Genomic DNA, 72,089 nt, shown 5'->3' with positions numbered 1-72,089 from the left:
CAGATTAAACCTGAAAATGTGTGTCTCACACACATTTGTGAGTTATGCTTAAAACATTTACCAGCACGCCTCCATCCAAAGGACACAGTGGGAATATCAACATATCACAACATATCACTGATGGTGATCACACAGGAAAAGTAAGGGACGATAGATGGACACTGGTACCCGGATAATATTAAAATAACAGCAGGAAGGCTTCTAGTGTGTTAGGTGTTTGCTCTCTGTAGGATTTGTGGGAAGATGGCAAGAATTACACAGGATGAGGAGCTATGGATAAATTGAACTCTACATTGGTAGAAGTATCTACATCAAAGAGCTCAAGTATCAATTGAAGAATCAAATTAATAATATTACAGGGAAAGGAAGATACTCAGGATAAGATTATGCAGATGATGCCTATCCTTGAATTCCCAGAATCCAGAACTTCTTGTCTAAATATAAATCACTACTAACTAGTAAGACAAGAAAGAGGGCAGAGCTGTTGCATTCAAATATGCATAGTCTAGAAAGTTATCTCAAAAAGCTGACAAATTACAAGCTTCCCCAACTTGGGGTGTTTTTTGGTCCGGTTCAAATAGAAGTAGGATGCATTTTCAAGCCATGATTAGTTAAATCTCCAGTAATCTAATTCAGTGTAAAATGAAAAAAAATTGGAAGGGCCTAAAGGTATTTGCTTTTTGGCCCTTGAAATCTGGTCTGCTCCTGACAAATAACAGGCATCTCCCTGGCTGACCACCAGGCCTAGAACGCTCTCCCTTTTCATCTCTTCCTCCCCCTTTTCCTGGCTTCGTTCAAGTCCTACCACATGCAAGAGCCTTCACAGGTCCTCCTTAGTGCTACTGCCTTCCTTCTGAGAGTATCTTCAATTTATCTTTTGTATATATTGTCCCGTGTATATGTAGTTGTTTACGTGCTGCTCGCCCCCATTTGACTATGAGGTCCTTGAGGGCAGAGATTCATTTTTTTTTTGCCCTTTTTTTGTATTCCCAGCATTCAGCAAAGTGCCTGTCACCTAGAAATAATAATTATTATCAAAGCTAGAATTTGTATAGTTCTTTAAGATTTGCAAAGTGCTTTACATACATTAACTCATCTGACTCTCTCACAACAATACTGTGAGGTAGGCCCTATTGTTATCCAGATCTTACAAATGAGGAACAGGGGCAGATAGAAGTTAAGTGACTTGCCCAGGGTCACACAGCTGGGGGGGGGGGTCTCTAGGCAGAATTTGAACTCGGGTCTTCTTCACTAATAATAATACTAGCTATGTGCCAGGCACTGTGCTAAGCGGTTTACAATTGTTATCTCATTTGCTCCTCACAACAACTCTGGAAAGTAGGTGCTATTATCATTCCCATTTTATAGGTGAGGAAACTGGGGAAAATGGAGGTTAAGTGACTTGCCTAGGGTCATGAAGCCAGTAAGTGAACTCAGGTCATCTTGACTGGGGGCCCAGTACTCTATCCGTCGCACCAACAAATGCCTGTTGACTTGACTTAAAAGGATGAAAACATCTTTAAACTTTGTTTGCAAAACTATAGACTATACGGCATTTTTAACCACTGGAGTATAAAACATTAAAGTTGCAAGTTTTATCTTCATATATCACTTTGAGTAATAATGCGAGGTCGCCCAACTGAAATCAGTTTCAAATTCTCACTCAGGAGCATTTGTGATGTTTGGAATATTGTTTATTTTTCATAGCCTTCTCAGAACACTCAATGAAACAAGAGACTCCTGAATGCATTAGAAAATTTCTGTTTTAATTGGCTTTAAGGAGCTTTAGTTATTTGAAATGTTTATAATGAACTAAGCACATGGCCTGGCGTCATCAGCCATTCTGTGCAGCACCTCCTGCCCATTTTATAGGAATTGTGAAACTGGGAAGAAATACAATGAAAATCTGAGCCTGTGCTGGGACTTGAAAATTTAATCACTATTCCAAAGTCTGGGTAGAAGATAGAGGTACAGTACGAGTCAAGGCACGTTTTGCATCCTTATAAACAACAAACTTGTTAGTCTGTTTACGTAATATTTGCTCTTTATTAGGTATAAGACAAGGCCAAGAGGTGCCCATCCCCATCTCACTTGCCTGGATGGATTAGGGGCAATCTAATTTATGAAATTTCTGAAAAGCTGTTGCTAAACGAGGTCAGCACATCAGACTGGCATGCTTTTTTTTTTTATTTTTAAGTATTTGAAGTTTTTCAAGTGGCAAAATCTAAACTGTGGCTGGATATTCACTTTGTCATTAGAGTCAGCTGGTTCTAGTATATGAATCGACACTGAAGTTGAACAGGGCACTCTTTCTGCAGTTCTGTTATATACTTTATTCCAGGTCCTGAAAGTCGTACTCAAATGAGTTTGGCAGGTTTAGGCCTGCTTTGAATTACTAATGCCGCAGTATTGTGAAAAAAAGATTGCAAAAGTAAAGTCAGGACTTCATTATGATGATTTTATTGTGTTCCACTTTAATCTAACAATATCTCCTGTCTCCTCCTCTATACTTGGTTCTTTTAAGAGAGAAGGAAGCATAATGAAGAGCCTACTGATTTCACAAGATTCCGAGAATCCAGGCTCGGATCAAGCAGGAATCAATGGTTTATGACAGGTCTAAGAATAAATGAATATGCGTGTGAGTGCATATATATATATGTATGTATGAATGTATGGGCATATATATGTATATGTTGCATGTCTACATGCGTGTATATCTACACATATATACACAAATACTTTCAGTACTATGTTTTTAAATTTTACATATACACACATACACATATACCACATGGCTCAGTGCATAGAGTGCTGAGCCCGGAGTTAGGAAGACCTTAGTTGAAATCCAGCCTCAGGCACTGACTAGCTGTGTGACCCCGGGCAAATCATTTAACCTCTGTTTGCCTTAATTGGCTGGAGAAGAAAATGGCAAACCACTCCAGTATCCTCACCAAGAAAACCCCACGGACAGCAGTGGCATGCTACAGTCCATGGGGTCAGACACAACTGAATGACTGACCAACAACAATGTATATGCACATACACACACCCACACATGTGCATATAAACACATCTATACATACATACACAGATATACATATATACACGTGCATGTGTATATGCAATGGAACCTGAGCTGGTCTGGGCATACCCGGTTAGGCAACATGGAGCCCTGGGTCCCCTACTGCATGAGTGGAGTGGTCTCCTTTTATTGGCTGCCTGCAATTTTACAACTAGGGTTACTGAGCCAGCTGTATTCTTTTCTACTACCCTCTTTCTGCCGCTCTCTTATTAGCTGCTGCCAGAGGATGTAGATCATAGTTCACCCACAGCGAAGATGCCATGAACTGAACTAGTGAGAGAGGAAGGATATTCCTTCTCTTGCTCCTTCTCTTTTGCCCCAGCTGTGAGGAATGGGCCTGGGAGCGGCTATTTCTGTTGTGTTGTTTGTCCTTAGTTTTAGGTGCTTGAGATGATCTCCACAGGACCTAGGCATTCAAGCCATGGCCACCTTGGAGCTGGGAGTGTAGGCAGGATGGTGCAGCTGGCCAGCCCAGCACGGAAGCCCTGAGAAGCCAGGGTGCTTGGGACTGGATTCTGAGGGAGTTTGGCATTGGTACTAGGACTGTGCTCTGTGGAAACTGAGCTAAGCTATGAACCTAATCCTCTTTTCCTCCCCAGAGACTGAGGTGGTGCAAAGGGGAAAAGGGATGAATTATGGGGGAGTAAGTTAGTATATTTGTGATTTGAGCATAAATATTTAAGCAAATATTTCCTTGTAAAAACAAATCCAACTATTAATGACTAAATGGAACTGGGGTGCAGGGGAGTACCCCCTATAATTGAAGGACCATGACTGGTGGGAACTGGAATCATCTGCATAGAGGCTAGACACTCCCCAGCACCCTTAAGGGTACCAGAGAACATGGGGGAAAGGTGAAATCTAACACACCTGGCTTTCAGGCAGTAAGGATTGTGGTGGTCTGTGTTACAGATATTGAGAGAAAAGAGGAAGGAAGGAAGGAAGGAAGGGAGGGAGGGAGGAAAAGAAGAAGGAATGACTACAGGGACTCAACAAAAGTAATCAAGACCAAATATTGTGATCTTAATGAGCCTTCTCAAAATGCATGTTATCCTAAAGGGGTTTCTAAACTGTTCTCTGCTAATTTCTTTTTCTATCAGGTGGAGATATGATATTCATAAAGGTGTTTGGACAAATAACTATTAAAATGAGTCAAGAAGGCTTTGACAATAGGCTATGTTTTGTGACAAAGCTTTCCTCTGGAGCAAGTATCATTTAAATTTCCCAATATTATCAAAATTTTTTGTTGTTAAGAGGAGTTAACTAGTAAGGTCTTATGTTGCTTCTGTTTTCAAGAAGTTTTCCAGAATGTTCCTGAAGGAAGTCACCAAATAGTCTTTACTTTATCCACTTCTAATTAATATTACCTGATGTCAAAAAGTCTCTCTCCAATGAATGGCAATCATTTTAATCCTGTCGGATTAAATCCTTGTCACACTCCTATCAGCAAGAATTCTAAGCCTTTTAGTATCTCCTTAAATACCCAACTCCACCCTCCTCCACCTATCTCTCAACTTGATCTCCAATTGACATCACTGAAACCATCCTTTATGAATTCTGTCATTTCCCACCCTCCCTTCCCACCTCCAAATATCTATCTTTGCCCAATCTCTCCTCCTTCTTTGTGTTCTGATTTGGCTCCCTCCTCTTTTTCCAGGAGGACATTTCCATCTTTGAAGCCATCCCACTCCTGCCCTCTTGGGAGCTGGCCCCATGATCTTTGCTCCTTTTCTTGCAATAGTCTCTACGTACTAGTGATATTTCTGACTCCCTACTAATATGTTATGTTTCCTATCTTAAAAAAACAAAAACAAAAAATACTTCCCTCCACCTTGCCACCCCCTCAAGCTATTCTGTATCTTTCCTCTCCTTTATTGTTTAACTCCTAGAAAAAGTTGTCTGGACTTGCTACCTGCACTTCCTCAAGATGAAGTGTTATTACCTCATTACCTCTCACCTAAACTATGATAGCAGCCTCCTAGCACAGTGGAGACAGCACTAATCGAGGGGACCTGGGTTCTAATGCTACCTCTCATGCATACTACCTGTATGACCCTGGGTAAGTCACTTAACTTCCCTGGGCCTCAGTGTCCTCATATGTAAAATGAGAGAAGAGGGCTAGATGATCTCTGAGGTCTCTTTTGAGTCTAGATCTAGTATTGTCTGATCCTAACTCTAGTTCCTCTTGTCTTTCCCACATGTGCCAAAATAATTGTCCCATTGCACAGGCCTGATTGTGATACTTGTCTCCTAAAAAAAATAAAAGGATTCCTACTGCCTACAAAATACATCCCCCCCAATACACACACACATACACACACTTACACACTCACATATACACAATACATGAATAAAATCTGGTTCTGCCTTTCTAGACTTGTTTTATACTATTTCCTTCACCCAGTCAGTATTTCAAACAAACCAGACTACTACTGTTTCCTGATTTCATCATATCATCTACTATATTTATGTATTTTCACTGACCTTCCCCAACCCCCACCGAATATTCTACCTTTTCATTTCTGCCTGGTGAAATGCATCTCAAAGCTCAGCTTATGTGTCACTTCCTCCATGAAATCATTCCTGACATCTTCCCCCCACATATAAACACCCTAATGAAAGTGTTCTTTCCTACCTTAATAATTACTAGAGTAACTTTACTGAATCTCTTCTTTGCTCCAAATATACTATATTTTACTATATTTATTTGCAGAACCATAAGTAGTGAGGGGGCAGCTAGGTGGCACAGTGTATGACAAAATACCAGGTCTGGAGTCAGGAAGACTCACCTTCCTGAGTTCAGATCTGGCATCAGATACTTACTAGTTGTGTGACCCTACGCAAGTCACTGAACCCTGTTTGCCTCAGTTTCCTCATCTGTAAAATGAACTGGAGAAAGAAATGGCAAACCACTCTAGTATCTTTGCCAAGAAAACCCCAAATGGGTCATGAAGAGTCAGACATGACTGAAACAATACTGAACGACAATAAAAATAGTGAAGAACAACCCGGGCTTTGCCCCAGGGTACTGATATTTAGAGGGCACTAACAGCACTTACACTTCCTCAGTACCTAGAAATGAGTGAACCTGATATCTAGTTAATTAGTGAACCTAACACCTAATTAATTAAAATAGGAAGCTACAAGACCCCAGATGAGCTCCTTCCTAGCCCTGCCCTATCTACCCTATTCCTTGCAATGGGCTTCCCAATATTCTGAGGTCTCTGTTCACCAAGGTCACTCTCCTAGGCTCGCTCTCTCTCTCTCTCTCTCTCTCTCTCTCTCTCTCTCTCTCTCTCTCTCTCTCTCTCGCGTGTCCTTCAACTGAATTTACATTACAAAACTGGCTTGAGGGCCATTTCATGCTGCTCATCCCAGGCCTGGTTTATAGAACTTCTCCAAGTGCCAAAGCTGCTGGTGACAGCCCAGCTTATTTGTGCACGTCATATTCCTCCTAGTAGATTGTAAACTTCTTGAGAAAAGGGACAATGTCCATTTTTTAATCTTTGTATTCCTTACACCTACCTAGGAGCATGGCTTGCACGCAAAAGGAACTTGATAAATGTATTTGGTGCTAAATTAAGTTCTTATTTTTAAAAAACTCACTGGCTTATTTTCTAATTCTGAAAATATCAAGAAAGTTGACTTTATACACTGATTTGACAAATCTCCTTCACAAAAAATCCCCACTGAACCCTGGTGAATTCTCCTCTCGTTGGGATAAAACAATTTTTAAAATTGATATTAAACTAACTCTTCTTTTCGGGCAAATTATCAAGTTCTGCTCCATTTCTATGGTCAGGCAGTAACCAACTGGAAGTGTCTGATTCAATGTTGTTGAGCTTTTTTTGCACAAATCCAGACAACAGCCCTTGTATTTTTTTCCCAATGATTTAACAATTACTCATATTCTATTATTATTTAAACCAATAAAAATAGGCTGTATAAATCTTTAACACAAAATTATAATACTTAATTTCCCAATGCTGCTAAAAAAAAAATGAACACCTTCCATTACCTAGTGGCTAGTGACTGATTACAAAGTGATGCAAGGGCCACAGCCTGTCTGCAGACACAACAAACCCCTCCTACTGAGCTGTGTGCTTGCCAAGACTTGGGCCACCTTTATATTAGCACTTTAAGCTGACAAAGTATTTAATTCACAACATCCCCTGGTATTGCAAATATAATTACCCCCTTTTTGAGGATGAGGAAACTGAGTCTCAGAGACATAAAGTGAGTTTTGCAATTGTTAAATGTCTAAGCCTCAAAAGGAAACCAGTTCTCCTAACTCCTCATCACAGTGCCCTTCCCAAAAGGGCAGGGAACCCCTCCTGCCTCCTTTCTATCAGTTTACAAAACTCTTCCCACACATTATCTAAATTGATCCTCACAACAACCCTATGATAAAGGCAGGATTAATATTTTTACTTCCATTTTACATATGAGAAAGGCAAAGCTCAAAGCAGTTAAGGACTTGCCCAAGATCATTTTCCAATATGGGATAAATCCATGCAATGTCTGATGGATGAATCCATCCACATATCAAATTTCCCACCGGGCATGGGAAATGTGGCTAACAGATACACGACTGGGGACCTTTCTTTGTCTTCTATCTGGGTTTGTAACTTGCCTGATAGAAGAGCAGTCAGTGCAACTTTTTGGAGTCTTTTACCCTACTCATACAGAATAAATTTGCATTGATCAAACACAGGATTCTTCTTCTTGAAACATGCAGCTGTTAGGGGGAGTTTCCTTAGGAAAGCAGATGGAGCAACTAACTGGTTGGAGAAGCACCTTGGTAACTGACAAAGACCCAAGAAACAAATATCTATAAAAACACTCAAAACAAACAAACAAAAATATTATTTATTACTTTGTTCCACTGGGCATCTAGTTGGACTGGATACAGCCTGTGATTCTAAGCTTGTAAGCACAGTAACACTTCATACATGGGATCTCCAACAGGTCTATGGCAATACATAGGTCATTCTTAGAGACTTATGAGATTTGTCTCCAATCTGCCTCACATCTTCCAAGTAAAGCCATAGCTGGGCTGGACCACTGGAGTTTTGCCCAAGGGCAGGAAATTTGGAGGACAACAGCATCTTCCTGTTGGCGTTTCCTCTCTGTTCACCCTGTTACGTGGAAGTGGCAGCATATTTCCTCTTCATGGCAATTGTACTTGCAGTAAGGTAGAAATCTTAGAATGTGCTCTTCCCCACTCAGACTGTACTTTAGCTGAGTTTCTTCATCCCCGGCTTGTCCCAGGTGAAAATATCAATAGCAAGATCCCTAACGTGGGCTGTTAGTTCATGGAAGTTGTTAATATCACCATCAGTCCTACTAGAGGTCCAGTAGAACAAAGTCATAAATATAAATTTTGTGTACGTGGTTTCTTCTTTTCCATGTTTCTGTAGTTATGACTCTATGGCCTTTCTCACCCATCAACACCAACCATCTGCTCCTGGGACCACCTCACTGTAGTTCAACCTGATTTCCTACCAAGCAGGGAGTTTGGTCAGCAGCCACTCTGCCTCCATTGTCAATGACTGCACTGTTAATCCCCATTTCCCCTGGTATGAAACATAAGATTTCAGAGGAAGTGAAAAAGTAGCTCGTCTGGGAAAGGCTGGGCACTCCTGCCCTATATAAAATACCCTTGGTCTTGCCATCACCCACAAATGCGCCACTTCCGTGTTCATGAACTCACAAGCTATTTGTCATTCCATCTCTTCCTCTGCTTTGCAATCCCAAACCCTGTTCTTCATCCATACTGAGACCTCCAATCTCTTTACTTTTATCTTTGGTTTTTCCCTGGGCCATCACCCCTGCTCTAGCTACACTCACCTCCCTTGGTGAACCAGTTCAACTCTGCAGTGTCTTCTTCTCTTGAGTCCTTTACCCCTTTACCCTATCATGGATCTTGTCCTGTCTAGCCTCAGCCTTGAGTCTCTCCAAACATATGCTGCCTTCATACCTTCACATGTGTGATGGAATGAAGGTGGAGAAAATCATTAAACCATTCTGACTGCATCCACTACAAATTTGTATTGCATAACCCCAACTGGGCTCTCACTGCTACAAGCCAATCCTTTTATACCTCCCAAATCAACTCACTATGCCACACTCATCACAGCTGTGATTCCAAACCTTTGAATCTCTCCTCAAACCACCTCCTCCCTGTGCTCTCTCAGCTGAGAACCTTAACTCATATTTTCCTCAAAAAATCAAGGCTGTTTGCCAAGAACTCTCTCTTTGCTTCTCCTAATTTCCCAACACCCGGATGCTGTCTGTCACTATCTTGTCTTTCATCCCTATATCGAATAATGAAGCTCTTCTCTTTGCCAAGGCAAAACTCTCTACATGCAAAAGTGATTCCATTTCAGCCCATTTCCCTGGCACATTGCATGCTCTATCCTCACCATTCTCTCACTTATATTTAATCTTTCCCTGTTTACTGGCTGCTTTCCTACTGCCTACAAACATGCCCATGCCTCCTCATTCTCACTTGATTGATTCATCCCTGCTAGCTGTTGTCACAAATCTCTTCTCCTTTTTGTGGCTAAACCCTTTGAGAAGTCTGTCTGCAATATATACCTCCACTTCCTCCCCTCCCACTCTCTTCTTAAGTCTCTAAAGTCTGGTTTCCTAACTCGCCACTCAACCAAAACTGCCCTCTGCAAATCTAATGCCTTTTCTCAGTCTTCATTCTTCCTGACTTCTCTGCAGTCTTTAACACATTCAGTCTTCCTCTTCTCCTTCTTCTGTCTAGGTTTTCATGCCACTATTTGCTCTTGGTTCTCCTCCTACCCTTTAGACAGTTTCTTTTAGACTCCTTTACTTCATCTCCATCTAGGATACATCTACTGAGGATGTCTCCACAAAGCTCTGTCCTCAGTAAACTACAGTCCTTCCCTATCATTTCTAGGACAAAATATAAAATCCTCTTTTGGGGGGTCAAAGTCTTTTATAACCACCCAAGCCCTTTCCTGTCTTCATATACTTCTCCACATAGTCTGTCATTCAGTGACATTGGCCTCTTTTATATTTCTCACACAAGGTGTTCAATCACCCACATTCAGGCATTTTCACTGGCACTCCCAATTCAGGCATTTCCCCATGTCTGGAATACTCTCTTTCCTCATCTTCCCCTCCTGGCTTCCTTCAAGTCTCAACTAAAATCCCACTTTTTACAGAAAGTTGAGCCCAATCCCCTTTAATTCTATTGCCTTCTCTTAGATAATTATTACCAATTTATCCTGCATATAGCATTTTTGTACATAATTGTTTGCATGTTCTTCCTCTCATTGGACTGTGAGCTCCCTAAGATCAGGGACCATCTTTTGCCTTTCTTTGTATCCCCAAGTGTATAACACAGTGCCTGGCACATAGTGGGCACTTAAATATTTATTGACTGGCTGATACACATGTGCACATTAATAGTTGCTCCTTGCAAAGCAATGTCTTCAGTGACTGGAGCCTGTAATAGTGAAGGTTCACTGATGCTTTGCAACAGTTTCTGCTAATTATTTGGTTTGCAAATATAAAATATTCTCTGAAGCACAACCAGAAATAGATTGCCATAGACAGCTGGAAGGAAACCATTTCAGAGAGAAACTGCTAGGCTGCTATAATAAAGAAACTGAGGGTCAATTTTGAGCTGAAGCAATGTGTATAATTGAGTAGATTCCAAGATGGAGACTGAATCAATAACTGTAGAAGTGAGGGTTACTATTGTCATGTTAGATTTTCTCCTGTAGCAACCCACCACCCACTGCCACATACACACACCCCCAGGTTACCATTCCTATAGCACAGAGAGAACACACACAGAGAGCTGACCTTAGAGCCAGGAAAACTTGGGTTTAAGTTACATCTCTGCCACATCTTGACTATGTGAACAAGCCACTTAAACTCTCAGTATTCCATGCATCAATCTAAGGCTAGAAGAGTTGATAAAGAAAATTTTCTCCCTGGAAGATCCCTATATCAATTAAATCACAGCCCCAATCCTGATAGCCACCATCGGTGCTGATAACTGAGAGCCCTAAAATGGCTGATATCCATTTCTTTAAAAATCAGGGCACATGTGAATGCACTTGTAGCATATTCATATGTATGGTTGCCTCTCCCCCATTATTGAAATCATTCTTTGGATAAATCTGAAAAGCAGTTCGTTCAAGTCATATCATGTACTGGCAAGACTGTGGGACTAAGGATCAGGATATCTATATTCTAGTCTTAGTTATGCCACTAATTCATAGTATGGCATGGCCAAATCATTTAATCTCTTCAAGCTTCAGTTTTTTTTTTCATGTCAAGTAATAGAGTTAGAGGACAGCTAGGTGGCACAGTGACTAGAGCACCATGTCTGGAGCCAGGAAGACATGAGTTCAAATCCAGCCTCAGACAATTACTAGCTATGTGACCCTGGGCAAGTCACTTAACCCTGTTTGCCTCAGTTTCCTCATCTGTAAAATGCTGGAGAAGGAAATGGCAAACCACTCCAGTATCTTTGCCAAGAAAACCCCAAATGGGGTCATGAAGTTGGACACAACTGAAAATGACTGAACAACAGCAAGTAGAGTAAGACTGGATAACTTTTAAAATCTCTTCCAACTTTTAGTCTATAATTTCATGAAATTGGGTACAGGGGAAAAAACCGTAAGAGTGAAGCTCTAGAGCTCTGGGTTCCCATCTTAGTTCTGTTCCTAAGAACCTGTGTGACTTTAGCTAAGTCACCTAAGCTTTTGGCACTTCTCTTTTCTTATTTATATAACAAATGATTTGGACCAAAATTATATAATTTGTTGACAACCTACTGGTATATCTAGCACTCTGCTCGGGACTTTTCCCCGCAGCAACTCATTCTCCACTCAGCTGCCAAAGCAATTTTCCTAAGGTTCAGGTTTGACCATGTCACTCCAACCCCCAACCCAACACCCCCGACACATATACACTCAATCATCTACAGTGGCTCCCTATTATTTCTACTATCATACATAAAATCCTTTGTTTTGACATTTTACAACTTAGCTTCTTCCTGTCTTTCTAGTCTTCTCATGCTTTACTCTCCTTTATATATTCTATGATCCATCTGACATGGGTCTGTCTGTTATTTCTCTCACCTGACCCCCTCCCCCCAATGCTTCTACCCCTCACCTCTACCTTCTGGCTCTGAAGCTTCCTTTAGGACAGCTCAAATCTCACCTTTCATAGGAGGCCTTTCCAGGTCTCTTTCTCTCCCCATCTCCTTCCACTGCCGGTGCCTTCCCTTAAGATCACCTGCATCTACTGTGTGTGTGTGTGTGTGTGTGTGTGTGTAGTTGTTCAATAGAATATGAGCTCCTTGAAGGCAGAAATTTATCTCAATTTTCTTTTGTACTTCCCCCTCCACCCCCAACCCAAGCCCATTTGTACAGGTGCCTTTATTGGTGGAAAATGATCATTCAATGCCGCATGCCTGAATTGGTGAGAGCTTGGGAGAAGAGAGATCCCGGTCTTCAAGCTTCTAGCTTTGAGAGAGAAGTGTGGCTCCAAGCTCTCTTTAGGTCCCAGAAAGTAAAGAAAGATTCTGGCAAGAAGCTGAAATGTAGAAGAGCAAGCACCTTTATCATGTCTCTAAACTCAGGCTACTATGCTAGAGGTTTGGGATAATTTCCCCTTGGGTAAGATCTGGGGCTCTCTTAGTTGAGTTGAGGTATCTTGATCCCAATAGGAAAGCTCATTTACTCTGTGCATCATTGGTATAATCTCATCTATACATCTCTGATTTCTGTTTACTATTGGTTTGGATAAATTGGTTTATTTGCTATATGCCACTTGTGTTCTTTGTGGGACTGGGACTTGATGAGAAGGGAGTCAAACCTTAGATATACAGCTTGGGGAATTCCTCCATTAAGGGATAACAAACAGGAGCTCAGCTGGAATCTAAAAATTATCTCCTTTACACTAAACATTTGAGGGAGCAGACAAATAGAATTGTAGCCAACCACCCCACCTTTTTAAGGAGAACAAAGCCCCAATCTCTTGCTTCCCCTCTTGGAAGGAATCAAAGTTTCTGTTGGAGAAGGATGGGTCGAGAAGACTATAGAAAGATCTATCTATACCTCCCTTTGAATCATATCTAGACAGATCCATATGAATTTACATAACCTATATATGTACCACACACACACACACACAGCACCCTTGACCTTTTGTATTCCCAGGACTTATCAAAGTAAGTGCTTAATAAATGCTCATTGACTGAATTTGAAATCATTAAAATGAAGAGTCCTCTTTTACTAGCTTACAGTTTATTTGGTAGCATAAGACAAACATATGAAATAGCTAACGAACAATTACGAGATAAGACAGTGCACAGTAGTTCAGCATAGTTTATATATTGAAAGAATTTAAAGCAAAAAAGTGCTCACAGGGGAGGGAAAGATAAGGCAGGAAAAATTTTTGGAGGGGATGGGTCCATAGATGAATGGGAAGTGATAATACAGGAACGGTGGGAAGCCATTATGGATGAGGAAAGCGTGTGAGCAAACACATTAGGAGCGCGTAAAACATGTAAAGGCAACAAGAAGAAGATTACCCTTCTTAGAGACAAATGGTGATGGTGGATCTGTGGAAAGAAGTAACAAGATAATTAGGGGGGTATGGAGAGTGGATAAGGGGAAGATGGGAATATTAAGGGTAATTACTAAATAAGGTTATTTACTAGGTAGACGAATTTAGATTGGTTCTAAATAGAAATAGTGAGCTGCGCTAAGTTCTTAGGCAGTGGAAAAAGTAACATAAATGCCATTTGAGAAGATAAAATTGCAGGATGGAGTTAAGCAGCAAGAGACTGGAGAGATTGAGGAGACATTTAATAATCTATTTGTGAAATGAAACAATGAACAATCAGAAAGGGAAAGAGAGGGTGGAGAATTGCTGAGAACTGCTAACTGATTAGATGTTTGATTGGAGATACTTGAAAATAACCACTTCATTATGACGTTTAACTGACATCTGTTAAATTTCCTTAGGAAATGATAATAGTCTATGGCGATGCTCTTTTTTTATCCGTGTTCCTGTTGTTTAACTAGGTTAGATTGGGGTTGTTTTAATCAAAACCATGTTTCTTTATTCTTCTTTTTTCCACTTTGGTATTGATTCTGATCTTTCATGCGAATGGTTTGATTAAACATGGACAAATAATTCAGAAATAATTCCTGCATCAGTAACCAGTTGTTTCCCCTCTGTTAAGATTTAATCAATTTCTTGTTTTGTTTTGTTATTTGGTCCTTGTCACAGGCAGTGTTCCTAGACTCTTTTCTTAAGAAAGTATTTGTGATAAATAGGCCTATAGTTTCTGTGTATTTTACTCTTGTTGTATTGCACAAGATATTTTCCTTTATCCTTCTCTATGCCCATCTTTGCAATGAATTTACTAAGTGTAAAAGTATAGACTAATTTAATTTGGAAGGTCTTATTGGGTTCTTGTAACATTTCTCCACATCCTAATTTCTTGCTACAGATATCAGTACATAAGCCTTAATTACAGTCATCATGACTTTTTACAAATGTTTCATCAAGAAACACTGCACTGAGATGACTAGGAATACTATGTTGATAGACGAGAGAAAAAGAGAGAGAGAGAGAGACAGACAGACAGACAGACGGAGGGAGGGAGGAAGGAAGGGAGGGAGGGAGAGACAGAGAGACAGAGAGAAACTTACTAAACACTTACTGTGTGCAGGTATAGCGATAACTGCTAGAGATACAAATAGAAGGAAAAAAGACAGTCCCTATCCTCAAGGAGCCAAATGGATTCTAATGAAGGAAGACAACATATAAAATACCTACTCTGAGTCAAGGCTGGTGAAGTGGACAAGTTTGGGGAATGAGGAGACTCAGCAGAGAGTGCTGTAGGGCAGAGGTATCTCCAGGGTGAGAAGGCCACAGCAATGAAATGATACAATAAAAACCAACTTCCTTAACTCCTTTATTTGCCTATCCAAGGAAAACTTGTGAAGCTTCCTTCAATTTAGCTGCATTTCCTTTTGTCTCTTGGTTTCCTTCATGGTGAGAATGTCAAGATTGCTATGATTCAGTTCCTCCCTTAATTTTTCTTTTTTCTTTCTTTTGGAGGGGGGAAGGCAAGGCCATTGGGGTTAAGTGACTTGCCCAAGGTCACACAGCTAGTAAGTGTGTCAAGTGTCTGAGGTTGGATTTGAATTCAGGTCCTCCTGACTCCAGGGCTGGCGCTCTACTCAATACACCACCTAGCTGCCCTGATTTTTCTAATTATTGTTCACTGGACAAGGATATCACACTTAGCACATTAACAACTAAATTGATGTTTATAAATAGCTTAAAATTGTATGATTCTTCGAATCACTTTGCCACTATCACTGCTAAAGTAGTAGGGGGATTCTACCCTGGACTGGGTTGGTATGGCCAAAAGAATGCATTGCCAAGTGGCAGTTTGCTAGTGATGAGCTGGGAGTTTTGTGGAGGAGAAACTGGAGGGAGAAACAGAGTATAGGTAGGGAGACCAATTAAGAGGCCAGTGTGGTCATTGATATCCAATAAATGTTTACCAGATGAGATCTTTTTGAAGGTAGTAGAATAAGACATAGGATCAGACCTGGAACTAGAAGACACTTCAGCAATTATCTAGGTCAAATCTTCATTTTGCAGATGTGGTACTTGAGGCCCAGGGAAGTTTAAGCTCAAGGCTATATGCAGAGTAAATAGTAGAGCCATGTCTTCTGACTGCCTGTCCTATGCCTCTTTCTTTACACTTTACCTCCTCGTGAAAAATCCTTATGTGTTATAGAGTATGGAATTTTATAGCGTTGAATATATATACATATGAAAATATGTATACAACTGAATTAAACAGTTTACACAATGTTCTACAGCCATCTCAACCTCTGTAAAGACAGGAAAGGGGAAAGAAAGTATTGATTTAAACACACACACACACACACACACACACACACACACACACACACACAGTACGGGGGCAGCATAATATAGTGAACAGAGACAGGATCTTGAAACCAGGATGATGAGGGTTCCAGTTCTAAATCTGCCACCATTATGGCTGTTAAACATTGGACAATTTACAGCTCAGTATTTCAGGCAACTCTATGAGACTAAAAGATGATGATGGAGTTTTTCCACCTGGAAGTCCCCTATACCAATAAAACCACAGACCCAATCCTTATCCCCTAAATCTTTAAAAGTCTTCTTTGTTGCAGACCCTGTGCATTAAGCTCTAACCCAGAGGTGTCAAACTTGGTGTGGGGCCTGAACCACATTAAAATATAATTGAGAAATAGTGAACAAGATCAATACAAACATAATAAGACAGATAATATTATATTTTAAAACTAAATCAATATGGAACCCCCAGGGACCCTTATATATGGATTAGCAGCCACTATCTGACACCACTGCTCTAACCTGCTGCATATCTTCCCTGTCCTGAGGCTGTCTTTTCACAACCTCTCTATATCAAAAGGGCTTTTCTAACAGTTCTGTAATTCATTATTGATGTACCCTGTTACAAACAGGACATTAAATATACATATATAATTACATTTTATTTAGAACATCTCTTTCAAGCAATAAACCATCTTTCTGTACTTACTATTTTAATTTTCATTCATTGAGAAAATCTGAATAATCAGTAATTCCTGGTAATTGCACTCCCCTTAACTGTTAAAAAAAAATAAAGGATCGATGTGCTATTTACAGGAGGGGCACTGGGGATGGGGATACTGCTACAAATCTCACTGCACAAACTCCCATGCTACCAAAGAACTTTAATGTCACAGTCCTTGCTTCTCTCCAGTTCCAAGAGAATGGTTCAGATCATTCCACTGCTGTTGGAGTAGCAAAGAAGCCTGTTTCACAACTGTAAAAAGTTGTCACTGGCCCTCCACGACCTCCAGCCCCCTTTGTCGTTTTACTCCATCTCTGGGAGGCCAGCACTACGAAATTAAGCATCCCCCGGCCCTGGGTCTGACCTCCTCTCACAAGTACCATTGAGCAGCTTTGCACGTCTCTATCTCGGTCTCCCCCTCTCCCTCTTTCCTTTTCCCCTCTCCTCCCTCCTTCTCCCCTTGCCCTTGTCTCTCCTCCCTTTCCCCTTGCCCCCTCTCTCTCCCTCTTCTCTCTTTCTCTCCCCGCTTCACTCTCTTCCCCTCCTCTCTCTCTCCCCCCTTTCCCCATCTCTTTCTTTCCCCCATCTCCTGCCCCTCCCCCTCCTTCCTTGTAATTAGCTCTGCCCCACCCCCACCCAGCCTGTGGTCTCCGCAGACTCCCAAGTCATCTCCCGCCACGAGACACCCGGGCCCAGCCTGGGACAGGGCTGCACCCTCAGTTTCCACCAGCCTACCCTCCCTAGACCGTCACGTGTCAGCTCCGCCCCTGAACTTCACTCTGATTGGTGCGCTGGGATGGAGGGGGCGGAGTCCCCGGGGCTGAGCTGCCGGACGAGGAGGCTGCAAGTTTTCAAACCTCAACTGTAAGACCTGATTAGTGTCGCCGCCGTCTCTGCTGCCGCTGCTACTGTTGCTGTCGCCTTCGAAGCCGAGGTCGCAGCCGCCGGGAGGGAAGGAGTACCTCGTCCTGGCCTCGTCCAGAGCTTGAGGACTTGGGTCTCCCTTTTTTTGACTCGGGACCTCGGGATTTCCCCCGCCGAGGGGGCAGCCTGTGCGGGGAGCAGCCGGTGAGTGTGGGAGGAAGAGAGGGTGCCTCCGCCCTGCCCCGCCCCCACCCCCCAGGACGAGGGGAACCCCCGGCTGGGGGGCTTCGTCTCCATCCCCGCTCCGGGCTGGAAGGTTTCGCCTCCATTCCCCCCTCTCGGCTGGGCCGGGGCAGGGCGGCAGCTTCTCCGAGGAGTCCGGAGGGTCTTCGGGGCTGAACACAGGTGGCGCGGGCTGAGGCTACCTGGGGTCAAGTTCAAGTCCCTAGCGCTTTGGGGGCGGGGGAAGAACCCGGTGGGCCAGCTGTTAAATTTTCAATGTGAGCATTTACACCTCGGAAATGGGCAAACTCTGCGCGTCTGGGCTTGATTTGTTGTTTTGTTGATTGTCTAGGCTTAACGAAGTGACTGCAGAAAGGTTAACGCAGATTAAATGTAAAAGTGTGCCCTGAATTCTTCCCTACCCCACCTAGGAGCCGGTTGTTAAACTTTCAGCAGCACACCGCTAGAAAGGGACTTGACAGCTGGGACCCATCGATTTATTTTTTGCTTTTTGCACCAGACCTTATCTATTCCCTTTATTTCTTTCCCCAAAACCTGAGCTTCCAGTCTAGGCTCCTAGCCTAGTTATCCAGCCTTGGGTCGTGGGGGGGGGGGGGGGGGGGGGGGAGGGGGTGGCAAGAAGGATAGAGTTGTTCGAGTGGGAAAGTGTTTGTCCAGTGTGTCATCCTTCCCCTCCTGAAGTTCTCGGATTAGGTTAGAGTAAGGTTTAGGAGAGGAGCTCACTTCTGCTTGTCATGTGTTTATGAGCGTCTGTGTTTTCATGTCTGTTTACTCAGAACGCAGTGCTTTTCCCCACGTTGTGAGTGTGCAGGTTTGGGACCTGCTTTTCATGTAATGAGAGTTTGCTCCCCCTCTTGCTCACCCTGTTGGGGTCAGCTTCTCAGACCTCAGTTAATTGCGTTTCGTTTTCTGTCATTCTTGTTTAGTCAGGATCTCCGCGTTCGCTTTCCTCAAACTTCTCTATAACCGGCTTTTTTTTTTTTCAAAAGTAACTTTTACAAGTAGGGATATACAGAAATGTACTTTTGTAAGGTTTTGACTTGTCCCCATAAAATTTTTTTTCTTTGTCATTCATTTTAGGTAGATAGCTCATATTTGGGTCATCCCAAGCTAGAAAATAGGGGGAAAATTTTTTTAACATATCAGTGTTGGCAGCAGTGGTAGTCTTTTCATAAATGGTGGCAGAGAGGAAGCACTTTGTATATTGGGGTTCCATAAGGAAATCGGTTTCTTCCAGTATACCTAAATGCAAAATGTTTAAATAAATTTCAGTAAAAAAAATAGCAAAAAAAAAAAAAGACTCCTAAAACGGAACCCTGAGGAGTATATGACACATTTACTGTTTTGTTTATCTAGTAATGAGATGTACTTAAGTGCTAATGAGATTTTAGAGTTTGTAATGAGACTTCCTGGTTTGATGGAAAGAGACGGTGCTATTGGAATCTGAGGACATGGGTTGAAAACCAGACTTTGTCACCTGCTGCTTAGGGTGACCTTTACCTCTCTGGGCCTTGGTGTCCTCATCTGTAAAATGAAGGGATTGGACCTAGGTGACTTTGGAGTTCCCTTTCCAGCTCCGAAACTGTGATCCTTTGATTGCTATTGGTTGACTCTTAAGTGGTCATATCTTTTGTAAACGTATATTTTCACTGTGACACCCTGTTGTATTAAAGGAATAGTGGACGAGGTGGAAAATATGTGGAGGGACATTTCATAAATACATTCAAAACCATTCTGGAAGTTGTGATTAAACTTCTGAGCCCAGGAACATTATTTTATTTAAGTTAAGGTCAGTAAATTTACCTTCTCAGAGAAAGCTATGAGAAAGTATTTTTCAACAGTTTTATAGCCTTCTGTCAGGTGTAGCATTTAGGGTTTATTTATTAATTTTTGCAAATTTTAAAATACTCAGCTTATAAGTGTTAAAAACATATATGTGGCATTGCCTTTTTCTTTAGGAAATAATCTGTTATCCCAATTTCCCCTCTGTTACTGGTAGTTAGTAGTACCCAAAATTTGATGGGCCTTTTACAAACAAATGATTGTATCTTTTATATACTAATATCTCAATTATGGAACACTTACTTTACATGCTTATCTTTTTTTTTTTATTTCTACCTATCTCTCTCAAATGATACTTTTCCATTTTGTAAAATATGGGCCTAAAAATTGAAGGCGCTTTAAGAAATAATGGGGGAAAAATCCCTCAAATGTTATGCATAACTTTACTAAAGGAATGCTATTTTTTTTTAAACTTAGAAATAATAATTTAGGGGAACAAAGAGCTGGCTTTTATTTTTGTGTGATGACTAAATAATGAATTAAAATGGTTCCGTTAAGACAGCATCAGTTTTGAAGGAAACTGTAGACTTGACTCATTGACGAGTATGCCAGTCTGATATTCTGTGGCAATTACGCTCAGAAATTAATCTTGTACCAGCAGGCTTTTTCTGCTGTTACATGAAACTAATAATTCTTAAAAGGTTAAAACCATAGAAGACTGGGGATTTTCTTACCCAATTCCTTTTTATTCCCCCTTCAAACAGTACAAGCAAGGAAATCAGTGGCTAAAATTTCCTTAATTCTAACTGAGCTGCTGCATACTAAAACTTTAGCATGTATTTCTGGTAGGATATGTGCCTTAAACTTGACAGGGCTTTTCATATTCAAGGATATTTAAAAAATATTTTAGTGCTTTCAGGGATATGTCAGAGTGTTGACAGAGTGTTACTGCCTTTTAGGCCATATGTGTGAAATTTTCCTGGCTTGCGTTTTCAACAAAAGTGGTTTACATTTACCTTGATAATTTGATAAGTTTAATTCACCTAGTTTATTATTTAGTAATGTATGATGGCTAAATGATGCTATTGTCAAGAAGATGATCTTTACTACCCAGAAGTTTAAAAATGTTACTTGAGTAGTTACGCATTTAATTATTTTTCATCTGTTGGTTAAAACACAGATATTTGTTAATAAGTGAGCAACTGTTAACGTGGGAGAGGAATTGTCCAGATCTGTGATTTCGTCAGGTTGTTTGTTTTTTTGGTAAACTCACGGTATGCCAATTCCATCTTCTGATGTAGATCTGCAATTCATTTTAGTCTTAGAAAGTTGTTCAAGCATCAAGAGGTTAAATGACTTGCTCAAAGCCACACAGTATGTGTCAATCAATCAACAAGCATACTAAGTACTAGGGATACAAAAAGAGACAAAAGACAGCCCCCGTCTCCCCCAAGGAGATTACGATCTAATGGGGAGAAAACTTTCAAACAAATATATACAAAGCAAGCTATATACAGGATGAAAAAGAAATAATTAAAAGAGTGAAAGCAAAAGAATTGAGAAGGATTAGGGAAGGCTTCACTGGACCTCAGAGATAATTATAAAACATTCCTGCCCCCAAAGAGCTTACATGCTGTCAGGTGCAGCACTTTCTTACTGGTCTCTCAGCTAGTATATATTTTTGATAAATACTGAAGATTTCTTTCCGTCTTTGACCAGGTGTCTCTCTTAGCAGTTCTTCAATCACAATACTAATCCAATAAGCAGACTAGGCACTTTCTCATTTTTAATGTAATATAGATTTTTTTATTTCATGGCTGTCTAATTCCTCCTTCCTGCCACTCCCCTGTGTATAATAATGTAATATGGCAATATTTTTTTCAAACTTAACAATCATATGGTATAATCTCCTCCAATGCAGCAATTAATGGATTTAAATTTATAATGTGTAGTATTCTGCTTGTAGTTTTTAATAAGAATAATTTATTGTTTACAGTGGAAACCTGATTTTTCATAACCATGTGTTTCTTGGCCTTTATGCATTCCTCAGCTTCTGTCTGTCCTGGTTGACAATTATGGTGCCTGTTTCTTGTTCTGAAAGTACAGGAAGAAGAAAGCAAAGTGGCTCACTTTCTTGGCACAGAGTTCAAGGCTGGGGCTGGTTCTGGGGACTTCAACCCTGGGGCAGTTAACTACGAAAATGGTTAAGCTGGAGTTAGTTAACTGGAGTGCTCCTGTATTTGTCAATGGAACTAGACCTGTTTTTGCTTTTCTCCGTGCGGGCATTTTAAAAACTAGGAAGTCAAAAATGCTTAAAAGGGATTGGGATACAACCTTTCCTTTTTGAGAACCTAGGGGGAAAAGTCACCTGAACTTGTATTGTCATCTCTCTCTTCCTAGGTTCCGTGCCATTCATTAGCTCTCTTTCCAATAACTATGGGCACGTTCTCTGATCACCTCTCCTGTCTGTGATTGGGCAGAGGTTTCAGAAAGAACTCACTTACCCTTTGTCAAGTGCCAGCAGCTCTCCAGCCTCCACTGTCCCCCAAAACTAGATCTTTCAGGGGATCCTTCATTCCTGTTGATGGCTATTAAAAAAAGGCAGCAGTATTCAAAGGCCATCCCTGTACGTTGCTATGTCTCTAGGTAGAGGCCTCACTTGCTTTTTATACTCTTCACATTGAGACTAGCAAAATAAAGGTACGCCGCAGCCCCTCAGTAGGATGAATAATCCTAGAAAGATTGCAGAAAGACCATTGGACTTTAGAGTCAGAAGTTTGGGAGTTTATCCGCAGCACTAGTGGCGGTATGACTAGGGATAGGATGCTTTAACTCCGAGCCTCAGTTTCTACAGCTATAAAATGAGGATAATAATACTTAAAACTACTTTCTTCGTAGAGTAGAGGAAACACATGGTGAACCTTAAAGGTCTTTTGGTAAATGGTACTGTCATTATTGGTGGTTTAACTTGGGTAGGCATTATATAGGTATGTAGTGCTTTGTAGAGAAATGGAGGTCTCCGATAAGATTGTAAAATAGTTCTTTATTTAAAAAAATCTGACATTATCAGATAATAACTTACCTAGTACAGTACTATTTTAACTTCTTGGTTGGACTGTTAGGGCTCTTGAACATGTGTGGTGTGTGTGTGTGTGTGTGTGTGTGTGTTGGGGTTGGGCTAAAACTACACTGTATAACAGCTGCTTGTCATACTTGATGCACATTTCAGTTCCTGACCACCTAACTTCAATCTTAGAATGTATAAACAATAGCTCAGATGAGAACCAGTCTATATTATTGTCACTCTGGAAGTCTCAGACATAGAAATCTTATCCTGCCTTTTTTTTCTTTTTTAATGGAGGGCTAATATGGAGAATTGGTTATAAGGAGAGAATAAAGAATGAAATAGTAAAGTAAGAGGAAAATCAATTTGTTAATTTCCTGACTGTTGCTTTCTACTCAACATAATGGGCCTTTTTAGTATTTAGCCACAAAATATAAGTTGTAGCCTATATTAGTTAGCCATACTTCTTACCATAACATAAATCCAGAGGATTCAATTCAAAAAGCATTTTTGTTAAGCATTTATTAAGCACCTACCAGATCCTGAGTTTGAAAAGGTAAACATGAAAATGGGCCCTATCCTAAAGAGCTCAGATTTTACTGGGGAAGGGATGTGTATGGAGGGGGACAGTGCTCTGGGAATCAGGAGAGGCCTGCTTGAATGGAGCTGGGGATACCAAGAAGCAGAGGTGAGGAGAGGAACACATTCCAGGCTTGGGAGGTGGAAGGGAGGGAGGGGAAATAGGAGCAGGGAACAGCTTCTGAAAAGGGACAAAGGTGGCAGATGGAATTTGGTATTCAGGGAACTGAAAGTAGAACAGTTTGGCTATAAGGTAGAGTATGTGATGGGGGGAGTAATGTCAATTAAGTTAAGTCTGAAAAGATAGAATGGAGGACTTGAAATCTGAAATGAGACTTTTTTATCCTAGAGGCACTAGGGAGCCACTGAGCTTTTTGAGCAGAGCAGTGACATGATGAGGCTTGTTTTGTTTGTTTTAGGAATACTAATTTAGTGTCTGTGTGAAAGCTGGGTTGAAGAAGGAAGGGACATGAGCAGGGAGACCAATTAGGAGTCATCTGCAATAATCCAATTTATTAAAAACCCTTAGGACTGTTAGCTCTGAATTCATGTACTGGGGACAAATGGGAGCTAGATAGTGTACCTCTACAGATGGGTCACTTTCCATATAAAGGCCTGATAGAAATAACACAGTACCCATCAACATTATCTTTACAGTGCTTAGCACAGTGCTACAATTCAGTTCAGATAAATTTGTGATAGATTTTTTGTTACTGTAGCTTTTCAAAATACTTGCCAATTAAGACTGCTGTTGTAATTTCATAAGGTTGTCTGGGTCTGTGCAAGGGAACTGCTGTATAGCCAGACTTTAGTGTAGTAAGGAAGACAGCTAAGGCAGCAGTTTTTTATCATATTTCGGGAAGGTAAATCTGGAAGTTCTTCTGCATATTTACCGCTTGCTTACTCACACTTTTCAAGGCTCTAAATATGATACAGTGTTTAAGCCTATATGACTAGTGACTCCCCTCCCCTCCCCCTACCAATCCTCAAATATGTATGTTAAAGGTATACTCCTACTTGTTCTACAACTAAGAGAACACATTTATTTCCCAAATAGTACTCTATAATGGTACCATGGGTTATACTTAGCATCATAATTCTAGAGCTGGAAGCTAGGGTGTGCTGGTGAATGTTTAACACCCAGTTTGAGGATGGGGGAACAGAATGTATGCTTTGCACACTTTTAAATTTAATCTGTATTAACACTTTCTCCCTTGCTTTCTTAGGTCTAAACAATCAATAGAACAATAAACCAAGCCTTGTTTTGTAGCATTTGCTGATTTCTGAGACATACGTACTTACACTGAAAATTTAACTATCAGCTCTCTCTGGAGACAGTTTGAGCCAGCTCCAGTACACCCATGGCTCGAAGGAACTTTGGAGATGTTCTACATAGTTCAATTCCCTTATTTTACAAATGAGGAAACTGAGGCCCACAAAATTAGAGCGACAGTAGTAAATGACAGAGCTAGGATTTTCACTTACATTCTGACTCCAAGTTCAACATTCTTTTCACTGCATTGCTATATCTGAACTTATGCTTATAATCTGCCAACCCGGATATAAAGTATATCACGAGATTCCTCACATTGCACTAGTTCTCATACCTGGGCAAATATGATGTGTCGGAAGAGCCATTATGAGGTAGAGTAACCAATGAGCAGGGAACAGGGTATGGTCCCAGTGCTGCGACTTAAAGGCAACATTTCTTAAATTTTGTTCCCCAGGGCAATGATGTTGGACAAGCTCAGCCTGAATAAAGGGAGCCTTCTGTTGTTCTATGCTACTCTTAGACTATTACTAAAAGACTCTTTCCTTGTGGATGCAGAGATGGTTTCATTTGGTCTTTCTTGGTTTAGAAGAGGGTATTGCTTCTCAGTGTCATTTAGCACATCAGCACTGGAAGATGACGAGTGCATTGCATTTGTACTACCATTGCCCGAATTGCATGGTAGCTGAGACATTTCAGGTGAAAGAAGAATGATGATTACCTTTGTTGGATAATTAGACTGTCATAAGCAAGCTGAATATCACTAGTTCAGGGATTCTTAATCTTTTTGTGTGTCACAGACTCCTTTGGCTATTTTCTAAAGCTGCTGGTCTCCTTAAAATAGTTTTTAAATGCACTATTACAAAGGAAACCAAATTATTTTGAAATATAGTTAGGAAATTTTTTTTTAAAAAGTTAGCAGACCCCTTAAAACTCATGGAGCTATTTTCCCCAGGCCTGTGAACCATTTTCACCAGGCAAAGAACATCCATACTGTTCATAGAATCAGTATATGTAGGCTCCAAATACCTGTAGGCTGAAGGCATTCTTAGAATAATTATCTTATCCCAAATATAGCCAGAACTCTCTCTCTCTGAATGACTTTATCACCACAGATTCAACTTTATCAGAAGCCCACAGAAGGGAAGATGTAGACAATATACAGTCCACTCTTGATGTATGCACTGGGGACAAGACGCAATTGCATCACCATCAGGAAAACTTAGCAGAAAGCTTGGTTTATGACTTTCCCAAGTCCCCAAGGCTTACCTGGCTTCACTTTCAACATGGACACAAGCAAATCCCCCTAGTGCGTGGGTTCTTAAAAAGGGGGAAATAGCTCCATGAGTTCTAAGCAGTGACAGCCTAGATCAACAAGATTTGGCCTAGTCATATAGTTTTGGTGGCTCCTCTAGTGCTGAAAACTGGGCCAGCCCCTATCCCTGCTCCCCAACTACTATCAGTGCTGCCCCTGTTTTAAGGAGCAGCTGAAGTAGACACTGACTTTACTTGGCCAGTGTGAAGTACTTTTTGAAGACACGGTCCAGCATCTTCCCAGTACATCAAGTAATTTTGCAGTGAGGAAATTAGGAAGAGCTGTGCTAGATTAAGCCATTCCCCAATGGAAAAAGGAAGTTCACCGTTAGTAGAGAGTTCAAAGAGCAGGTTCTTAGCCATGTTCGAATACTCAAATTGGAATCATGTTAAGAAAGTGACACAGAAGCTAATTGCTAGTAGTCCATGAGCTGTTTGGGGCCACAAAGATGTATTTGGATTGAGGTATTTAGGGAGGAGTTAAGTGAGGAATTAAAGAATTGGTGCTTGTGGACCTGGCTGAATAAATTATGTCTCAATTTTATAGTTCGACATTTGGTTGAACAAGAGAGAGGTGGGGGCTTGTGCTTGGAAATACAGAAAAGTGATTTGGGGTAAGAGAGACCTGAATCTATACAGCTGGAAGCAAATGGGGATTCCTGGTTCATCATAAATTTTACTTCAACTTTGGTGCCCCTGACCACAGGACCAAACAGAAGATAAGGGCTTTCCATTTAGAGAAAGTTCTCTGATGATTTTACTAATATTAATTAAATGCCTACTTAACAAGGGGAAATTAGGTAGGACTTTCTGATTTAGGGAGTCAAGTCTGACAAGAAGCAGGACAGGAGCAGAGGCGAAGACACTTAGGGATTGGATGGCCAGGATAAATGAACCAAGTGTTGCTTGCTTCTGGGCATTCAGATCAAGAGATAGGGACTTACTTCCTCCATGTCAAGTCTGGACCAGAGGAAATAGAGAATTGATGTCTCAGAAGTATGGTTGGCATAGTATGAGACTCTCATTGGCATGGAAGGCAGAAGGTCACATGGGACACATCATTTTGAGGGATATAACCATAACAGTATTCAAAGTGGTATCTGGGTTCTCTTGGCTGAGATGATCCTAGCATTGACTGGAATTCAAACTATTGTGATTTTTTTTTTTCAAGAACTGACTTTACATAAAGGCTTCTACTTCAGCAAAGGTCACATCTCTTAAGTGGAGGACAGAAGGATTCCCACTGACGAAAAGACAAGGCTCATGAGGCGTCGTTCACAGGAATACACGCACCAGTTCCTCTGTATTTTTCTTTAAAGGTCCCTTAGACCTTTAGTCCACTTCCTCCCCTCTGGCAGAATTTAGTGTTAAGTGAGCAGGAAACACAGGCACTGTGAGAATGTCGTTGTTGTTGTTGAGTCATGTCCGACTCTTCATGACCCCATTTGGGGTTTTTTTGGCAGAGATACTGGAATGGTTTGCTGTTTCCTTTTCCAGTACATTTTACAGATGAGAAAACTGAGGCAGACATGGTTAAGTGACTTGCCCAGGGTCACACAGCTAGTAATTGTCTGAGGTCGTATTGGAACTTGGGAAGATGAGTCTTCCGAACTTCAGGCCTTACACTGTATCTCTGTAGCATCTGCCACTGCTAACTAGGTTCTCCTTGATGTGATCTTCTCTCATCTTCCCTGATAGATTGTTCCTAGTTTCTTTCCTATCATCAGTCTCATTCATAGTCAGAGAACATTAGAGATGAAGGAAGCTTAGAGATCACTGAGTTTAACCTTGACATTTTAGAGATGAGGGAAACTCATCTAAAAGGTCTGTAAGGACCTGAGCATTAAGTGCTCTGCCCAAGGTCAGGTGACTGGAGGCTGAGCCAGGACCAGAATCCAGGCAGCCAAGCTTAATCAATGACTTTTTCCTTCTAGGTCTCCTTTACTGGCTCCTCTTCTCCGCCCATTAAGGTTGGTTTGCATGTTGTCTCTCCCATTAGATTGTCAGCTCCTTGAGGGCAGGACATGTCTTTTGCCTCTTTTTGTATTGTCAGCGCTTAGCACAGTGCCTGGCATCTAGTAAATGCTTAATAAATGCTTATTGAGGGATAAAAACAAACAGAAAAGTCTTCAGCACCACAATTTGAAAGCATTGGTTTTTTGGTGCTTGCTTTCCTTATAGTCCAGCTGTCACAGCCATATAGTGATACTGGAAAAAACAGAGCTTTGACTATGCAGACCTTTGCCAGCAGGATGGTCTCTCTGCTTTTTAGTATGCCCTCCAGATTTGCCAGCTTTCCTCCCAAGGAGCGTCTTTTAATTTCATGATTACAGTCACCATCTGCAGTGATCTTTGAGCCCAAGCATATAAAATTGGACACTGCTTCCATTTCTTCTCCCTCTATTCGCCAGGAAGTGATGGGACAAGTTGCCAAGACTTTAGTTTTTTTGAAGTTAAGCTTCAAGCCAGCTTTTCCACTGTCCTCTTACACTCTCATCAAGTGGGTTCTTAGTTCTTCAGTTTCTGCCATCAGAGTGATATCATCTGCATATCTGAGATTGTTGCTATTTCTCCAGACGACCTTAATTCTGGCTTTTGATTTATCCAGCCTAGCATTTCACATGATTTACTCTGCATATAAATTAATAAGGTGACAATATACAGACTCGTTCTCCTTTTCCAGGCTTAAACCAATCAGTTGTTCTGTGTTAGATTCTAACTGTTGCTTCTTGACCTGCATTTGCATTGAGATTAACTGGGAACTGCTAGCTATCAAGGCTACATTAAAGGAAGTTAAGCACCAAGACCCATTTCTATTGGACCACAGATCATTTATCTGCTTTCAGGAGATCCAGATCTTATATAGATATAATGCCAAGTGGCATTTAACTGTTTTTAATTTTTTTCCCCTCCAAATGATTGATTTGCCTAGAGTGAGAAAAACCTTAGCAGACATCCTGTCTTAAAATAAGTAAAAGGAGGCCCAGACCTACCCTCCTTCTGTGTATGGGCAACACCAATAAGGAAGTGTGGGGTGGCCTCAGCTGTGGGTCTTCCAGAGTTATTTTTTAGTGCTATCACTATTAAGAAAAGGTCTTGCACTTGTTTGAACTTATTCAAAGTGAACAGAATCAGGAGTGCTATTAATACAGTAATAACAATATTGTAAGAAACAATTTTGAAAGACTTAGGAGCTCTGATGAACACAATGACCAACCCCACCATTCCAGAGGACTCATGATGAAACAGGCCGCCCACCTCCTGACAGAGAGGTGATGTACAGATTCAGGTATTTTTTTTTGGAGATGGCAAATGTAAGAATTTGTTTTATTTGACTCTTTGTGTTTAGAACATTTTGTTTTTCTTTCTCAATGAGGAAGAAGGAGAGAATTAGGACTTGAACATCAAATCAAATTTTTAAAAAGTAAAGGTCTTGCAGGCTCATGATGATACACTGTTAGCTAGACAGGAGAGAGAGGTAAGAGCCCAAAATTAAAATTTCCAGCACTTCAGTGGCCAGACTGGGCCTATGATGCTTGTTGTTCTGTCTGAGGCTAGGAGAGGCAGTGTAATGTGGTGGAAAGAATAATGGAAATTTTAAAAAACACGAACTAAAATATGAAGGGGAAAGAACTCTGGATTTTAAATCCAAGCAGTCTTCTTGTTTTCTACAATATGACTTTGGTGGGCAACTCACTTTGCCTCTCTGGACCTCAGACCTTTAAAGTCGAATAGGAACAGAATCCTGTTACCAAATAGCTGGCCAAAATAGCAGGAGTGGTAATGGGTCAACATAGGTTAGACTGTATTTGCATCACCTTTACTAGCCATGAGGTTGGTATTTGGCTAAGATATGCAAAGAGAAGAAAGGACTGTGACTGCCTTCCTACTCTGGAAGCAATGAGTGTGTTTTATTTCTCTCCCCTTACATAGACCAACTAGGAAAGCACTCCAAGATGTGTTGTGTTCTGTTTGTGTTTTTTTTTTCCTCTAGCTTATTGTGTGTTGTGGTAGGAGTGGATTCTGTCCCCAGTGGTAATGAATATAATATTCTGCTACAGATAAGTCTGAGTTGACATCATTCACGTACTATCATAGATACATTTCTGATATAGCAGTTGTCAGATAATTTGTCATCATGCTACAGACGTTTTGAGAGCCCAGATATAGTTAGCCCTGACCCCCCAAAGGAAGAGGAGGAGTTTGAGGAGTCGTGGTAATTTCTGAGAAATGAAAAAAAACTTTGTAAATTTAACACATAACCATTGTACTATGTTCCATACTATAATCAACCAATCAATAAACATTTATTAAGCACCTACTGTGTTTCATGTACTGTGCCCTATGGAACTGGGAATACAAAGACCAAAAGTTAAATAGTTCTTGCTTTTAAGGAACTTACATTCTCTAAGGGGAGACATATGCACATTTATAATTATATAAAGAAGAAATACATACCAGATGCATACTTGCTAGCTAGGAAGGGAAGATACTGGCATTTGGAGACTTTCAGTAGAAGATATGAAGTGTATCTTGAATGAGGTGTGGGACTCCATGAGGTGGAAGTGAAGACAGTGCATTCCAAGAGATGAAGGGCAGCCAGTACAATAGTGCTGTTGCTGTTGTTTGTCCTTCATTCTCAAAGAGGACTTTGACATCAGGAAGGTGATGCCATGACATGCAATTGGATTAGATTTAAGTGAGGAAGGGCTGTGCAAAGTCACCAGCCTTACTTTCTCCTCCGGAGCCATTTGGGTCCAGTGGGAAGATATAGATCAAGATGACTGGAGATGGCCCCCACAATAGTGCAGAGATGCAATGGAGAGACATGTGATGAATAGAGCAAAGGCTGATTGGTGTGGACCATAGAGTTTGGGGAGGAAGTGGTAGTGTATCTGTGAGGCTGGAAAGATATGTTGGAGCCATGTTGTAAAGGGCTTCAAAAAACAAATAGAGATTTGTGTATTTTATCCTAGAGCTGTAGGGATCCACTGGAATTTATTGAGCAGAGGAGTGGCAAGGCCAAATCTGAGCTCAAAGAAAATGACTTTGGATGCAAAGGAGTGTGGAAGAGGCTTGAGGCAGGGCAACCTATTAAGGATCTGTTGTAGTAATCCAGGTATTGATGAGCCTGAACTAAGAATAAAGAGAAGGGGTTAGATGGGAGAAGTATAGCAGAGATTTCAGTATGTCACCACCTTTCCTCACATAAGTTAATTCTGTGGTTTAAAAGTAGCGGGATCTACAAGTAAATACAACACACAGTCTATGGTTGCATGTACAAAAGAATGACCTCATACCATTTAATTTTCACTTCCATCATTCCTCAGGTTGAAGCATGAAGTTCAGTGTTATTTTGTTTAAATTAGAATCCAAACATTATTCTGAACTGAAAGAGGAAAATTTAGTGGCATGGGAGAAGGAGCTAGGTCTGAATTCAGAAGACCTGGGTTCAATATACCAGCTCAATTACTGCTTGTGAGACCTTGGACAATTTGCTTCATCTTACTGCACTTCAGTTTCCTCATATGTAAAATGAGAGGCTTGGGTTGAATGATAGGTAGGATAGATAGGATAGAAGGACTTTTGAGGGAGTAAAGGGTGTTTTAAAGTGTTTTATTTCACTATATTCTGAAAGTGAATAAAGCCAAGTGAGTTTACAGGCATACTTTTTATTTTTTTTAAATCCCCTGTGAACTGAAAAGGTGTTAGGTCTTTTTGTTTTTTTGTTAGTCATATCTTATGACTATATTTGGAACTATACAATGTAACTCATATCCTGTCTCTGTGAGATACCATCGTATTTTATAATTACATTTAAATTGGTATGTCCTGTATTTTTTTAACAGGTGAAAATAAGCAACTAGAGAAGAATACCTTTATACTCAGTATGTCAAGAAGAAGATTTGATTGCCGGAGCCTCTCAGGCCTGCTGTCTACAGCTATCCAAACTCCAATAAAGACAGAAAACTTCCACAATTTTTACATGCTCACATCTAAAGAGCTGGGCAGGTAAGGAAACTGTTCATGGGAACCAGAGATTAGTATCTTTCAATTAAAGTGATGGCATGGGATTGGTTTTTTTAAAAACTATTATTTCTATAGTTATGCTCTTTTTCATTTTTTTCCTTCCTTTTTAAAAGGAATTCCTTTTAGAACACTTGTGGACATTAATTGTAGTAGTAAATTACAGAATTTGTTTTCCTGACATGCTATGAGGAATATAATTATCCCTTCTACATCATGACTTTCCCCATTACAGTTTCAATATATCGCAGGTCGGCATAAGAAATTAAATGGGAATTCTGGGGGAGTTTTGCAGAAGCCACAGATGAGATGCAAAGGCTCACAGATGACACAGAAAAAGTTTAGAAATTTATAAATGCATAAATATATATATAGTATTATATAATATCAGCATGTTTAACTTTTAATATCATGATAATTCAGACTTCGTTTCTGGTATGAAGGGAGGGCCAAAAAATTTTCCAAGGATTTCCCAGATCTCAGTGGCCACTGCCCTCCTAACCCCCACGATGTGGAAAGGATAACTGTATTCTTAATTATTAAGGTTATGGCCATATCTATTTGTCTACCTGTGTAATAATGCCTCTGGAGGGACTCCTGTAGGAACCTATGCTATGGATCCCAAAATGAAATTATGCATCTTTCAGTCATAAAAATGTACAGACAGCAGCATGTAAGGGGGACTGTTTACCTGATATCTCAGGAAATAGACGTAGTTCATTGTATCTAGTTGAACAGAAAGAATTATGTTCTTCTACTTGTGTGAGGGTTTGTTTTGGGATTTTTTTTTTTGCTTTTTTTTGTTAATTGTAATGGATAAAGAAGGAAGATCACAGAAAGGAAAAGCCTTCAGCTTATGGTAAGGATGATGATGATGATAGCAAATGATAACTAGAAAACAGAACTGCTTAGCTCTTCTTTGCTTCTGTTTGCTCATTAAGGAAAATTATCTTTGGCCTGAAAATAGCTGAATAAAATAACTAATAAGAAGTTGAACCCAAAATAAGAAGGAAGAAGGTAAGAAAGCAGCTAACTGTCCTTGATCATAGAGTACTGAAAATATTGGCAGATGTGATTTGAGTGATTTGAGTCATAAATCGTAAAAATAGAAAGGAGGAAAATAATATTGCAGGATAGAGTCAATGGATCTTTGACAGCTAATTGAATACATGAAATGAGGTTAGAGGAATTATCATCAGGAGTATATCCATAAATGTTTAACAAGTGATAGTTCAGTTTGGGGACATGTTGAATTTGATGTGCTGGTAGAACATTAAGGTGGAGATATCTAGCAGGTATTTGTAAATCTATGAAGATGGGTCTGGAGCTTTGCAGAGAATTCAGAGCTGAAGATTAAATTTGAGAATCATTCATATAGAGGTAAACATTAAAGCTACTGGCACGAATAAAGTTTACTAGGGAGAGAGCTTAGACGAAGACAAGAGGATAAATGCTCAGGGAAATAAACCTTAATGGGTAGAGAAGAGGAGCCAGTAAAGGAGACCTAGAAGGAAAAGATCATTTATTAATCTTGGCTGCCTGGATTCTGGTCCTGGCTCAGCCTCCAGTTACCTGCCCTTGGGTAGAGCACTTAATGCTCAGGTCCTTACAGACCTTTTAGATGAGTTTCCCTCATCTGTAAAATGTCAAGGTTAAACTCAGTGATCTCTAAGCTTCCTTCATCTCTAATGATCTCTGACTGTGAATGAGACTGATGATAGGAAAGGAGCTAGGAACAATCTATCAGGGAAGATGAGAGAAGATCATATCAAGGAGAGCCTAGTTAGCAGTGGCAGATGCTACAGAGATACAATATAAGGAAGATGGATGGTTCTCAGATTAAGGAAAGGTCATGAGATTTGGAGATGAGATTAGGACTCATTGTCAGAGAGCAGTTTCAGTAGAGCTGTAGGTTTAGAAGCAAAATCACAAGGAGCTGATGAGCAAATGGATGGTGAGGAAATTTCTGCATTGGATTAAGAGTAGCCTTGGCATTGACATGTCATAAATGAACTGCTGGCATGAAAGGGTAGAAGGTTGGAGGGACAGCTTTGTTTTTCAGCACTGGGGAGACCTGTAAGAGATGGAAAATATAGAAGAAAGAAGTGGAGGGTAAATGTTGGAATAAAGGGATAGTATCAAAGCACAGGGGGAAGGATTAGGAATTTGAGAACATTTTGGCAAATATAAATTTGAGAGATTTAGAGCATGTATAGATAATATCTTAGATAATGTATAGTGGAACCATTTCAAGATGTTTTTGTTTGGTTTTTGTTTTCACAAATGAGGCACCATTAGAAATGAAAAATCATTGGTTTAAGATAAATGTGTAGTTTAAATATACTTATATATTTCTGAGGTACCTGTTCAGTAAAGAGATGGAAAGTGATTAACCTCTCCATTGTATTAATTCATTCTCCCCTCCCACAAAAAGAAAAACCATATCATTTGGTTAGGATAGGGTAATAATTCATGAAATGAATACTGATTTTTTTTTAAACACTGATGAATTGAAACTGCTGACACTTCTCCTTTCATGAGCTTTTAAAATATTTTTTGAATTTGTTTACCAAATTCAATTGACATATGGGCCTGGGAAATAGAAATTGGGATTTTGTTGCAGTTAGTGTTTTTTCACATTTTAAAGTGCAGCCACATACAGATTTAATGAGTGATGCATGATAAAGCTTTCCATTCAGCTGTTTTTCATTCCCATAAAGTATTTCAGAAAAAAAAATAACTTAAGTAAACAGAAGGAAAACATAGAGAAGTTACTTGTAAAGTTTTAAATATTCTCAAGAAACTTGAGTTGTTCCTGTTTTTTAGAATATGTTGGGCAAAGTTTAATTTTTTTTTTTGTTAAGTGAAGCAAGTTTTCATAGAACTTCTTGTGGTTGGAAGGGCGAGGCAGATTCAGAAATAAATGTCAACTTCCTTTGTGGGTTTTTTTTTTTGTCTTTCAGATTTTATTGTGTATTGTAGAAAGCAGTAGACTAACTGCAAGCCAGTTTAGTTGCTGAGTACCTGAGTTGAGAATTATTGTTAAGAAAAGACTTTTAGATGCCAAGTTAAGATGTGTAATTCATTTCACTTATTCCACCATTTTGCGATTAAATTATAGAATTACTTATTTTAGGATCAGGGTGCCATTTGACACTTTTAAAATCTGACTAACATGTCAGAGTTGAAGAAAAATGAATTACCTGGCAATAGATTACCTGGCATTTTGCCAAAAGCAATTTAAATAACATAATTTAATAGCATGTAAATGAAAATTTAACTTTGGTGTCAGGCTTCTGATTTATAAAATACAGATGGGACTAGACCTGTGATTTCATGGTATGGGACACTCCCAGTAAGGAAACTAACTCTTTATGCTGATGCAGCTTGGCAGTTTATAGTCTTTAGTCTTTATAGTCTATAGAGATAGATTGAAGGAGAGTTTAAGAAACTTGCTTAGGGTCAAATAGCCCTATTTGTCTGAGATGGGACTTGAACTAAAGTCTTCCTGATTCCAAGACAGGCTCTCTAGCTACTTCACCATACTGCCTTTTAAAAAATATCATAAAATGCAACTGTAAATATCTACAAATAAAAATTTGAACGTTTTGAGGGAAGGTCTTATTTTTGGTTAATGATTTTAATTACCCAGTACCCACCCAGGTACCTTGCACATAGTTGGTCTTCAACAAATATTTGTTTAATTGAATACTATGAAAATCTTGGCCCAATTACGATTTGCTTCAGGCAGCAGTACAGTGGATAGAGCACCAGGCTTGGAGCCAGGAAGACCTGAGTTCAGCTCTATCCTCAGACACTTATTAGCTGTGTGACCCTGGGCAAGTCACTCCACCTCTGTTTGCCTTGGTCTCCTAATCTGTAAAATGGGAATAATAATAGTAGCTATCTTCCAGGGTTATTGTGAGGATCAAATGATAACTGTAAAGCACTTGGTACTGTGTCCGGCACATTGTAAGTACTATATAGTGTCAGCTGTATTATCATAATAATAATAATAATCATCATCATCATTATCACTAATATTTAGTTTTCAAGAATATTAATCTTAGGTTTTTTCCTTCCTGGTAATTCATGACATTACAATGCAGCCTTAAGGTCATCGTTGTTATTACAAATTATTACTTTTTCTAAAGGATATTTTCAGTTTTAGGATCTTTATTACCTTGGCTAGCCATTATGTATCATATGCATGAGAATGTGATTCTTTTGTTAAGACAGGGTTTTTTTTTTTTTTTTATATCTTCTGTTTATATGTCACTTTGATTTCCCCTTGCATTTTTCCAAGTTTCAACTAAAATCTCATTGTCTACAGGAAGGAAGCCTTTCCCAAGCCCTCTTAATTTTAGCATCTTCTTAATTATTTCCTATTTATCATGTATATAGCTTGATTGTACATATTCATTAGCTTGTTTCACCCGTTGGATTGTTGAGACCTTGAGGGCAGGGACTGTTTGTTTTTTGCCTATTTTCTAGATTTTAAAAAAAAACACCTTCAAATTGTAATTTTTGCTTTAAACACAGTTTTTTGCTTTTTACTGAAGTAAGATTTGCTAAGATCAAGAAAGCCGCATTTTTTTTTTAGGAACTATATTACTGGGAGGAATTGTTTTCTGATGACTAGAACAGAAATGAGAATGAGACAGATAGTTTTATGTGTTTATGGAAATCTTGATGTTTACTTTTTGCGTATCTAAGGCATTTAAAATATTTGAATGAAAAATGCCACAAAAGATTTATCTCCTTAGCCTTGAATACAAATAACTTAATATGTGTGGGCAATAAATTACTTTTATAAATGCTAATACTTAGGAAAATTTAAATAGCTGTAAAGCAGGACTTTAAAATACTCCACCTCCTTGCTGTCAGAGTAATTTTTTTTCGTCAGTGGCTTCCACCACATGTATACTTGGTAATAGTATAAAGGAGTAATACTACTACTATACATGAGCTGCAAATATACCTGACTAAACTTTAAAATCAATCTGCCTGACAGAGTAACATTTTTATTTCTCTGTCACACAGGTTCGCCACTGATTTTCAGTCTTGTTTTATCCATTGTTCTTTAGAATCATAATTTACTTTTATCTATTACAATTTTGGAGACCAACTTTTAATATCCATCTTAAAGCAATGAATCATCTCAGTCTCTTAGGCAAGAAAATCATTTTGTTTCATGTTATTGCCCATTTTCTAAAGCTAGGTTTGACGAACTTATGTAGTTTCCTTGATGTAACGAACACACAGTTTATTTAACAAGATAAAAATGTAGTCTTAGTTTGGAAACCAAGATATGGCAAATACCAGAGCCATATGGATATTTGAAAGGTTTGATGGTCTCAGAGGAGTTACTCTGTATCTGGCTCTTTGATTTAAAAACTATAGTTGATTTTCCCCTCTCGTTTTCAGAGGAAAATTTGCTGTGGTGAGACAATGTATTTCAAAATCCACCGACCAAGAATATGCTGCTAAATTTCTAAAGAAGAGAAGAAGAGGTCAGGATTGTCGAGCAGAGATCCTACATGAAATCGCTGTGCTTGAATTAACAGAGTCCAGTTCCCGTGTGATTAATCTCCATGAAGTCTATGAAACTTCAAATGAAATCATTTTGGTGTTAGAGTAGTAAGTATGCATTTTATCAATTTTATCAATTTTTATCAGTTTTATCAATTAGTAACTGATCAGCAGGGTTTATTTTTTGATTCATCAAGAGCAAGGAAACAAATATTTTCAGAACAATCTTATATTAATACGTGTAATGATTTTAGTTAGTTGCTAATTTATGTTCCATCCTAAGAATTCTTTGTTGATTATCTTATTAACAAATACTTTGTCCTCTGTGTTGGGGAATTACTTTCTTTACATAAAAAGGAAAGCACCCAATCACATGACTACTTAATAACTACCAGCTAAAATTTCCTCCTATTTCTTTAATCTTTTTATGCGGTTTGAGAAATATAAAACTTTCCTTTCCTTTGAAATCATTTCTTCTCTTTGCCTTACCAAGTTACTTATATTTGCCTAAATTTGATATTTAATTTTTTTAAAAAATTAACATTTAATTTCATATTTGAAACAATTCATTAGAACTATCTCTGAACCCGAGTGTATCAGTAAGGCAATAATAGCCATGTAGGTGATAATTGTTAAAATGCCTGTGTGGTTCTGTATCACAAAGTATACGAGACTCTCCACGTAGAAGGTAGAAGAAGTAAACCATTTGTTTAGACACCAGAGAACCATATCCCACAAGCCATTTATCCAATCTATGAGAGTAGTAAAACATTCAATACACAATATCACAACATGGAGCCTCTCCATCCCCAAATCTCTCTGACCCCCTGCTGGGGTCTTCCCAAAAACAAACTGAGAGTACAGCTAAGTCAGCCTGTTCAGTTCTAACTATCACAAGGGTGGCCATTAGCAGTCAAAACTGCGCGTGCTCTCTCTCTCTCTCTCTCTCTCTCTCTCTCTCTCTCTCTCTCGCCCTCTCTCTCCCTCTCCCTCTCTCTCTCTCTCTGCATTTCCTGTGATATAACTTCCTTTTCCTGTCAGCACGCTCCTCCTACCACATGTGACTTCCTGGGACATAAGCAGGTCACATGGCCTATTAATGGGTGAAAAAGATCTTCAAATCTAAATTGGTACTACACCGAGTCAGAAAATCTAAATTCTTGTTGTAGACAAGAGATGGACAGGGCTTTTTGTTGTTGTTTTGTTGCTATGTTAATTAGGTCTGACCGACCCATTGAAAACATCAGTCATGGTCAATTTAAAAACAAACATCCCTATTCTAGACCTTCCATTGACCTTAAGAAAATCACTTTTTTTAGCTTTATCAATCAATAATAAGAACTAACTAAAAGTGTATAAAAGAAACTCAGTATTGTTGGATTGGCACCAGAATGGAAGAGCGACAAACTTGAGAATGAGAAACTCTGACATTTTCTAAATAGGACCACAAACAAGACCCTTAAATTCCCTAAGCCTCAGTTTCATCTGTAAAAGGAGGATAATAGTAATTAGACAACTTACCTCACAAGACTGTTGGAAAAGCCCATTGTAAACTTTAAAGTACTTTATACGTTTCAGTTCTTGTGATTGAATTTGAGCAATGTGGGAAGAAATCTTTGTGACATACTTGTTTTAGCAGTGGTCAAGTTCCATATATTATGGAGATTCTCTTTTTCTTTTTTCGTTAATTTTTTTTCAATTAACAAGCATTTATTTTCTCTTTCTCCCACCTTTCCTGCCCTACCTCCAAAAAATATATCTTGAGCATATTTTAGTCTAATTATAAATTCCATTTAGCATTCTGTACAGATACCTTTTAACAGGTTAGGATATGGCTCTGACGGTACTCTAAAAGTTTTATACTTCTCATAAGCAGTAGCAGAAGAAGTAATAGTACAAGCCAAAGAAGCTTATTTTCCAGTGACTTGCAGGAACTCAGTGCAAGGACAATAGCTTTGAAATCCCAAAATCATACCTCAAGTTGAATCACAATTTGAAAAAGAGATTTTCCCTCTTCCTACTAATCTATTAATTTATGAATATTAACATTTACATATAGCTGGAGTTGCAGTGCATTAAGCAACAACAATACCACAACATTCTTGGTATAGAATAAAACATTTTATCTAATGTAGTTCCTACTGATTTCTTGAAAGTCATGCCAGCAGAGCATAATCATTGGGTTGCAAGGTAACATTAGCTCATCTTTAAAACTAAAAATAAGTTGATAGTGTCCATACACAAAGTAATATATCCAGTATATACTATATAATATCTGCCTGCCCTAAAAATACCTTACCCAGTCTTTGTTCATTCAAAAAGAAAATGTTGCATTTCCCTTCCCATGATATCTGCCAAGATTTTTATGAAGGTTTTTTTTCATATAATAACCATTGTGTTCTTTTAATTTAAACTTGATGTGACCCTTAAAATGTGAATTTAGTTCTTATTGTTCCATAAAATACATATAGTTTAGTTATACAAAAAACCAATACTTCTTTTGAAATTTTGACTATAGTACACTATTAAATGAATGGACCTTTGATTTTGTCACCAGTATTGATAACAAAAATACCATTTGGAGGAGGATGACGTGGAAGTGAGGAGATGGAGCGTTGTGTTCAAGGATCAGCAAGAAGGCCAGTGCACTAGAGTTTATTGAGGATGGTGTGGTAAGAGTCCTGTGCTTTCAGGAAGATCAGTTTGGCAGCAAAGTGGAGGACAGACTTCAGAGAGAGAGGCTTGAGACAGGGAAACCAACTAGCAGGCTGTTGTGATATTACAAGTATGAGGTAGTGAAGAACTGTAGCAGGTGCTGGCTGTGTCACAGGGCAGAGGGGAATGTATATGAGATGTTGTTAAGCATGTCTGCAAAGAGATCTGAAGGTACAATCAACCACACCTAACAGCAGATTCAATACATGGAGTGAGTGTGAATGAGGACTCAAGGAGAACACTGAGATTGCTAGTCTGGATGCCTGAGAGGATGGTGGTACCCTTGATGGTCATAGAAACTTAGAGAAGAGGGCTTAGAAGGAAAGATAATGCATTCAACTTTGGACATGTTGAGTTTATGATTTCTATGGAATGTCTGTTTTAAGATATCCTATAGGCAGTTGAAGGTGTAGGACTGGAGGTCAGGAGAGAGATTAGGGCTGAGTAAATAGATCTGAGAATCATCTGTATAGAGACAATAAATGAATCTGTGGTAGCTAATGAGATCATCAAGTGAAATAATATAGATGAAGAAGAAAGGATGTCCAAGGACAGATCCAGAAGAACCAACAAACAGCAAAGGAGACGAAGGATTATTCAGCTAGGAGAAGAACCAGGAGAGAATATGTCATGAAAAACCTAGAGCAGAGAGAGTATCAAGAGGAGGATGCTTGACAATAGCAAAGACTGAAGAAAGGTAAAAAATGAGGATTGAGAAGAGGCCATTAGATTTGGCAATTAAGAAACCATTGGTTACTTTGGAGAGACAAGTTTCAGTTGAATGATTTGGTTGGAAACCAGATTGCAGAGACTTGAAGTGGGAACTCCACTTGTAGACTTTTTTCTCAAGGAGTTTATCCATGAAAGGCAGGAGAAATATAAGTTAATAGCTATCTGGAATGGTCAGATCAAGTGAGGATTTTTTCAGGGATGGAGGACACATGAATGTGTTTATAGGCAGCAGGGACAAAGCCAGTAGAGACTGAAAGACTGAAGAATAATGGGAGAGATGGGGGCATGATAGAGGAGTCAGTCTCCTAGAGACATAGGATGGAGAAGGATCAAGAGTTCACACATATTTTACCTTGACAGTGAGAAAGGCCATCTCTTCATGTCAGATAGGTGAAGGAGGAGATAGTGGCAGAGGGCATCTGAGTGATGTGAGATAAGAGGAGAGGAGAAAAGGAAGCTGTTGGTAAATGGCCTCAGTTTTTTCAGTGAAGTAAAAGTCAAGCGTTTCAGCTGATAGAGGGAGGAGAAGAGGAGCCCCAGGAGGCATGAAAGGCTTGTGAAAATCACTGTAGTGAGTTGCACGGTGAATTGCTTGGGAAGGTATAAAAGGATTGCCTTGCTTCAGTGAGAGCCCAGATTATGTAACTTCCAGCCTGAAAATTGCTAATTAGGTTAAATTCTTAAATCTTTTTAAAGTTTCATAATTTCATTAGTATGAGAAATCAGCCCACTTAGGCAGAACACAATGTCTTCACATCTTAATTGGTGGTTCCATGAGTTGTTGCAGCCAAAAAAAGGGTCACCTGGTGACTTCTTTCTGACTTACCTAGACTGCTTTTCCTAAGTGGCATAGGTCGATTATGAGACTTGCACTTGGTGCATTTCCAGCCAAGTAGGGCCTGCTCATGTTTTGTTGGCATGGCTTTCAAGGGCTCAGAAGGAACTTCTAAAGAAAATAACATTTTTAAAAATTGACTTCTAGCCACTGTGAAATTTTCATTAAAATTACAATTAGAAGAGACTAACAATACTAGAGGCAGTGTGGCATGTTGGAAAAAGTGTGGATTTGGGTATTCAGAGAACCTAGATTCAGTTCCCAACTGTGCTCCTTAACTCCTATGTTACCATCAGAAGTCAACTGACCACCTCCACCCCCACCCCCACCCCAGTCCTTGGACCTTATCTGTATCATGAGGAAATGAGGCTAGAAATGTCTAAGGTTGCATCCAGCTCTAAACTGATGATCATACACATTTCTTATTTTACAGGGCCTACTGAATGCATTATGAACTTAAAAGGGATTATACTATTTCTTAGTAACACAATCTGTCAAATGAAATCTTCAACTTAATCCTTGTTTTTTTTACCTGTTCTTTTTTTCCATGAACTGCTGCTTTTAATTTTAAATCATTTTTCACATTATAGTACCTCTGTGTCAGCCTTTTCAGGTGAAAGAAGTAAAGGGACCTTAGACTATTAATATAATAAGTCAATGTGATCTAATGTACAACGCACTAGATCATGAGAAGTGACTTATTTTTAGCTGCTCTACTTTCAGAAGTCATATGATATGGGCATAGAGCACCTGGGTATTGTCTCCTTAGTTCATACTTAATGTCCCCGTATGCCACCGTCTCTATATCTGTAAAATGGGGTTAAAATATTGGTTCACCATCTGGTAAAATGATTTTAAGAAGTACTCCTCGTGGACAAAACCATCATTAAAAGCTTTAATTTTGATTTGTGAAATTACTCTCTAAGACAGGTCTCTTTGGCACCCACGCTGTCATTGAATTTGAACAGAATTGTGCAGTTCTTGAAGGTTATTCAAAGACATTCAAAGGTGATTAAGGGATTGTTTTGCCTACGATTCATGCCAGGCTTTGGATAAATGGAAATAGTCAAGCCTGCTTTCTTGCCATGTATAATGAAAAAATTAGTGGAACATTTAAGCACCTTTAGAAAATTGCCATTTTATCTTGTTGGAATTCAGAGATAGGACAATAGATTTTTGTGACATTTCCCCTATAGCTCTTTAATTGTAAAGGTTCAACTGCCTTCCTAAGTCCTATAAGATAATTCAGAACAAGAAAGGATTTCAAAGCAAAAAGCTGTCCCATCCTGACAGCCTTATTAAATGAAAGGGATTTAGGTTTGTTGTTGTTGTTTTTTTTTAATTTTCTCTCCATTTAATTAAGGCTTTTAGAACTACTTGAATAAACTACTATTTTGCTTATTAATGTTTTCTGTTAAGAAATGTGTTCAGTGGTTTATAGTGAAAATTCTAGTCGTTGTGATAGCTAGAACTTCTTGGTGCTGGAACCTTATTATTTTTACTTTTTTTCTGACAATCTTTATAAAACATACTACATACTTTGTCTTTTAAAAATTATTATGCTGTATTGTAAGTGTAGCTGTAAAGGGTGATATCACTGTGCTACAATACTACTTTCTATAGTAAATACTGATGAATCTTACTAGTCAATATGCTGCCAACCAGTTACACTGATGCCCTTAGTAACTTCTGAGGTACAGGGGTTTTGTTTTTGAGTCCCACCTCCACAGGGCATAGAACTTTTCTGTCTTCTCTTTTTGTTCTTGATTCTTTTCTTTTCCATTGTCAGAGCATATGCTAGTTACCATACCCAAGCACCATTATTCTTATTCTCTTGTCTCTGGTTTTCTCTGTATCTTCTGCTTCCCAGAACTTTTAACCTGCCTCCCTATTCTGAAAACTTTTAGCCTTTTATAGGTGTTACCAACTAGGAAACAAGTATTCTTTTCCTTTTGTAGGGTTTGCCAGCTTATTACAGTATGTTGGTCATAAATCCTTTGGTCTTTATCATTGCCGCTAGGCACTCTGATACTCTTGTACTTCACCGCTAAGACTTCTTTTGGGTAAAAGAGAAATTATTTCTCTAAGTAAGAGCCATTTCAGAAGCCCAAGGATTCTGGGAAGCTTATTGATATGTGTGTGTATATATCTATGTCTATATATATATATATATATGTATGTATATATATACACACACACACACACATATATGTTAAAGTTCTAGGTTAGTGAGAAGATCCAGAATTAACATTTATATTATTTGAATTGTGATTATATTGAATTAATGTATGTGAAGCCTTGGAGAAAGTATTTTTTTCCCTCCTTTGCTAAGGGTAAATACTCTTTAAGTTTATTAAGTCTATTGTGATTACAAGTGAAAATTATTTTAAAACCCTTCCTAGGACTTTTTGTTTAAGACTTTATGGTGCATCAGAATATTGGCTAATTATTTGAACTTTGTATATGAATTTGCCAGATGTTTATCAATACAGATGAATTTTGGATCAGAATTTTAATTTAGAGACTTAATTACCTGATTCTGCTATCTTTAGCAATCAAATTAACTAAAAATAATTGCTTGTAGTATGGTTGATTTGCTGTTGCAATTTGTCCTATAGACCATAAAGGTTTTTTTAATTTGATTTTTTAAATGAGTAAATAGTCTTTCTCTTTACTTTGTTTCCATGATCTGCATAACCACGTTAATATAAGGAGGCTACCAACACATTGTAGGTAAAGTTATCTTAAATTTTGGAAATTACATAAGCATACTTTGAGTCATCTAGTGAAAAAGAAACAAAAATAATGCATTGATTGTTAACTGGTGTTCAGCTTTTCTTAATGGTACTTAATTTACAAGGAAGAGGCAGGCTAATATGACAATCAGAAAAGCATTGACTTCTAAACCCCAAATTTATATAAATAATTTCCAAAATAAGCATTCTTGTTCTTTCTCATTAAATTTATGCATTTCTTTTCATCTTATTAAATGAACTTAGTGGCTAAACAGATTATTTTTTTAAACTTAAAATAGAAATTAATTGTTCAAGTAAAAGTTGCATTCCAGAAATATTATCTCAGATAAATTAGTGTAAAAATGTTCAATCTGATATTATTTGAATTTTCTTTCAGTGCTGCAGGTGGAGAAATTTTCAACTTATGTTTACCTGACCTAGTTGAAATAGTCTCTGAAAATGATATCATCAAACTTATTAGACAAATATTGGAAGGAGTTTCTTATCTACATCAAAACAATATTGTGCACCTTGATTTGAAGGTAATATTACATGTGACTTGTTACATGCAGTATTTCTTTTCCTGTCTAGTTCTCAGTTAGCAAGGTCAAAGAATATGTTGGCATCCTACAATTTCAGTATGCTTTTTGACTTATATATTGCATAAGCCTATTTGTATGTTCATATGAGACCCTCAATTTAACCATAAGATTATAAAAAATATCATTATATGTTATACTCCTTCCTATAAGAACATTGAAATCCCACAGATTTGTGTTAATTCATGGATTAGTGAATTCATGAATTAGTGAAAAGTCTTAATTTTTTCTTAACTAACTGCTAACAGCGTTTTAAGTAAAGGTGTGTTCCCTTCTGATGTGATGAGTAAATATCTGCAATTCTCAGCATATAGTCTAAATTCCTTTAAAAATTTGAAGTTGGTTGAAAAATTCCTCTAAAATATTTGATAAACTTAATTTGCCAAACAAATCTGTTCTTCATAGTACAACCTCAGCCCGTGGGACATTATCACATACTTCCAAGTTAATGGAGGCTAGAGTACAGTGATACTCTACTTGTCCAGAAGTCATTTAGCCGTTTACCTCAGTTATCTAGAACATAATTGAAAGCAAGGAAATGAGCAGAAACGTCCTGTAAACATGAAAAACGAAAGTTACAAAATTCAGAAATTCAGTTCATTCAATTTTCTCAGAAAAGGATATCTTCTCTCAGAATCTAATTGTTCTTTAGACATAAATCAAACCAACTTGATTATGTAGTTGCCCATCTCAGAGCAATAAATTCAAGAAAGAATTAAATAGATCCTATGTGCAACAGTGGCCACAGTGGATTGAGTACAGGGCCTGGAGGCAGGAAGACCTGAGTTCAAATGTGACCTCAGACGCTTCCTGGCTTTGTGACCCTGTGCAATTCACTTTGCCTCAGTTTCCTCATCTGTAAAATGAGCTGGAGAAGGAAATGGTAAACTATTCTGGTATGTTTTCCAAGAAAACCCTAAATGGGGTCACAAAGAGTCAGACACAACTGAAACGACCTTCTAAGTGGTAAAGGAAATAATTAAGAAACAGTATGTGCCCTTAAAGAGCCCTTTCATCTAATTGAGAAAAGGACAATGCATAACAGTACCATATAGTACCTAGGATCTTTGATTTTGCCAGTGTGGGTTTCCGTCTACTAGTAAAGATGATAATAACAATAGCTAACATTTATATAGCACATTACCTATATTATATCATTTTGTCCTTACAACCCTTTGAGGTATGTGCTGTTATCTCTGGCTGAGAAATGTTAATTGAATTGCCCAGAGTCACACAGCTTTTAAGCATCTACAGAAGGATTTGAATTCAGGTCCTCCTGACACCAAGTCTAGCACTACTATGAATATTATAACTCCTTTTGGTAGACAGTCTTGTTGAGTCATAGCTAAAAAAATCCATTCTTGCCTGTGGCTGTCCTGGTGATGAGCCTCTCTAAATTTAGGTAGGCTGCTCCTTAGATGACAAAGATATAGTCTGAGGGGCCTCTACTTGATGCCTTTCCAACTTGCTAGGACATGTGAGATTGTGAACTCCTGACACAGGCTTCCAGAACCCATGCCATAATCAGGCATCTTAGGAGATCATAATGAGGCTTTTCTGGGATGTGTACAAAAAATGTTTATAATAACAAGATGGATAAACAAGAAACTGCTATTTCAGAAGAAAGATACTACTTCTGGCGGTAGGACCATTAGAAGGCTTTTAGAATAAGCAGTTTGGGGCTGGACCTGAAAGGATAGGTACCATTTCAATAAGTAGGGATTGGGGCTAAGAGGTACATACATGGTATGAACAAAGATTCTGAAGCAACGTGCTGAGAGTATTCAGGGAGTAAAACTGAGTGGTCAGGCTGGACTGGAGTATGTGAAAAGTGTTACTTTAAGATAAGGCGGGAAGGGTTGGTCTGAAGAAAGATAGTGGTTATCACAACAGATTAGATACAACAAATTAAGGGGATGATGAGCTAATAGAGCTAGATATCCTGAAGACCAGCAGGAAGAAGATAGAAAAATTATAAAAAGCAGCCACTAAAAAAAAAAGATTAGCGCTTTGCATCTGGATGATTCAGCACAGAAAGACATAGACTTAGGTGCCTTTATAGCCCCTGAGGAAGGCAAAGTATAGGATAGTGAAATAATTGCTGTTCCTCATGATGACCCTGAACCATCAGAAAAAGGCTCTATGTAATCGACATTTATTTTTCCATAGTATGGTTCTTTTATGTTTAAAAATGTGTTACATTTTGTTTTGGCTCAGCGGACAACTTCCCAACAGACACCCAAACAGTCTTCTTTCCACCTTGAGTTTTGAAATCTACATTAGAAAGCTTGCAATTAAAATAGTTGTGATCAACTTTGACCTTTAAGTAGTGTGATATTTTTATGTCTGTAAAACATTGAAGATCATGAATTATGTAATTATGAACTTCAAAAAGAGAACATAAAAGAAGCAGCATGGCATAAGACAGGAGCCTCAGAAGGCCTCTGGGGTAAAATACTATCCCTAGCGCTCACTGGTTCTGTCACCTTGAGTAACCTCATAGTCCCCCAGGCAATCAGTTCTCTAAAAACAGTTTCAGAGCAGGTGCTGATTTGACCTGCCTTGGTAGTGGAAGTTTTGTTGTTGTTCAGTCATGTCCAACTCTTCACGACCCAGTAGGTCATAGCACACCAATGCTGTCCATAAGATTTTTTTGGCAAAGATACTGAAGCGGTTTGCCATTTCCTTCTCCATTGGTTTAAGGCAAGCAGAGATTAAGTGACTTGCCCAGGGTCACACAGCTAGTAAGTGTCCGAGGCCAGGTTTGAAGTTAGGTCTTCCTGATTCCAGGCCTAGCACTATCCACTGAGCCATCTACAATAGTTCCCCACCTGAAATTACAGGTCTAGTCACAAACAAAAACAAAACCTACAAATGATTTTAATCTGGAAGATTTAGTGTTGTAATTTTCCTTTATAAAAAGTATTTGTAATGAAACCTGCACTTTAACTATGAATTATAAATTTAGGTATGTAGATATAGTATTTCCATTTTTGCCTCACATTTCAGTGATTCTAAAATAATTGTAACTGAATGAATTCAAATTTGATTTATTTCTTGACTGAAATTAGTGTTGTAGTTTTAACAAAGAATAAGCTATTTCATAGTACATTAATAATCTTTGTATTTTCTTTTGTGCAGCCTCAGAATATCTTATTAAGCAGCATTTCTCCACTTGGAGACATAAAAATTGTAGATTTTGGGATGTCTCGGAAGATAGGAAATGCGTGTGAACTGAGAGAAATAATGGGAACTCCTGAATACCTAGGTAAGAATTTTCCTTTTACTTTCTGTAGTCAAATTAAATTTTTTTAAAAAGAAAGATCATTAGCGGTGTAGAGAGAATCATTTGGGGCATCTATGTTCAGTATATATTTCTCAGCATATTTTTGGTGGGATCCATGAGTCTTCCTTGATGCTGACTGAGGTTTTGTACCATGAGTCAGCACCATGAGCCACCTGGCCAGCAACCGATCAAGAATTCATCTAATTGATATCGAGGTGGTTAGCGGAAAGAAAGCTCATTGAGAGTCTCTGAGGGAGAAGAGACCCCAAGCGGGGGGCCATCTAGCAGAAAGGAAGAATTCAGCACCAGGTGTCTGAAGCTAGGTCTGAAGCTATCGGCAGCCAAAAAGTGCTGGGGTCTGAAAGTGGAGACAAAATTAGTAACAGGTAAAAAGTAGAGTCCAACTGCAGCAAGTGGCTTACCTTAAGCTCCTTCAGGTTTTGAAAGGTGGTCTTCCAAAGGCTGGTCAAATCCACCTAATCTCTCTGAAGAGTAGCTGGGGAAAAGCCCCAGCTGAGTGGAAGGGAGGCAGCTGTTTTGAAAAGGGCAGTAGGGCTAGTGGACCAGCGTTTTCTAGCAGCTTCAACAGAAGTGTCTTCTTTTCCCTTTGGCCATTGCTTGAAAGCGTACAATACTGTACGGAAAAGGGGTGCTAAAGTGATAGTGACAAAAGGAACCTATTGGAATTAAGGAATATTGTGCTGAAATTATTTGTGTGAAAACAAATGTGAAAAATTGTATGGAATTTACCATTTTCGTTCAGACTGACTCTCTAGCTAGACTAGTGAAATTTTACTACTCAACCAAAAGCCATTCTAAAAGTATTGGTGTGCTTTGGACCTCTTTGAACAATTATTCATTGACAAATATTTTTAACAATCAGCCAATCACGTGCTTGACATTGCACTAAATGTGTTAACCAGATAATCTCATGAGTTCCCAGTCTTTCCAAAATCAAAAACAAATATAAAAAGCTACTTAAATAAAAATAATTTAAATGTGGTATATAACTTAACTTTTACTTTTCAGCCCCAGAAGTGTTGAACTATGATCCTATTACCACAGCAACAGACATGTGGTAAGTTTTGTTAGTTATCTTCATATTTTTCTGTCATAACCTTTTTAATTGCAAGTTTTCTAATGTGGATTACATAATTTAGGGCGGAAGGGGAATTGTTTGGGTTTCTGTTGAGAAGTGTCAAAACTAATCGTGATTAGCTGCACTTGATGTTGGAAAGTCATTTGCTCCATGAGAGTTTTAAAGCTATTCTACTTATTACTTGGCTCAAATAGCCCCATGTTAAGCACTAAAAACATTTCCCAATATTATACAATTTTCATCATTTTATTATTTTCTAACAGCAAACTTAAATCATAAATATGGAACATACATTATATCCAGGCAGAACGCCTACTCAATTCCACCTTAAACTCAACATGTTAAAAATTGAACCCATCTTCCCCCAAACTTTTTCCTCTTCTAACTTTCCTAGCTGAGGAACTTTTTCTTTTCTGATTCTTTTTCAGGAATGTTGGCATAATTGCATACATGTTATTAATGCATGCATCTCCATTTGTGGGAGAAGACAATCAAGAAACATACCTCAATATTTCTCAAGTCAATGTGGATTATTCTGAAGAAATGTTTTCATCAGTCTCACAGCTGGCCAAAGACTTTATTCAGTGTCTTTTAGTAAAAAACCCAGAGTAAGTAATATAATCAATGACTATCAACAAATATGCTATTTGATCAGTAGAGGATATATGTGCATATTCTCATTAATTCAGATAAGTTGCTAGTTAGACTGAAGAAATAAAATTTTTAACCCAAATATCTTTAAAAAAATTTTATTATTTTTGACATTTGATAAGTATTCACACATATAAACATATATATTGTATACATACATATTATACTGTAGTACATCTAGGACCTTCAATTTCAGTGGTTTGGGAACTTATGGTGTGAGAACTCCCTCCACCAACACAGATCACAGTTCATCTACATATTATAGTCTCATAGAGTTGCCTGAGGTTCACAGGGGTTATGTGAGAGACATTTTGAATCCAAGTATTTCTGAGTCAAAGTCTCTCCATCAAGCCATGCTGCCTCTCACACATACACATACATACATCTTACATTAAAAAATTAAGAGTGAGCTAAAAATTAATCTTTCTAAATTATGACAGAGTAATTAGATGCAATGCGCTTGAATGAAAAGTTTGATATAGTAATTGTGTGGGAGTGTTAAGAAAATTCTCTAACTGGACTTCTTATAAATTCAGTCTGTCTAACTACAGTTGGAGTTTGGCTATATGATGTTAATCATGATATCTTTGCGTAGTATCATAATTAGTTTCTTTCATACCAGAAGAGCTCAGAAATTTTCCCCTTTCTGATCTTAATCACCGAGCCTATTAAGAAGCATAGTAGATGGTATTTCTGTTTTGAACGTAGGAAGGCCATGACAAAGAAAAGCTGTATGCTTCCCAATGTGCTGAATGTAGACCCACGACTAGAACCAAGCATTCTTATTGAGAGATTAGGGCTAGTTCTTTCAGCCTGTCTTTCTGGATTAGGCCTTGTTGTTTCAAAGCAAAAGTCCAGAGAACTGAGCATTTTCTGTGTAATAGGAGACCTCCATGAGCCTTCTTCCTTTCATTCCCAGGGACAGACCAACAGCAGAAGACTGCCTCTCTCATCCTTGGCTCCAGCAACGGGACTTTGTAGATTTGTTTCATCCTGAAGAAACTTCCTGTTCTTCTCAAACTCAAGAGCACACGGTCAGAAACTCAGAAGACAAAACCATTAAATCTACCTGTAATGGAACCTGTGGCAACCGAGAAGATAAGGAGAATATTCCTGAGGACATTAGTACGGTTTCCAAACGATTTCGTTTTGATGATTCCTTGCATAATCCCCAGGAACTTGTTCCAGATTTGTTGTGCTAGCAACTTTCTCTTCATCATTTGAACTGAATTAAAATCCACTGCAGTGTTGCCTATGAGATATTATGTTTTGTAGCTTCATGTATAATGTGCTTATACTGAACGTGCACTTTTGATTTGGGGAAGGATTGAAGGAAATGTATTTGTGTTAAAGTATTGGTTCATAATGAGAGATCTTGCTCCCTGTCCTGGAACCACAGAACTCGCCAGAGAAGAAAATTCAATTACTATATTTGCACATTTCAGACATTACTTCAGAAATGAATAGTTCTGAATATTTTTAGCTCTGTATTCTGTAAATAAGAAAAACTAAGCTAAATTTCACTAGGTTTGCCAAAGAGTTGCTATACAGTACCAGCTAAGTACTTTTGGTAATTTTTTGGTGAGGACATAAATGCAGAAGAATAAATAAGTTGAAAGTTAGTCTTTTGTTTTCCCCTAGGGTAAATGTTGTGTTATCTTTCTATTAATTGAATTCATTTCGAACAACAACATCAAAATTAAGCCGTTCCGTTTACTCACTTTCCACTTAACACCCAGGAGCCATCTTGCCACCAAGAAAAGCACTCAGCCTTTAGTTTCCTGGCTTTGCATACATCTTAACAAAGAATGTGATATTTTTCTTGGTAAAAAGAAATAATACGAGTTTCCTCTGTGGTTTAACACTCAGGAAAGTGTTTTCGAACTTGGGTTTTATAGTCTTAATAGGCCTTTCCTCACCCCCAAAATATACCCAATCAAATACAGTTTGGAAGATGGTTACAGAACAGCTGGCAAAGCCTTCTGACTGTTGCTCATTGAAGATACCTTAGAAAATAGAGTATTCCCCATTGTTAAGCAGCCGTATCTATTGAAGGAAGAAGAGTATATGGCCAAATTTAGCTATGGAAGTAAGTAACAGAATTTAGGATGCAGAATACTAAAGCTAAGAATCTAAAACCAAGTAAGTCTGAGGAGAAACTATTAGAGCACAGTCTCACTAAAGTGTGAATGCCTAGAGTCCAGTAAAGAGCCAAGCTCAGAGGCATTTAAACAGTGTTGGGAACAAGCTCATTAATACATCTTTTGTACACACACAGCTCACAGTGAGTGGTGAGCTTCAGTATGAAACAAATTCCATGAGGTCCTATGGTGGCCTATGTACTAACTGAAGACTACAATGCATCACTTTTTTTGGGACTTAGGCCAGAGATTGTCACCTGGTGTCCTTGGTGTCCTCTAAAAAAGATCCAAACAAGGATGGGAGATACTCTTCTCTCTAGCCAAGCCTTAAAGTCTACAAAAAGAGTGGCCTTCATTAGCAGGTGTTTTGACATCCCAGTAGGACAGCATAAGGAAAGGTAATTGGAGATTTCGTGACCTGTTGACCTTCTTACACCATAAAAAAGAAGCCAGCTTTGGCTAAAAATGGTAAAGGACATCTCTAGTTACCTCCCCAGAAGTCTAAATCTCCAAATGTCTCAGTAATAGCTTTCAGACGTCACCATTATTACTAACAGCAAAGAGGGATGGGTCCTTTGGCCTTAATATTGAATTTACTTAATGTTGTCAAGAGTTTTTTAAAGGAGAAGTTGTGTGTTGAATATATGTGTGTAAGTTTTGAATATATAATCATTTACACAACTCTTGATTCATGATAACTCTAGGTTCTTTAAAGACGTGTGAATCTATTTTATTCAACTCAGGTGCCAAAAGAATTTTTCTCATATATCATGTACATATATAAAGAAATAGGTTTTAAACAACAGACTAGAAATTCTAAAAGCTAAAATGGGCATCTTCCCTTCCTATAAAAGCGAAGGATTATGGTTTTACAATAATCGTTTCCATTGATTTGCCATCAGTATTAAGTTAGTGCACTCAAGTGTCAAATAACTTTCACTGGAGTATTGGGAAGTGGTTATGTGTATCCATTTTCTATGATAAAATACATGCTCACGTGTCCAGAAATCTTGGTCCACATCGATAAAGGAAATAAGCAAGAAATGTAAAATGTTGTAATATTATAAGCACTAAATATTTTTAGTGCTTTCTTATCATTTTTTTCTGGAAGAAGCTTACATTCAGCCAGTCTCTGCTTTTCCCCTTAGCTATAGGGTATACTGTATATCAAATTTTAAGTTAAGCCTTTAAAAGTCTATTTCAATTATTTACTTCGTCTCCTAAAATTAATTAAGGTTTACTGTGAAAAGACAGTAAGACTTGTAAACCATGTAAAATTCCAGTTGTGTCTATAAAAATGAATGTAAGGATTTCCACTAATGGGCAAAATAAGCAGCACCTTAAACAATTTTCTGACTCATTTTATTGTTTCAGATTAAGTTGAATCCTGTGAATGAGGGTATTATTTTGAAATGTATAATCATTAAAAATTTCTGATTTTATTCCAAGATGTTAAACTTTTCAAGTTTCTTACCTGAAGTGTTTAAAATAAGGTTTCATCTTAAATTGCTTTAAAAGCAAGTAAGAGAAAATATAATGAAATAGTATAAATAATATTTTATCAAACCACAGTAAAAGAATATTTCAAGGATTTACAGGGGTTTTTCCCATTATTTTAGTTGGCTAGAATAATAAATTTTTAGTTTGCTAACTTCACTTCACAAAATAAAGGTCAATATAGTTGTAGCTTAAAAATGGATAAAAGCAATTCAGGAGTAAGTTATAAAATTATTGTCTGAAATTTTACTAACATTTTAAAATTAAAAAGGCAAAACTGAAATGATACAGAAAAGGTTGCAAAAAGGTTAAAAATATATTTACTACATTGAATTTTTTTCATGTCCCTCAAGGATACATTGGTAATTTTAAAAAAAATTAAGTTTTTTTCACTCAGAACAAGCAAGGCTGAATTAGGGAATCATTGAAACTTAATGTATAATTACTCTTTCATTTTTCAGTCACAGTAACTCCTATAAATCTTATTTCCATTTTCCCAAAGGGTCAAATAACAACGCATTAAAAATGGAAAAGAGAGGGCATTTTCACCAAGTTAAAATGAAGGTCACCTTAACAGGAATAAATATCAGTAATTGTTCAACTGCTCTAAAATTTAATTCTAAATTATAATAATTTTGCAAAATGAAATTTACTTTCTGAATATGGAGTGCAAGGAGTTAAAGAATACCTTAAAAGTAGAAAATTCAGATTTTATTATCTATGGTCTCTTTGACTTAACTTTCCACTGTAAAGTTACAGCAAGTATAAAACATAAAAGCAAAGCACTTTATACATATACATACAAACAAATATGGAATAGCGTACTGTCCCCAAAGAACATTTATCTGTTTTGATATCTAAAATTGTTTACATTTCTTACTCTATCTTCAGTTTAGCAATTGGATTTCCATATGAAGCCAACACCTAGTAATGGATATTTTTTGAATTGTGTAAACAATTGTACTTTTATTTCAAAGTATAAAAACAAAGTTTGAAAACTCTGGATTAATGTAAATGTCTAATTTTATAAGAATCTTTTAGAGTGCTTTAACTTACTGTAAAATATTGTATATAATTCAAGTATAGATCCAACTGTCCTGTGGTAACTTTTGTTAGATAATTTAAGTTTTTAAGGATAGAATGACATGTGATCAAGTCTATTAGAGCACTGTTCATTCTATGTACTTAATGAGCCTTTTGATTGTAAATTAAATGGCATCCTTTTTTGTACCTACAATTGTCTTTATTTCAAAGCGGTCTCAGACATATTTTGAAAGTGTGCTTTTGTCATCTGGGTGATGATCTTAATTCCTCCCACCTCTGCAGAAGGGTTTATTTTACCACTTCTTGGCAAATCAGTAGAACTGATTATAAAAAAACTAAACCCTCCTTACCACAGAAATTGTTTAAATTTGAGACAAATGATAGCTACCCTTTGGTGTATGAGTTACAAGTGTACAGACAAGTCTCATAATTATTGATCTAACTCCCTGGTTTATTGATAGTCTGTAAAGTGACTTAGTATACAAAAATTTTTGTTTTCCACCTCACTACCATCCCACTTTTGCCTAATCTGAGGAAATGAGGTCACACAAAATCCCCAGGCAACCAATCAATTGTAGATGACCTACAGCTGTTATGGGGTTTGGGGTTTCATACTAAAGGAGAAAAAGGGGACTCCAGTCATGAGGAGGAACACAGACACAGTTAAATGATAAATATTCAAGTGTAGCCTCTAATTCCAAAAGGGTTCTTAATCAACTTGATGTATTTAAGTTCCTCTGACTTAACTTAGGATTGCTCAACAGCATGTTGAATGGAAGGGCCTGAAGAGCTTTAGTTTCAGTAGCAGGACCAATGGGAGGGCTCAGTAGTTCATCTTCTAGGTAAAATTATAGCTGGTGACAATTTGCTTGTTAAATGTTGTGAATGGTTATATCTACCATGGCAGCCAGGACACTGGAGGTCTACAAGCCTTGGGAAAGAGGGAAAGTAACTGACAGAGTGATGACAGTTCGAAACAAACAAAACTTGGACTTGGTGGCTGACATATGAAGGTCAACCTTAAACCAGGTGAGGTTTCCTCTGTTCCTCCTACAGGAATAGGGGTTATAAGTCAGTGTTCACATAGGAGGATTTGGGCAAGGAGAATGGGAGATCCTACACGCCCGGTCCACTGGCCCTTTTGTGCTTGAGGGATCTGGCCACATGTAGGCTAATAATGTTGAACCATACTAAGTGTGTTGTCTTCCCCAAATTAGAATCTGAGCTCCTTGAAAGCAGGGGTGGTGTTTTCTTTATTTGCATCCAGAGTGCTTAACACAATGCCAGACATGTAGGAACCACTTAAATATATTCATTTCATTCGCCTTTGTTAATTCAGTTACATAATAGTTTTTATTTTCAAGAAATGGCAAACCTATGTTTGTTTCTAATCAAAATGATAGACTAATTTAGGAGGTAAACTAATCAATTTTATGTAATTATAAATTAGGCTGGAATAATAGATTTAGCATTAAGATTAAATGTATGTTAGCAAGTAAAGGTATTTTAGCTACAGAACAGTTATGGTTAACATTGCTCATTATTCACTCAGAAAAACATTTTTTTGAGGTTCATTCCATTTGATACTGAGTCCATCCTTTTTTTCCCTCTAATACACTAGCTTTCTTGTCAATTTTTACCAATTTTTAAGCTCTTTGAGGGAAGGGATAATTTAATTTTTTGTCTTTTGCATGTCCAGCACTTGGTAAATGCTTGTTGAAGGAACAAATAGCTTATATTTCACCCTCACCCAGTCTTTCTTAAACCCACTACCTGTTCTCACCTCTGTCCTAACAGAAGACCTTACCTTCTACTTTATTGAGAAAATTGAGACTATCTGCCATGAGTTCCCTGTTCCACCTGTTCTTGTCTTGTTCTCATCATTCTTTCTCATATCGAATCTCTTCTCATCTCTGCTCTTGGCCCTCTCCCTACATTCACTAGCTTAGGGATCTCATTAGCGCACAGGGCTCCAGTGATCATCTCCTCATAGATGTTTCCCAATGTGCACTAGTCTCTCTCTTCCTAGTCTCGAATTTTCAGCTATCTGCTGTACGTCTCCACTTCAGTGACACTTTTGGCACCTCAGACTCAACATATCCAGAACAAAATTCATTGTCTTTTCCCTAAACCTATCCCTCCTCCAAAATTCTTCAGTTCTGTTGAGGGCACACTCTTTCCAGACACATATTTTCCTTGCAGTCATCTTCCCCACCCCTCGTATCTAGTCAGTTGCCAAGTCTTGTCAATTCTACATTTTCAAGCCTTCCCCCTCTCTCCCCACTAGTGTGGCTAATGTCCTAAGTCAGGCCCTCATCACTTTTCCTCCAGACTTCTGTAAGAGCCTTAAATGGTGTCCCTATTTCCAATCTTTTGTTGTTTCTTGTTTAGTCATTTAGTCATGTCTTACTCTTCATGACCCCATCTGGAGTTTTCTTGACAAAGATACTGGAGCAGTTTGCCATTTTTTTCTCCAGCTCATTTTGCAGATGAGGAACTGAGGCACACAGGGTTAAGTGAGTGGCCCAGGGTCGCACAGCTACTAAGTGTCTGAGGCCAGATTTGAAATCAAGAAGACGAGTCTTCCTGGCTCCAGGCCCGACACTCTATCCACTGACTCCACCCAGCTGCCCCACTTTGCACCTAGGGGATGCTTCATAAATCTCTATTAATTTTAATTTAAAATGTGGATAAGGTGCATATATTTATGTACAAATGAATAAAAATAATCATTGATTAAGTACTTACAATGGGAAAAGTATTGTGCTAAAGCATCGAGGGTACAAATAGAAAAGTAGAAAAGTCCCTGCTGTCAAGGAGATCAAAAGGGGGAAAGAGCACTGAGAGATGGTTTCAGAAGCAAGTCAGCTGGAAGGGTCCCAAGGCCCTTGGGGGCAGCCACAAAGCAGATGGTAATGCCTATTAGTTCATGTCATTTCCGATCATAAAATGTTATGCCTTTCTGATGCTGAGCCATATGTTAGTTCCAAGAACTTCTTTGGCAAGAACTCTCTTTTTTGGGTCTTCAGTAGCTTTGGCTACTAACCTACAGGAAGGGTTGCCAGGACATAGCTCCACAGGGGTTGCTTCCCGGGATCATGGCTTTAAGGGCTGAACTAGAACCAGAACTGCTGGTCTGGGGGTACCACCACTCCCGGGCCTCTTGGGTTAACATGACTATCATTGACAGTTGGTTGACAGTTGGTATTGGTGGTGGTGAGGAAGATGAATCCCTTCTCTGCAGTGATTTCATCCCACACTGATGGCTGCAGGTGGCTGGTCTAGAAGCAGCCCCAGCAGTCTGGAGGGCATTGGATATTCCAAAGGTTCTTGTAATCAAGGTCCTAGGCTATCTCCATTATGGTCTGGGAGGAGGTAATGGTTAACTAGGTGGTAGTAGTTTGACTTGCCATATGTAGTTTCAGCTTCATCATAGCCAGTTTTCTCTGTATTAAGTTCTAAGTTGTTTACATTCATAATTTGTTGAATACTTTTGGTGAACATAAACCTAAGATTACTGGTTAGAACCGGATAGGAAACAGAGCTGCTAAAGTTAAAAAGTTCATACCCTTAACTGAGATATAAAATTCACAAGTAATGTAAATATTTTCTTCTTTCTATACTGATGTATTTCAGATATCACTGGCGTCAGTGTAGTAAAGAAAACATTTCCCTAGTCTCGGGGTCAAATACCCTTGCCAATAGACTAGAAAGAGAAACCACTAATTATGTTGTTCATCTATGATTTGACCAAGGTTATCTATTCTCTTCCTTCTATATATTGCCTACAAATGCCTCCTGATTGTCATGACTTTGTTTCCCTAGCAGATTTGTCTGTCCTTGACTCTTTTCCTGGGTAGCTGAGCATGAAAATGAGCATCATCTTTGAAAGGCACTGTATTTGAAGTGCAGCTATATGAGTGGTTACCACGAGCATGAGAGATGTTGTGGAGTACGATAAAGTGACAGAATTTCAATACAGGTGGAACTAGGGTTTCAGATATTGTGTGCCTATTTCTGAGAAAACCCACCTCTTCCTTCTGTCCCCAAAATGTCTAACTTTGACAGTACTCTCTTATCTTTTTCAAACAGAGCTCCTCTCTTCCTTGGTCCTGGGGTGCAATTGATACATAAGGTCTCTCCAAGCTTAGCTTTAGTCCTTTCCAAACTACCACTTAAGTGTTTTTCTCTAGAGGTTCTTCCACTTAGGAAGAATATAAGTTTCTGGCTTTGTTATTGGAATTCTATCTGGGGTAGACAAAGGTCATAGGACTCAGGGCAAATTCACCCTCCCAACAGAAAAATTCACTCAGTAAATCTTTTCTGTTCTTTTCAAACACCTTCCCTTCCCCATGCCTCAGCTTCCAGTCTAGTGCTATTCTGTATATAACGGGATTTAGTAAATGTTCTCTTACACAGAGATGTCAAACCTGATGCCTAAATTAGATTAAAATGCAATTGGAAAATATTTAACAAAATAAACAAAAATACTATAGAACATAGATAATATTAATATTTGGTTTTTTAAGTCAATGAGTCACCTGCAAGGATGCTTATGTATAGTTTAATGGCCCCCTTTTTTATTTGATTTTGACACCATTGACCTTACAGTCTGTCCCAGTAAATTAGCTAATAGGTAGGTATATGCTTGTTCCCTAGATGGGCCTCCTTTCAGAGACACATACAAACAGCAACCCCAGAAAACAAACTTTGATTAGCGCATGGTATTTTTAAGGATTTTCTTTTTGACCAATTTGGGATCTTTAGTTTCTTCCACTATCTATTCCCAGAAGTCTTTGGGATAGCTCAAAATGAGCAGTGCTTTGCATGTGGTAGTTAGGCACTTAATAAATGCCTAAATGTGGAAGGAATATTAAACACAGTAGAAACTATGGGGTGAAACAAAATGAATATTGTAATAACAGTAAAATGTTTAGCATAGTGCATGGAACATACTAGGTGCTATATAAGTCCTAACTATCTTTGTTGTGGTTGTGGTTACTGTTATTACTGTGATTATTATTATTAATTATTTATTCCTTTCCATCTTCCCTCCCTGCACACAGCATTTTTGACAGTTATATCAAGTTAGAAGAATGGGCTAACAGCTTGAAGTTAGTAATAGTGTGACAAACTTGAGAGAGCAAAAGGAAGGAGAAAAATCAAGTCCATAGCAATATTTTTATAAAGGAAAGACAAGTCAAGAAAATACAAGACGGCAAAGAGCCAACCATATAAATGTGTTATTAAAAAAGAATTAGAGGTACTAATTTAGTCAGTGGCTGAACCAAGGATCAGTAACACTGTCTAAGAATTTTGGGTTTAGTTGTTTTGTTTAAAGGACCAAAACCAAAATAATGGCTTTGAAATGTTCAAATAGTGAAATAAAAACCATGAGGCAATCTTTCAGTGGGACAGCTAAGAGGCGCTGTGGATAGGGTGGCAGGCTTAGAGCCAGGAAGACTCATCTTTCTGAGCTCAAATCTAGCCTCAGACACTTACTAGAGGTGTGATTCTGGGCAAGTCACTTAACCCTGTTGGCCTCGGTTTACTCTTCTGTAAAATAAGCTGGAGAAAGAGATAGCAAACCACTCCAGAGCCAAGAAAAGCCCAAATGGAGTCATGAAGGGTCGAACATGACTAAACAACCTCTCAATTCCATACAAGGACTATGAAAAAAAAGAGTGCTGTAAGGCTCGGAGCCCCATCTTTTTGTACCTTCACCTTTAGAAAGGGGAAGAACTTACAATGGCAAGAATACATTTCTTAAAGGTTGGAAAATGGATTTTTTTAAGTAGGTAGAAGGGAGAAATTATTACTAGATCGTACAATCAAAATAATTTTAAATGTGTAAAAGGATAAATGAAAGCTAGGGATCTCCTATTCCCCACCATTCCCCACCTATCCTTCACTATAGCAAGGTGGGAGGGAGGGCCAAAGGGGAAAAGGAGATATATGCTTTTCCAAATATTTTGTAAACTATAAATCATTATAAAATGTGAATTGCTGTTTGTTGTTGTTATCATCATCCACTATGGAGATAATGATATATATATATATAATATATGTAATATATTGCATCTTATATGATAATCATATAAATATGAGCTATTTTATTAGTCATTGTATAGGTAATAATAGCATGTAATACAAGCTGGAAAAGCTTTGAGTAAGGATCTGGCAATGGACTATGTATCTATCATCCAAGAACCAGTCTGGCTAAATTGGGAGAGGATACTCATGGGCAAGTTACTTAACATCTCTGGGAATCAGTTTACTCACCTGTAAAAAAATGAGGAAGTTGTACTTAATGGCCTCTGATAGCCCTTCTAGCTCTATATCTACCAATGTGATGTTATGATCCTATGTCTATGAAGATCATTTACTAAAGCTTAGAAATGCTGTGGTTTGTGTGGTTAGGAGTATTCCCATTAGTCAATAAGCATTTATTAAGCACCTACTATGTGCCAGGTATTGTGCCAAGTACTGGGGATACAAAAAGAGGCAAAGGACAATCCTTGTCCCCAGGGATCACACGTCTAATGGAAGAGATAACAAGCAAACAAATATATACAAATAAACTATATTCAGGATAAATAGGAAATAATTCACATCAAGAAGACACTAGAATTAAGAGAGATTAGGAAAGGTTTCCTGTTGAAAGTCAGATTTTAGTTGGGACTTAAAGGAAGCCAGCAAAGCCAGTAGTTAGAATTGAGGAGGGAGAGAATCCCACGCAAAAAAGACAAAGAAAAATGCCCAGAGCTAAAAGATAGAGTAGCTTGTTCTTGCAACAGCAAGGAGGTCAATGTCACTGGAATAAGGAGAAGTTGGGGGTGGGGAGTGAAGGAGAGGAAGGAGGTGGAAGATATAAGAATGTTAGAAAGGTATGTATGCGTGTCAGGGTAGATTATAAAAGTCTTTGAATGCCAAATAGGATTTTGCATTTGATCCTGTAGGTGATAGGGAGCCACTGGAGTTTATTGACTAGGGGAGAGATGTGATTAGACCTGTGCTTTAGGAAAATCACTTTGGTATTGAATGGAGGATGGATTGGAGTGGGGAGAGACTTAAGGCAGGCAGACTCAACCCTTATTTCAATAGTCCTGAGGTGATGAAGCTCTGCCCTAGAGTGGTGGCAAAGTCAGAGAAGAGAAAGGGGAATATTCTAGAAATGTTGTAAAAGTGAAATCAACAGACCTTGGCAACAGATTGGATAGGAGGGAGCCGGAGGAGAGGGTAAGAGATAATGAGGAGTCCAGGATGACACCTCGATTGTGAGTCTGAGTGACTAAGAAGTTGGTGACACTCTCACAGATAACATCATGAATCCTTAAATTTAGAAAGAAGTATTCTAATTTTTATCTGCTTTAATAGAGTTAAATCACTGCAAATTCCCTACACCAATAAAATCACGGAACCAGACCATCCCTTGCCAAATAAAATAAAGGAAAGCTTAAATTTTGTTAAAATTCTAGGAAAAGTTGTCCCCCAAAAGTCATAGCCTGGGAGTAGCTAAGCACAACATCGGGAATGATTAGAATGGATGCAGGATGAGCTAGCAGTTACCAAACAGAACTCTAGGTACTTGTCAATCCACTGTTTCTGAGTTATAACCAAGTCTGCTCAAGCAAAGATGAATTTTATTGATTTTTTTAAAAAAATTTAATGACAAAACTGAAGGATTTGGCATTTTTTCCATTCATATTCTCTATAGACACCCAGAGTTTAGAGATCATAATACCCATTAAGAAATTAATTAAAGATGAATCTACTACATATGCAAGTTAAAAGGATACTTCTAGCTAGCTCTTACAGTTGTACTGTGAATTAATTTCAGGAATAATTGAAAGTGCACTTTGGCTGCAAGTATGTACGTCAGACCTTGGAGTATTACTATATGCAAGGAAAGAGTTAAAATCTTGGTCAGAGGAATAAATTAAATATACCAGATTCTCCTTTCTGCTGCTTTCAATATGGGGCATTTTCCAGGCTCTCATTCCCACATCCACTAAAGAAATTAAAATGACTAAATTTGAAATCCCTTGTGATCTTGACTAAATTAAGTCCCAACTATTGGGCTAAATGGATATTAGGATAGGAATGATTTTTGTAATTGAATTTATTGCTTGTTTGCACTGTCACACTGAGTGAGATTCAGAGATGAAAATAATGTGCTTTCTTCCTTACTGTGAAAGGGGTTGCTACCTCAATTTAAGAAAAACGTGGAGGTTTTGTTAATTGGGGTTTGCACAAAAGAGACCCCCAAATGAATATTTAAATAGCCAAACACTAAGCACCATTTAATTCAAGTTATAAAAGAGAGCTTGGACATTCAGTTAGAAACCCTTTTAAGCTGCTCTGGGTAGTGTGAACATTGTCTAGTCTAGATTTTTTTTTCAAGTCAACAAGTTGTTGGCTACTTTGTTTAACTATGAATCTCATTCATTAAATGTGAGAGTTTGAAGACACTAGAAATAAACCTTTCTCCTTTCCAGACAGAAAAAGAGGCTTGTTGCAATGGTTTCAGACTCTTAGAGGACTCAACTTGTAAGGGAGCTAATTTAAACTGACAAGACCCCGCCTTTCCAAGCACAGCATATGTACAGAACCCTACAAGATTGCATTTGGGCTCTGTTTTATGTCTAGCGTTGAAAGCCATGTTTTCCAAGGTCCAAGGTCTGATAATAAGAAAGACATATGGGCATTCTAAAATCTACCAGACTCCCATACTATGTGTTCATATGTGTGTATACCAAGTAACTATAACATAATGACAGTGTATGCATACTATATGGCTCTTTTAATATGTTATATTCATTAGGACTTTAAATATTTTCCAGATTTTGTGGGAGAAAATAGGTTTTGTGATTTATATTCTTGAAGCGCAGAATTTCATTTAGTTCATTAGGCGAGAGCAAAAAGAAAGGACCTCAGAGGCCACACACCCCAATACCCTCATTTTACATGAGGAATCTGGAGGTTGTGACTTGCCCAAAGGTTATACCTGGAGTTAAAAATTCTTGACAGAAGTCGCCTTAAAAGATTATTTTGTTCCCATACTTTCACAAATTTCTGTTCTCCTTGATATATAGGATATTACCATCAATGGTGCAGATGGCAATCCCAGCCACACCCTGTCATATCTTACTCTGAATCTCCATAGTGGGTCCACCTGCTCTGAATTTGCTCTCCTCTCCACCACTTCCCCATGTTTTATTGTGATGATATTGCTTACAGTCTTCTATATCCCTCTTCCATAAGGCTTTACTAATGAGTCTAAATTCTAAACTAACATTGACTTTAATTGTATTTACTTATTCTGTGTATGCTTATATATGTACTTGTTCTTCCATCAGAATATAAGAGTCTTGATGATAACGTCAGTTCTGCTGATGTGTGTTTCAAAAATACAGATTTGTTCCAATGAGACTGATAGATAAGGAAACATTTTTAATATAAAGTGAATTTTCAGTTTGCTGATGTCCAAGTTCTTCCTCAAAAAACAGTGAGAGAACTCAAAACCACCACTTCACATTAACTCAAAAGCTGAAGCCCTTCCAGTGCCCACTTTCACAAGCAAACTTTTGGTCTTTGTCAAACTAAAGTGCCATAATTATTGTATATCTTAACCTGTAGGAGTAGGAACTAAGGGCACAGGAGTGTTGGGCTACACCTCCATTCTCACCCCACCCCCTCCCCCCATGGCCTACAGCCTAAAGCAAGAGACTTTGCCAGCCAGGTCCCATGGGAACCAAGGCACAGGCAATTAGCAGCCCAAGGCCATAGACCCTGCCACTGTTTATTGTAGTATTTATAGATTACTTAACCATTTAGCATGTATAAAACTGTGCTGCCACTTTTATTGGGTTCCTATTTTTTTTAATGTGTAACTTACAGTGTTTTTGGGTGTTATGTTGCTAACCCCACTTTCCCCTTATTTTGTGATTTTGCCTGGCATGGTGCTTTTTGGAAAACACACCTATTATGTTATATAACAGAGCCGATTGTGAGATTGTTGCATGCTATATAAAGTGCTTGGCACATAGAAAGTACTTAATCAACATTTGTTTATTGATTTTGATTGTCCTGTCTCTGCTCAACAAGGATATTAAGTCCTCCAGGCCTGAGATGCACTCCCTCTTCATCTCTGTCACCTGGCTTTCCTGCCTAAAATTGTACCTTCTACGAAAAGCCTTTGTCATTCTCTTTTGATTCTAGAACCTTCCCTCTTGTGATTACTTCTAATTTATCTCATTTTAGTTCATTTGTACATAGCTATTTGTGTATTCCATTGTGATCTCTTTGAGGGCAGAGACTGTCTTTTGCTTTTTGTTGTATCCCCGGTGATTAACACAGTGCCTAGCATATAGTAGGTGCATAATAAATGTTTATTGACTGAAGTGGTTTTTAGACTTTTTAGTCTCCTCATGCAGATAAATTTATATCAGCTAAAATTCCTTAGGAAATCGTGATAGTCTGTGTCAAATTTTTGTTCCTTTTTTTTTCTTTTCCCATTATTTGGGGTATCAATATTGATTTGTATAGGTCAAGATGAAGTTACTTCAATTGCATACCCATATCTTCTCCTTTTTATTCTTTGATTTTGACCACCTTCCACATTAAGCCATTCCTGATCCCCACCCTGAGTGTTAATATCCTCTTTCCCAAACTACCTTGTATTTAACTCCTTTGTATATATTTGTATTTGTTCTCTTTATATCTATCCTGTATATAATTATATATGTTCCTATCTCTCTCATTAGGACAGAACTTCCTTGGGAATAGGGATTGTTTCATTGAATTTATATCCCCTGTACATAGAATAGTTTGTGTCTCATAATTAGTGCTTAATAAATACTTGTTAATTGATTTATCTTTGCTCTAGCAAGTCAATGACCTGACAGACACAGTATTAAAATATATGTTGGATTGGCTAACATGACAAAACAGGAAAATTATAAAGGCTGGAGAAGTTGTGGGAAAATTGGAACACTAATTCATTGTTGTTGGAGTTGTGAACTGATCTAACCATCCTGGAGAGAAATTTGGAGCTATGCCCAAAAGGCTATAAAACTGTGCATATCCTTTGATCCATCAATAGCATTACTAAGTCTGTATCCCAAAGAGATCATAAAAAAGGGAACGGACCCACAAGTACAAAAACATTTGTAGCAGCTCTTTTTGTGGTGGCAAAGAATTGGAAATTGAGGGGATGCCCATCAATTGGGAATGGCTGAACAAATTATCGTATATAAATGTAATGGAATACTATTATTCCATAAGAAATGATGAGCAGGTGGATTTTGGAAAAACCTGGAAAGACTTATATGAACTGATGCTGAGTGAAGTGAGCAGGACCAGGAGAACATTGTATACGGTAACAGCAACATTATGGGATGACCAGCTCTGATAAACTTAGCTCTTTTCAGCAGTGCAATGATCTAAGACAATTCCAAATGACTCATGATGGAAAATGCTGTCCAAATCCAGAGAAAGAACTATAGAGCTTGACTGCAGATCAACACACACTATTTTTTCTTTTGTTTGCTTGTTTGTTTTTTCTTTCTCATGGTTTTTCCCTTTAGTTCTGATTCATCTTTCACAACATGACTAATGTGGAAATATGTTTAATATGATTATACATGTATAGCCTAAAATGGGTTCAAATTTATGTATATATACATATGCATATATGTACATATACATGTGTGTGTGTGTGTGTGTGTGTGTGTGTGTGTGTATATATATATATATATATATATATATATATATATATATGTTAACTTACTTTGGATGGCCTTATCAAGTTCTTATAGAATTTCCCTACCACCTCATTCTCTGCAACATGTATCTTTACTAGTAGGCTGCTACTTCTAAACATTTTTTAATTGCAAAAAGATGGCAGTGATTTTTTGTTTGGATTTTGTTTTGTTGTCTTACAAATGCTTATCACGAACATGGCAATATGAAATGACCAAATATCTCATAAAATGATGTTCCTTGTTGACTTTGGACTCATAAGAATCTACCCTGCCAAACATTTTATTTATCTTTCTGAGGAAAACCTGCGAATTGTCTTGCCATTTAGATCTAGACTTCTTTCCATCATGTAGTTTTATTTATAGTTGAAAATAAAAGTCAAGATTTATGTGATTTAGTTACTCTAGATGTATCTCTAATTATTAGTCATTGGTCAAGGATTTTGCATTTAGATTATTGACATTTTAAGTGATTATTTGTAAACATTTGTGCTAATGCAAAAAACAAACAACTTCTGGTTTTCTGGGATATCCTTTCTTTTAGTAGGCTATCTCTGCTCTGAACATGTTCCCTCCTCCTCCTCCTTCTTCCTAGTCCCTTTTTCAGAATCATTCTTATCTGACTAGAAACTTCCATGTCTCATTCAACTTGCTTAATTGATAGCTCCCTACCTGTCACATTAGAGGTAGAACACCAATCAGATTAACCTTCTGAAGACTTCTTGCCTTCCTATAAAACTCCACCTTCTTTCCAAACAGAGAGTATCTCCACATCATGGAAACTCAGCCTTCTTGCACTAAACTTGGAGGAGTAGTAAGAGCCTGACAAAATCTGGAAGACAGGGTCAGGAGAATGCTGCTTGAGTGGCCTCCCAAATAAGTGCTTTTTCCTCCTGCCATGGACTGACGATTATCTCTCCACATCTTCTGCAATATTTATCATTTTCTTTTTTTTGTCTCATCATTCAGTCTGATAGGTGTCAAGTGGCACCTCAGAATTATTTTAATTTGCATTTCTCTTGTCAATAGTGATTTAGAACTTTTTTCATATGACTATAGATAACTTTAATTTCTTCATCGGAAAACTGCCTGTTCATATCCTTTGACCATTTATCAATTGGGGAATGACTTGTATTCTTATAAATTTGCCTCAGTTCTCTCTATATTTTAGAAATAAGATCTTTATCAGGAACACTGGCTGTAAAAATTGTTTCCCAGCTTTCTGCTTCCCTTCTAATCTTGGTTGCATTGGCTTTGTTTATGCAAAAACCCTTTTAACTTAATGTAATCAGAATTATCCATATTGTATTTCATAATGTTCTCTGTCTCCTGTTTGGTCATAAATTCTTCCAGAAGGTGAGACTTTAGCTGGGACTTGAAGAAAGCCAGGGAAGTCAGGAGAGACAAAGAGGGAAAACATTCCAGGCACCTCCAAAGGGATATCTAGTGAAAATGTCTGGAGTAGGCAGAAATGTCTTCTCTGAGGAACAGCAACAGCAAGATGGTTGGTATCATTGGACTGAAGAATATTTGGAGGGGAGTGAGGTATGAGAAGAATTGAAATGTAGGAAGGGGCCAGGCTAGGAAGGGCTTCAAATGCCAAGCAGAAGATTTTGTATTTGATCCTACAAGTGATAGACAGTCACTGAATGGCTTCGGGGTAGAGGGTGGCATGTTGACATGGTCAGACCTGGGCTTTAGGTAAATCTGTTTCACAGCTGGGTGAATGGTGGCAGCAGAGTAATAATAGCAATAGTTAGCATTTGTGTAGCACTTTAAAGGCTTTCAAAACACTTTACATATATATATATAATCCCATTGATCTTCACAACAACTCTGTAAGACAAGTCTTATTATTATCTTCATTTTACAGAAGAGGAAACTGAGACTGGGGAGAAATAAAATGACTTGCCCAGGGTCACTCATCTAGTAAGTATCTGAGGTAGGATTTGAAATCAGGTATTCCAATATTCTATCTCCATTGAGCCACCCAGCTGCCCAGAGTACAACTTACTGTAGGTTTAACTAATCAAAATTACAAGCTTTGCAAACCATAACTAATGTAATGATTTTATTAAATAGAATTGAGAAACGGGGAGATTTTTAAAATGTCTCCCTGGATAGCTTCTTTTTCCTGATTGTACATTTAAAAGGTTAAAGTAACCAAAAGCACTATTTAATAAATATGTCTATTTTAGACTCAATTAATTTGCAGTAATACCTGATCTAACCTCTTGGAAATAGGCAAGTCACATAAACTCACAGATCCTCAGTTTCTTCATTTGAAAATTGAGAATAACAAAAATTGCATTATCTGCCCTTCGGGGATATGAGGAAAATAGCCTTGTAAATCTAAAAATGCTACGTAAACGTGGTTTATACTTTGTAAAGTTTAAAGAGCTATTTAAATATTAATTTAATAATTTAATAATAAAAATTAGGAATTTAATAATAAATTCCTAAATAATTTCATGAAAAAGTATTCATAGAACCATGGCATTTGATGTGGGCAGTTAGACCAGTTTCATTTCCCCAGCTAAAATGAAGGATAAATCCATGAGGGAAGTTCCTAACACCAAATGAATTCTACTAACCCTTGAGTTTATCCTTAGCTGACTTAGCTATTACTGCTATATTCCGAGGTGCCCTGGAGTATGTTTACTTTAGATTAGACCATTTGGAAAAAAAAGTTGCAGTCTCCTTTTGTCCTGTTGAGTATAAAATGGAGCCAACCCTAATCCCCTGGGCCACTCAGAATCAAGTTATAGTTCTGGGCAGGGCTAGTTTCCTGAGCTGTGATTACGTGGGTGGCTTCATTTCTCAAAATTGGAAAAAACATTGAGACCTGGAGTGGCAGTGAAGTGGGAGCACATGCCTCCTGTATCCTTCTGTATGTGAGTGTGTACCAGGGTGGATGGAATGCTACAAACGGATTCTATTTGGATTAAAGGACTATGTAGCTGTCTCTGTTCCTCAAGAGCTTCTATTAGGTTAGCAAAGCATTCTCTTATGAACTGTGTCTAAGTAGGTCCTAGTATGTATTTTCTTTTGTAATAATTAACTTTTCCTTATTTTTCTCTACTTTTCCATATCATTTTATGAAACATGTAGAGTAATCTTGGAATTGTTCCTGACTTACATGAGCATTGAAGACCAGCCCTGCCCAGAACTACACCCTGATTCTAAATCTGAGCGGCCTGGGAGGCTAGGCCTGACTCCATTCACAGGGACAAAAGGAAGCCTAGAGCTTTTCCCAAACAGTCTAATTTAGCTTAAAAGACCCTGGTCACCTTCAAATGCAATAGTAATGGATAAGTCAACTAAGGATTAACATGTCTTATTAATTAAAATGTTACTATTATAAATGTCTTTTAGTGGGATAGACTACCTTGCTAATATGGAAGCTACTCTCAAAATAGGAATGAAGCATCTAAATAGGATCATTAAAACAAACTCCAAATAGAGTGAAAACAAAGGGATAAAATAGACTAGGAAGGATGATTCTTGCTTATTAAAATTTTAATTAAGTTGTAAGTATTTTCTAAAAATCTTCATATAAATGTCCTTGTTTTCTGAAATTTTTAAACTGAAAAGCATATGGGCCAAGGGCTATTCTAAGTAGGAGGTGGTCTAATTTAATGGAAAGGAAGGCTTGGCTTCAGAATCTGAGGACCTAGACTTAGACTCTGGTACTTTTTCCCTGTATGGTCTTGGGCAAGTCATTTAACTTCTCTGGGTTTCAGTTTCCTTAACTGTAAAATGATGGGGTTGTCTAAATGGCCCCTTAGGTCTCTTCTAGCTCTGGGTCTATATTCCTACGAACAACTGTGCTTTGAAACCATAGTAGGAGTTGAGAGACATTGTGCTGTAGTGGATACTGGGCTGGTGCTGGAGTCAGAAGATTTGCCTCCTTGGCTTGCCTACTGGCTACCTGAATAGTTCCCTAAGACTTAAATTTGAGGCGAGTTGCTGATGTGCCTCAGGTAAGGGAGTTTCTTTACAGGGAGTTCTCCATGCTAATACAATCACTAAAGATTTTTTTTAAATTAGGAAATATCAGGAAAATTTACAGTGATAACTTCTCAAGGGTAAGACCATTTGTAATCTCTGAGTTTGCTCCAATGCACTGAAAGAAGCCTATTTCCCGTCTCCCCTCAGGACTCTGAAATATTGTTTGACTATTATCCAGATGAACACGCCATTTAGTTTTAAAGCTAGAACCAGTGGGTTCTAGCAAAACCATGATATTCTCCAGCCCTTCCTGCATCTGCTTAAAAAGCTACTTGTTCTTATTTTAAGAAATAAAAAACTCAGAGTTTATGAGCTGAGAGCCTAAATTTTCCCTCCATTTCCAGAATTAAATTTAAAGTGACTATACTTGGTTACTTTAATAGAGCTCTATTACTTAATAGAGATCTACAGATAAAGCCTGTGGGCAGCTAGCTGACAAAGTAAGTGCCAAGCCTGGAGTCAGAAAGACTTACCTTCTGAGTTCCAATCTGGCCTCGGACATTTATTAGCTGTGTGACCCTGGGCAACTCATTTAACTGTTTGCCTCAGTTTCTTTAGCTGTAAAACACTCCAGCATCTTTGCCTAGAAAACCCCAGATTGGTCACAAAGAGTCAGACACAACCAACAAAAAATTGATCCACAATAATAACATAGATAAGGCCATTAATCTGTCAGTTTACCAGCAAATTCTCTAAGACTATAAATTTGTGATCTCACTGATGTGGGTATTCCTGCCATCTGTACCAATGGCAACCAACTCATGGCTTCATGGCCTGTGCAACTTTTGTTTGTATTCTCCATAATGGTTTGCTGGGGGCCTTTCTCTACTTCTTTTTATGTAGGATAAATTCTAGTGGAGCACAAGGTCTGTCCCTCAGTTATCCATTGTTTTCACCACGTGGAAAGTTCACCTCCCTGTTCAGTCATCTTTTTTTGTTAATCTTCTATACTGCTTCTCCTTCAGAATTCTTCCTTGTTCATTTATTACAGTCTAAGTACCCTCTCTCCCTTGCTCTATGGGTAACTTGCAACTTTAATTTTTCAGAGATTGCTGTATACCATGCTCTGCAAGCCATATGGCATCATGGGAAGGATATGGATATTTTTTCTTTTATGGTCCTTTGTTTCAGAATAAATTTGGGGTCATTAGAAGTCCTGAAGTCAATACAGCCTGCTTTTTCTCCTCCCATTCAGCAATTAGATTGTGTGTGAATGTATATTCACACATAAATGCATGCGTACGCATACTTACATATATTGAATCAAGCAATTAATAAACATTTCTTAAGTACCTACTATGTGCCAGGAATTTTCTCTATGTTACATGCAATATATATGCACATATATATTATACATATATATATGAATACATATACATATGCACATTTAAATGTATAGTATAAATCATATACAATACAGAGGATGTCTTAAAAGTCTTAGTTTGGTTTTTAGCTATTATGGGACTCCATGTAATAAGTTCTAATAACATAATACCAATAATAACGTAAATTAATAATACCTAATAACTTAAGTTCTAATAACTTAAGACTGTTCAGACTTTTGGGATATT

At 38.2% G+C, this 72,089-nt stretch overlaps 1 protein-coding gene across 1 annotated transcript; it reads left to right on the top strand.

Annotated features, from left to right (window-relative positions):
- The first annotated feature begins 17,543 nt into the window (after window positions 1-17,543).
- STK17B (serine/threonine kinase 17b) lies at window positions 17,544-54,931 on the top strand. Its single transcript, XM_036746692.1, has 8 exons — window positions 17,544-17,804; window positions 31,702-31,864; window positions 37,307-37,519; window positions 44,826-44,970; window positions 48,169-48,295; window positions 49,343-49,391; window positions 49,841-50,020; window positions 50,983-54,931. The coding sequence occupies exons 2-8, from the start codon at window positions 31,743-31,745 to the stop codon at window positions 51,263-51,265; spliced, it is 1,119 nt and encodes a 372-aa protein (XP_036602587.1). The 5' UTR covers window positions 17,544-17,804; window positions 31,702-31,742; the 3' UTR covers window positions 51,266-54,931.
- Window positions 54,932-72,089: the final 17,158 nt, after the last annotated feature.

The sequence above is a fragment of the Trichosurus vulpecula genome, chromosome 2 (assembly GCF_011100635.1).
Source record: "Trichosurus vulpecula isolate mTriVul1 chromosome 2, mTriVul1.pri, whole genome shotgun sequence".
Classification (NCBI taxonomy): domain Eukaryota; kingdom Metazoa; phylum Chordata; class Mammalia; order Diprotodontia; family Phalangeridae; genus Trichosurus; species Trichosurus vulpecula.
Note: the sequence above shows the minus strand (reverse complement) of the source record. Positions and strands in the feature narration are given on the sequence as shown.

Coding starts and splice junctions, on each gene's coding strand:
- STK17B (XM_036746692.1), top strand. CDS start 31,743: ATGTCAAGAAGAAGATTTGATTGCCGGAGCCTCTCAGGCCTGCTGTCT. Junction 44,971..48,168: donor TTGTGCACCTTGATTTGAAG/GTAATATTACAT, acceptor TCTTTTGTGCAG/CCTCAGAATATCTTATTAAG. Junction 49,392..49,840: donor ACCACAGCAACAGACATGTG/GTAAGTTTTGTT, acceptor ATTCTTTTTCAG/GAATGTTGGCATAATTGCAT.